The sequence below is a fragment of the Trachypithecus francoisi genome, unplaced genomic scaffold (assembly GCF_009764315.1).
Source record: "Trachypithecus francoisi isolate TF-2019V2 unplaced genomic scaffold, Tfra_2.0 Lachesis_group5, whole genome shotgun sequence".
Classification (NCBI taxonomy): Eukaryota; Metazoa; Chordata; class Mammalia; order Primates; family Cercopithecidae; genus Trachypithecus; species Trachypithecus francoisi.
This window is the reverse complement of record NW_022681470.1, coordinates 88,086,409-88,144,656: the sequence shown is the minus strand read 5'-3', so window position 1 is coordinate 88,144,656 and position 58,248 is coordinate 88,086,409. Positions and strand designations below refer to the sequence as shown.

General features: G+C 46.5%; 4 protein-coding genes across 15 annotated transcripts; 2 read left to right on the top strand and 2 right to left on the bottom strand.

Moving 5' to 3' along the window:
- Nucleotides 1-4,682: 4,682 nt before the first annotated feature.
- KLHDC9 (kelch domain containing 9) lies at nucleotides 4,683-6,982 on the top strand. 4 transcript variants are annotated; one of them, XR_004433690.1, is made up of 5 exons: nucleotides 4,699-5,025; nucleotides 5,287-5,683; nucleotides 5,962-6,121; nucleotides 6,214-6,412; nucleotides 6,694-6,982. XR_004433690.1 is itself a non-coding variant. In XM_033196547.1 (5 exons), exons 4-5 carry the CDS (start codon nucleotides 6,241-6,243, stop codon nucleotides 6,858-6,860), a joined length of 339 nt encoding a protein of 112 aa, XP_033052438.1. In that variant the 5' UTR covers nucleotides 5,030-5,102; nucleotides 5,287-5,683; nucleotides 5,962-6,121; nucleotides 6,214-6,240; the 3' UTR covers nucleotides 6,861-6,982. The 4 variants fall into 4 exon arrangements, 3 of the variants coding, with proteins under 3 accessions (XP_033052437.1, XP_033052439.1, XP_033052438.1); XM_033196547.1 differs by lacking the exon at nucleotides 4,699-5,025 and adding an exon at nucleotides 5,030-5,102; XM_033196546.1 differs by having other exon boundaries at nucleotides 4,683-5,683.
- Nucleotides 6,983-7,188: 206 nt separating this feature from the next.
- PFDN2 (prefoldin subunit 2) lies at nucleotides 7,189-25,682 on the bottom strand. Of its 2 annotated transcripts, XM_033196557.1 has the most exons (5): nucleotides 25,341-25,682; nucleotides 17,345-17,393; nucleotides 9,216-9,304; nucleotides 8,977-9,100; nucleotides 7,189-7,483 (listed from the first exon to the last, which is right to left on the bottom strand). In XM_033196557.1, exons 1-5 carry the CDS (start codon nucleotides 25,646-25,648, stop codon nucleotides 7,307-7,309), a joined length of 747 nt encoding a protein of 248 aa, XP_033052448.1. In that variant the 5' UTR covers nucleotides 25,649-25,682; the 3' UTR covers nucleotides 7,189-7,306. The 2 variants fall into 2 exon arrangements, with proteins under 2 accessions (XP_033052448.1, XP_033052449.1); XM_033196558.1 differs by lacking the exon at nucleotides 17,345-17,393 and having other exon boundaries at nucleotides 7,190-7,483; nucleotides 25,341-25,488.
- On the top strand, nucleotides 25,467-29,430 carry NIT1 (nitrilase 1). 2 transcript variants are annotated; one of them, XM_033196545.1, is made up of 7 exons: nucleotides 25,467-25,567; nucleotides 26,175-26,270; nucleotides 26,523-26,777; nucleotides 26,898-27,001; nucleotides 27,215-27,348; nucleotides 27,503-27,628; nucleotides 27,898-28,579. In XM_033196545.1, coding segments are annotated over exons 1-7 (984 nt in total). In that variant the 5' UTR covers nucleotides 25,467-25,565; the 3' UTR covers nucleotides 28,165-28,579. The 2 variants fall into 2 exon arrangements, with proteins under 2 accessions (XP_033052436.1, XP_033052435.1); XM_033196544.1 differs by lacking the exon at nucleotides 25,467-25,567 and adding an exon at nucleotides 25,682-25,932 and having other exon boundaries at nucleotides 27,898-29,430.
- On the bottom strand, nucleotides 28,363-41,174 carry DEDD (death effector domain containing). Of its 7 annotated transcripts, none has more exons than XM_033196549.1 (6): nucleotides 40,300-41,174; nucleotides 38,574-38,606; nucleotides 31,226-31,614; nucleotides 30,928-31,035; nucleotides 30,470-30,616; nucleotides 28,363-29,912 (listed from the first exon to the last, which is right to left on the bottom strand). In XM_033196549.1, the coding sequence occupies exons 3-6, from the start codon at nucleotides 31,548-31,550 to the stop codon at nucleotides 29,536-29,538; spliced, it is 957 nt and encodes a 318-aa protein (XP_033052440.1). In that variant the 5' UTR covers nucleotides 31,551-31,614; nucleotides 38,574-38,606; nucleotides 40,300-41,174; the 3' UTR covers nucleotides 28,363-29,535. The 7 variants fall into 7 exon arrangements, with proteins under 7 accessions (XP_033052440.1, XP_033052443.1, XP_033052441.1 ...); XM_033196552.1 differs by having other exon boundaries at nucleotides 31,226-31,609; XM_033196550.1 differs by lacking the exon at nucleotides 40,300-41,174 and adding an exon at nucleotides 40,140-40,239.
- Nucleotides 41,175-58,248: the final 17,074 nt, after the last annotated feature.

Below are 58,248 nucleotides of genomic sequence, written 5' to 3'. Positions count from 1 at the left end.
TAGGGAAATTCTACTCCCTGAAAAGGCCCTACATATTGAAGCTCACTCAGATCCTCATCAAAAATTGAGACCTTATGACTGTGCCTGAGGACCCCAAACTGGTGCTACAGTTCTAGAAAGCAGCCAAAGGGAAGAAGAATGGCCACTTCTGGAAGGTTCTAAAGCTTCTTGCAGGAAAATCAGATGGCTGGCTCTGTCCAGCAGGAAAAAAAGGGCAGTAACCCAGAGAGAGAAACACAAAAGTCGAAACAGTGATAGACAGATCTCAAGACACACTGAGAAAAATGGAAACTTAGAGACAGAAAAATACACAAATGCTCCTTGACTTTTATGATGGGGTTATGTCCTGATAAGCCCATTGCAAACTGAACATATAACTTGAAAATGCATTTAATATACCAGTCGCTAGCCCTAGAAAATATCAAAATTCAAAATTCAAGTATGGGTCCTACCGAACACATTATCATTTTTGCATCACTGTAGTTAAAAAATTGTAGGCCGGGCGCGGTGGCTCAAGCCTGTAATCCCAGCACTTTGGGAGGCCGAGACGGGCGGATCACGAGGTCAGGAGATCGAGACCATCCTGGCTAACACTGTGAAACCCCGTCTCTACTAAAAAATAGAAAAAAATAGCCGGGCGAGGTGGCGGGCGCCTGTAGTCCCAGCTACTCGGGAGGCTGAGGCAGGAGAATGGCGGTAAACCCGGGAGGCGGAGCTTGCAGTGAGCTGAGATCCGGCCACTGCACTCCAGGCCGGGCGACAGAGCGAGACTCCGTCTCAAAAAAAAAAAAAAAAAAAAAAAAAATTGTAAGTTGGGTTGGGCACGGTGGCTCACATCTGTAATCCCAGCACTTTGGGAGGCTGAGGCGGGCGGGATCATGAGGTCAAGAGATTGAGACCATCCTGGCCAACATGGTGAAACCTCATCTCTACTAAAAATACAAAAAATTAGCTGGGCTTGGTGGTGCGTGCCTGTAGTCCCAGCTACTCAGGAGGCTGAGGCAGGAGAATCACTTGAACCCAGGAGGCGGAGGTTGCAGTGAGCCGAGATTATGCCACTGCACTCCAGCCTGGTGACAGAGCAAGACTCCGTCTCAAAAAAAAAAAAAAAAAGAAAAAGAAAAATTGTAAGTTGAACCATCATAAGTCAGGGATTGTATTGGACACACACACACACACACACACGCACACACACACACACACGAGTTATTGAAGGGGGAGAATTCAAAGAGACAAAGTGGCTGAAGTGGCCAAGACAAAATCTGAAACAGAGACAGAAAGACCCGAAGAGAAGTTTCTGGTTGCCATGATTACTCAAGTCCTTCTCTCTTCCGCCATCAATTCCCACCACTCAGCAATGACCCAATGATACTTTCCCATTCAACACTGCCTACTCCCTCAACAACGTAAGCTCCTCCCCATCCTTATCCCACCTCTCCATCATTCTCTAACTCGGCTGATTACCACTCCCCTCCACCCTAAAGTCTGCTTACAATTTCACCTTTCTCTCAATCTCCTAGCTCACATCCAGTCAAAGGAGCTCTCAAGATCTGACCTCACGCAGTCTCTTTGCCTGATCATTGCTCTGTCCTTTTGTCTATGTCTTTATTCTGGCTGAGTTGAGAGCAAAGAGTCAGAATTGGGGCCAGGATGGTGTAGGGCCAGGAAATCAAGCTGTGTGAGAAATAGAGAAGGGTCAGGGGACAGCAGAAGAAGAGTCAAAGAAAGGGCCTGAAGGATGGGGACAGCCTGGGAGACAGGGGCAGAGGGAACTGTGTGAGTCTTGAGAGTGTGACTAAGACCCTTTGGTGCAATTGTTGGCTGGCTTTCTTTCTTTCTTTCTTTCTTTCTTTCTCTTTCCTTTCTTTCTCTTACTTTCTCTCTCTTTTCTTTCTCTCTCTCTGTCTCTCTTTCTCTCTTTCTCTCTCACTCAGTCACCCAGGTTAGATTGCAATGGCACAATCGTGGCTCGCTGCAACCTCGGCCTCCCAGGTTCAAGCGATTATCTTGCCTCAGCCTCCAGAGTAGCTCGGACTACAGGCATGCACCACCACGGCTAGCTAATATTTTTATTTTTATTTTTAGTAGAGATGGGGTTTCACCATGTTGGCCAGGCTGGTCTCGAACTCCTAGCCTCAAGTGATCCACCCACCTTGGCTTCCCAAAGTGTTGGGATTACAGGGGTGAGCCACCACACCCAGCCCAATTGTTGGTTTTCTGTATGTACTGAATAATGCTAAGAAGCAGAGATGGTTCCAGGGTCAGAAAATGGGGCTAAGGGAGGGAGAAGATAGAGTAAGAGCTTTGTGAAGGTTTGAGGCAAGGGGCCATAGATTTGGGGCTAGGACGGACATCTAAGGCTAGGTAGGAAGCTGGGTGCTTGCTTGCTAGAGATCACATAGACTCTTGGCCAACTGAGACAAAGCCAACATCAGAGGATCACATCAGGATTACAAGACTTTCAGGATATCCAGTCCCTGCTCTCATTTCTGGACAGAAGCTGTCCCTGGATATTATTAGCAGGTGAAAGCAGGTTCACAGCCCTGGCTGCCCTTTTCCCTGTCTCTCACACTTTTCTCTCAGTTCTCCCTTTCACTTATCTTAATGCCCTTTCAGTTTGTATCATTGACAAGGTCATTATAGACCACTGCAGATGCTGTCCTGCGGTGTGAAGCATGTGTCATGCAAGTCCAGGTTGGCTGGCTTGCTTTCTTCCTCTCTCTGTTTCTCTCTTTCTGGCTTCTCTTCTCTCTCCTTCAAAATATAGATTTGGTTCAAACTAACCTAAGAAAGTAGGAGTCCTAGGCAGTTCCTCTCCCAGGGTCTTGGGATGGCAAAGCAATGGACAGATGCTTCCAGCTATTAGGAGGAACTGGAAGCATCTAGGTACAGAATTGGAGAGGGTACAGCCAAGGAGTATGTGAGGTTCAAGCTCTATGTCTAACTAAGATGCCTGCTGCTAAGGACTCAGAGTCAGAGAGGAAGCTGGGAGAGAGGAGTTGGAAAGGCCCCTGGAGTGGGGAGTTCCCATTTCTATCCAGGAGAGGCAGAAAGTAAGTCTGACAGAACAGCCAAGACTTAGGCAAAAGCAAGAGACTAAAATGGACATATAGACCAATAAGGTTTAAGCAAAATTGCCCCACCCCTAAGGCAAGCCCCTGCCTAATCCTAGGAGTATGACAGATCTGAATCCAGCTGTTGGGAGGTTAGCCAGTGAGAAGCCTGAGGGAAAAGACAGACTTTTTTTTTTTTTTTGAGGCGGAGTCTCGCTCTGTCCCCCGGGCTGGAGTGCAGTGGCCGGATCTCAGCTCACTGCAAGCTCCGCCTCCCGGATTTAGGCCATTCTCCTGCCTCAGCCTCCCGAGTAACTGGGACTACAGGTGCCCGCCACGTCGCCCGGCTAGTTTTTGTATTTTTAGTAGAGACGGGGTTTCACCGTGTTAGCCAGATGGTCTCGATCTCCTGACCTCGTGATCCGCCCGTCTCGGCCTCCCAAAGTGCTGGGATTACAGGCTTGAGCCACCACGCCCGGCCTAAGACAGACTTTTAAATTTCAGCCAGGACAGTAAAAGTTAGTGATTTTTTAGAGATTCTTACCATGATTTTGGGAAAACTGAGAATACTGCCTGTCATACTCAGGAAAGCTATAGTTTGGAGGGCAGAGACTTTCAAAGCTATTGTTGAATCTTGGCTTTAAGGCACAGGTGGGGAACAGGTCCTGGTAATCTTCCAGTCTCTATAACTGTGCCTTTCCTGCCCATGCCATCCCCATGCTGTGTTCTCTGAGGACCAAGAGTTGGGAAGAGGAGGGGAAAGCCCTGCTGTGCTATCAGACCCTGCATTACATGCCCATCCTCACAGCAGCCCTGGTCACTCTCTCCTTTCTTCCTTTTTTCTTTTTCTTTCTTTCGACAGGGTATCGCTATGTTACCCAGGCTGGTCTTGAACTCCTGAACTCCCGGCCTCAAGTGATCCTCCTGCCTGGCCACTGTCTATGGTCTCAGTATCTCAGGGATGATGGGGAGCAAGGTGATGTGTAGAAACCAAAGGCCACAAGTAGCAGTCATCATTCCCACTTACAGCCCAGTCCCAGAGGACACAGATCCTGTTTTTGCCCCACCCCAGCTGTGTTGGGAGGAAAATTCTGTCTGTATTTTCTCCTTCAGCTGAAACCAGTAAGCTTGCATCTGGGCCTCTTCAGTTATCACTTGGTCCTTGGGGACAGAGTTAGTATCTGAACCTGGCTGAATAAAAGATATCAGGGAAGGAAGGGTAGGGGTCTGTTTTTCTCATTTTCTCACTTTTCCCCCACTTCACCCTTCTAAGGCTGCGTGGGTTCTCTCTCTCTCTCTCTCTCTCTCTCTCTCTCTCTCTCTCTCTCTCTCTGTGTGTGTGTGGTGTGTGTGTGTGTGTGTGTGTGTGTGTGTGTCCCCTGAGAGACTGGGTTCTGCTACCCTCTAGTGGCCAGAGCTGAAAGGACTCTCCCACCCAATCAATCGGGACCTTCTTTGGGAATAAACCAACAGCCTATTTGATGAATGACAAACTGAGAAGGCCTAGAGAGAAACAATGCCTTTGAGGGTCGAGGCATAGTCTGGACTAGAACCCAGGTCTCCTGTCTCTGTGGCCAGTGCTCAGTCCACTTTCACTTCCCCCACCCTCTGACTTTTGCTTCCCCTTCCTTGCCCATCCCTGGGGTGGTTAGCCGGAGTAAGAAATCCTGAAGCCAAATGATCCCTCCCGGCCCTAGTGGAGCAGCACCTGCACCTCAAATGTCATAATCGCAAATCAGTTCACAGCTGAGATCACAAGAGTTTATTCTGAGGAGCCGACTGTCCTCCGACTTTCTGAAGTTAACAATCTTGCAAGATTTTTATTGACCTGATACAGCTACGGTTCTCGATAGCAACCCAGGTGTCCTGTTTCCACGGTGACTGCTGCTTTGCGACCTTCAGTTTGCAGCGGTCGCGCTGCAGCCGCTGCAGTGGTTGCTGGGCGACGGCGGAGAGAAAGCCGGGGCTTGAGGTGGGAACCCCGGTTGGCATCTGGTAGAGGGAGGTTCCCGGGGAAGCCCGCGGAAGGCGAGGTGCCTAGCCTGCCATGTAGGGGCTCGTTCCAAGCCACAGACCCCACCGCTCTTCCTCTCCCCGGGGCCCATGGCGGTGGCCGTGCCCCCGGGTCGGGCCGCAGGCTCAGGCTGGGCCTGGAGGCCAGTGGCGCGGGACGCGCTTTTGGCTAGGGCCTTCCATTCATGCACCGAACTGCGGGGACGGTTCTATCTCGTAGGTGGTCTCCTAGCAGGAGGAACGAGAGAGCCCAGCAGCGATACGGTGGTCTTCGACCCGGCTAGGGGCCAGGCCGTACGATTGGGATCCCGGGGCAGCCCCCCGCGCAGTCACCACGACGCGGCACCCGTGGGCGGGCGTTGGCTCTGCGTGGTGGGCGGCTGGGACGGGTCTCGCCGCCTGGCCACAGTGACCGCGCTGGACACAGAGCGCGGTGTGTGGGAGGCGTGGACAGCGACCCCTGGTGACTGCCCCCCCGCCGGCCTCAGTAGTCACACCTGCACCCGCATCTCTGACCGAGAGCTGCAGGTGGCTGGCCGGGAGGGCGGTATCCACACTCAACGACGCTATGGAAGCATCTACACATTAAGGCTGGACCCCAGCGCCCGCACCTATTGGTATGGCACCCCCTGCCCAAAACCTTTCACTCTCCTTTCATCTACACTCCGGAAAAACAAAAGCCTAAACATTTCTCAGGCAATTTATCCACGTCCTCACCCTCGCACCCTCCGAACCTGCCATGTTTAAGCTAGCTGAGCTCTCTACAGTATTACCCTTCCTCTCATCCCACCTACCGCACTGCCCTATGCCTCTTCTCCATCTATCCTTGGCAAGGGCGGTGGCACTTACATTTTCCAGAAAACTCACTCAGGCCTGAATTTCTGCATGTCCACAGCTACAAGCAAGAAGGCTGCCACATAGCCTCACGCTCAGGTCACTGTGCGGCCCTGCTCCAAACTCCTGGACCCCATCCAGGTCATCAGCTATTGCTCGTTGGAGGTTGCAACTTAGCTGAACCAGAAGTAGCTGGGCATTGGAGTCATGGGAAAATAAAGGTATTAGCTCCCCACACATCTTGTTTAGGATGGGAAGAGGCTGAAATTGTGATGCCCAGGTCTCTTCAGACAGTGCTTTCTTTCTCCCCAAGGAGGAACCACCTGTTGCTCCTCATTTGATGGAACAGCTTGCAAGGCTTGTGAGCAGTGGGCAGGGGTCCCAGAAGGGGCCCCATGGACTGCGGCATCACTCATGTTCTGTGGTTGGGCCCTTTGCTGTGCTGTTTGGTGGAGAAACTCTGACCAGAGCTAGAGACACCATCTGCAATGATCTCTACATCTATGATACCCGTGAGAGCCAGACTAATGGCTGAAGGGGGGAAGGTGGATAGATGGAGGAAAGGTGGGAAGATGGGGGAACCTGAAGACTACAGAAAGAGGATGGAGTGATGGGGTAGGGAGGATGAAAAATTAGTTGACAGGAGTTAAAGGAGTACACAGAATATTAAGCATTGGAAGAGGCCTACAAATGAAGTGAGCAGAAAAACAGTGGGCAAGCCCTTGGTCGTGTTGTGTTCTGTGAAGGACAAAGTGCTACTGCCTCAATAACCACCCTCTGCCCCATCCAACAGGCACATCTCCTCCTCTGTGGTTCCACTTCCCCTGTGCAGATCGCGGGATGAAACGCGTGGGCCATCGCACCTGCCTTTGGAATGATCAGCTTTACCTGGTTGGGGGTTTTGGTGAGGATGGCAGAACAGCCAGCCCACAGGTTTGCATTCTGGACTTCCTTATCTAAATAGTGCCAAGACACACCACTAAGCTTCGTTTTGTTTTGCTTTGTTGCAAATCTATAAAGCATTATCACCAGAGCTATCTGCTTCACTTCAAATGCTTATTAAATTTCAATCTGAGACTCAAGATTTGTCTCTGAAATTTTTGGGGGGAGGGGGAAAGGCAGTAAATAAGTGGACATACCTTTATTTGCAAGGAAAGGATAAAATAAATATGGGTCCTATTCTCATATTATGAGTCATTAACCTGATGGAAACAAAAACCACAAATCATATGCTGTTCCAAAAACAATTTCCACCCCTAAGTGGGAGAAAACTTCAGGCTACAGCTAAGCATTGTGACCAAAACATTTAATTAACAAAAAATATTACAATAGCAGAGAAAATAATAACAATAAAGAGAAATCAGAAGTGGGAGTCAGGGTAGAAAAAAATGCAAAGGCCTTGGTCCCTAGGAGACCAACACTCCAGCTGAGCTGGCCTTAGCCCCAGCCCCTTCTGAGTTTTCCTTGGCTGCTGGCTTCTCATCTTCTCCCATGAGACGAATGTTGTGCTTTTCCCGGAATTCATTTAGTTCTTTTCCTTTTGCCTGAAGCTGCTGTGTCAATGTCTCAATGATCTTCTGTATCTAGAGGACAAGTGACAGGGATTATATAAGGAATTCAGGACTCCTTTCCCCACCTGGAATGGACTATGGCTGGAGGAAGTGTTAACACGTTAAACCTTACCTTTAACCAAGCAGAGGAGCCCAGACATTAAAATTATTCCTTTCTTGAAAGCAGTGGTTTATACACTTTAATGTACTTAGAATCACCTGGGCTGCTTATTTTTATTTTTTACAGAGACAAGTTCCCACTATGTTGCCCAGGCTGGTCTCAAACTCCTGCCTCAAGCAATCCTCCTGCCTCAGTCTCCCAAAGCACTGGAAATAACAGGCATGAGCTTATTTTTATTTTTCATTTTTTATTTTTATTTTTTTTTGAGATGCAATCTTGCTCTGTCGCCCAGGCTGGAGTGCAGTGGCGCAATCTCGGCTCACTGCAAGCTCCGCCTCCCAGGTTCACGCCATTCTCCTGCCTCAGCCTCCCAAGTAGCTGGGACCACAGGTGCCTACCACCATGCCCAATTTTTTTTTTTTTTTTTGTTGAGACGGAGTCTCGCTCTGTCGCCCAGGCTGGAGTACAGTGGCCGGATCTCAGCTCACTGCAAGCTCCGCCTCCCGGGTTCACGCCATTCTCTCGCCTCAGCCTCCCGAGTAGCTGGGACTACAGGCGCCCGCCATCTCGCCCGGCTAATTTTTTGTATTTTTTTTTTAGTAGAGACGGGGTTTCACGGTGTTAGCCAGGATGGTCTCGATCTCCTGACCTCGTGATCCGCCCGTCTCGGCCTCCCAAAGTGCTGGGATTACAGGCTTGAGCCACCGCGCCCGGCCCCAATTTTTTGTATTTAGTGGAGACGGGGTTTCACCATGCTAGCCAGGATGGTTTTGACCTCCTGACCTCGTGATCTGCCCGCCTCGGCCTCCCAAAGTGCTGGGATTACAGGTGTGAGCCACCGCGCCCAGCCTAGCTTATTTTTAAAATGTCACTTCATGGCACTCCCAAAGGTTCTGATCCAGTGGGTTCGGGAAGCGGCATTTATAAATTAGTCCTTCAGGTGATTTTGATTCACATACCCGTGAACCATACACTATGAGAAACACTAATCTAACCCCAATCCTCCCACCCCAATTCAGCCAGGTCACAGAGCCCACAGCAGTCAGCAATTCCTCTTGTCTAAGAGTTGGCCTTAGCATAGCATAATGAGCATAAGGCTATTTTATGCTGTTGTCTTTTTTTTTTTTTTGAGATACGGTCTTACTCTGTCACCCAGGCTGGAGTGCAGTGAGGTGATCACAGCTCACTAAAGCCTCGACATTTTAGGCTCAGGTGAGTAGCTGGGACTACAGGCACATGCCACCATACCCAGCTAATTTTTTGTATTTTTTGTAGTGATATAATTTCACCATGTTGCCCAGGCTGGTCTCGAACTCCTGGACTCAAGGAGTCCACCCACCTTAGCCTCCCAAAGTGCTGGATTTACAGTCACTGTACCCGATCCTATTCAATGATTCTTGCTTACCTGCTCCTTGTTGTTCTCCAAAGCAGGCAGCACCTCTTTGACAGTTCGCTCCACCAGCACTCCTCCAACCATGCGGTAGCACTTACGAGTCTCATCTACCTCCTTCAGTGTATCGATCACTAGGCTGGGATAGGAGAACAAGGCAGGACCTGAGGATTCAGCCCCACTCTACTACAAATCCTCCTCACGGAGTAGCCCACAGAACTGTCCTACTGTTTGCCGCTCCCTGACTTTCTCACCTGTGCTCATTCAACTCCATCTCCAACTCAGCTGCTTTGGATGCGAGGCCTCGCTGTTCCTGCCGAAGGCGGTTGAAGCCAGCAATTACCTAACAAGGTGAGAGAAGAGATGAAAGAGGGGATAGTGGAAATGGCAGAGGGTCCAGATAGCACATAGGGTGGCAGCCTTTACAAAGGTGTAGTGGGCGCCTACCTTGGAAAAGGAGTAGAACCACAAGTTTGCGATTTTGACCTAAAATTTTTCTGGAATTCCATTCACCAAACACGGAGGGCCTACCGAGGGATATCATAGAATAGATTTGGCCTCTGGCTTCTCGTAGATTGTAGTTTGTTGGGAAATAGGCATTTATTATAATGGGGGCCAGGTGCGGGGGCTCACGCCTGTAATCCCAGCACTTTGGGAGGCTGAGGCAGGTGGATCACGAGGTCAAGAGATCGAGACAATCCTGGCCAACATGGTGAAACCCCGTCTCTACTAAAAAGAGAAAAATTAGTTGGGTGTGGTGGTGTGCACCTGTAGCCCCAGTTATTTGGGAGGGTGAGGCAGGAAAATCGTTTGAACCCAGGAGGCAGAGGTTGCAGTGAGCCAAAAGAATGGGGGTGGAGAGCTACTGGAGTACCTACAGGGGAGCCTGGACTTGCAGTGAGGGCTGTCAGGAAGGGCTTTGTAATGAGAAACTCTTGTTTGGGTCTGCTCAGTATTCCATCCATTGGGGAACTGCCCCTCCTTAACTTGGTGTGGTTCTTTTGGGGCTATTAACCACACGACCCCTGACCCAGGGGCAGTGACCTACAGAGTCTCTCTACAGGAATTGGAATTTTGCAGACAAATGGGTACAGAAGACAGCTGGAGTTAAGATTCCTATTGGTTCTATAGAGATGACCTTCCATTCCTATTCCTAGATTCCCTAAAGCTGCCCCAGTTTTTGAACTTTGTTCAGTCTATTTAGCCTTTTTTTTTTCTGTTCAATTCTGTGAAATACCCACTATTATTCAAAAATAGCCCTTAAAAAAAAAAAAAAGACCCAGGCGTGGTGGCTCACACCTGTAATCCTAGCACTTTGGAAGGCCGAGGCAGGCGGATCACGAGGTCAGGAGATCAAGATCATCCTGGCCAACATGGTGAAACCCCATCTCTACTAAAATACAAAAAATTAGCCGGACATGGTGGTGTGTGCCTGTAGTCCCAGCTACTCAGGAGGCTGAGGCAGGGGAATTGCTTGAACCCAGGAGGCGGAGGTTGCAGTGACCCGAGATTGCGCTACCGCACTCCAGCCTGGCGACAGAGCAAGACTCCATCTCAAAGAAAAAACAAAAAAAAGAAAGAAAGTTGGTCAGAGTTGGTTTCTGTAGCCTATAAACCCTAACTGATACACGCTTCCTGAGACATAATGTAATGGTCTTAAATGAAACCTGAAAAATCAGAGTGTGGGGAAAACAAATGAAAAATATGAGGCTCAGAGACAAAAGACCAGGTTTCAGGTTCTGCCTCTGCTACTTTATTGGCTCTATGGCTGGGACAGACATTTAACCCTGTAGTTCTTAACCATGGCTATATGTTAGAATCACCTGAATCATTTTAAAAACATGAATAGTGGAGCCTCAGAACAACTACACAACTACTGGGGGTAAGGCCCAGGCCTCAGTATTTTTAAAAAGATCTCCCATGTAATTCTATTGTGTAGTGTGAACTGAGAACCACTGCATCAACCCCTTTTAGACTTAGTTTTCTTACCTGCAAAATGCAGATAATGATTCCTACTTCATAAGGTTGTTGTATCATGTGAGCCAATGAGTGTGAAACGTCTTTGTGAACAGTGAAGTATATTAATACTGTCATGGACTTCTCTCCAAGTCCAGAACTGCCCCTTTAGACTCTCCTGGCCATCTGACAACAGTGGACTCAATCCATTCCAACCATTACCCAGTCTCTCACTCCTATTTGTAAATATCATCTCCAGTCACACAGCCAGAAACTTTGCCCTAATAAAGATGATTAACCACTTCATCTTTACTAGGGTCCCATCTCTTTTTTTCTTTTTTCTTTTTTTTTAAGAAAGGTCGCACTGTGTCACCCAGGCTGGAGTGCAGTGGCGCAATCACAGCCCACTGCAGCCTCAATCTCCCTGGGCTCTGGTTATCTTTCTGCCTCAGCCTCCCAAGCAGCTGGGACTACAGGTGCACACCATCTAATATTTTTGTAGAGACAGGGTCTTCTTATGTTGCTTAGGCTGGTCTCAAACTCCTGGGTTCAAGCGCTCTTCCTGCCTCAGCCTCCCAAAGTGCTGGGATTACAGGCATGAGCCAACATGCCTGGCCTAGCCCCTTAGCTCTAGCTCACCCTCTGCAAGGATCATATACAGCAAATATTATCCAAATGGCTGACCTGCACCACCCTTATATCCCTTCTACTGCCAATAAACCAAGGAATCATACTTCACCAAACACTTGCCATTCCAGCAACTTCTTTCTCCCATCTATCACCCCTTCATCTCAATCTACTTTATCCATTCATTTCAACAAATGCCCTGGAAATCTAACTGAGCTACAGGCTGTTTTTCCTTAACCTTCACTGCTTATCTCAAAACCATCCCATTTATATTAGCTTTTTCTCTAGAAAAATTTTCTCGAGAAAAAGCTAATTCCAGATCAAAATAATTCCATCTAAAAAAAAAATTATGACTAAAGCAGGTTCTAGATGTTCCCTTAGCACCCATATGATCCACTTTTCTGGATGTATGTTGTTAAATACATCAAAGAAATCAGCTTAAGTGTCTAAAATTTCTGATGCCCCAACTTTTAACTCCTGGGCTCAAGTGATCCTTCTGCCTGAGCCTCCCAAGTAGCTGGGACTACAGACATGTGCCACCACAGCAGGTTTTTATTATTTATTTATTTTGTAGAGATGGTCTCGCCATGTTGCTCAGGCTGATCTTGAACTCCTGGCCTCAAGCAATCCTCCCACCTCAGCCTCCCAAAGAGCTGGGATTACAGGCAGCAGGCTGGTCTCAAACTCCTGACCTCAGGTGATTCACCCACCTCAGCCTCCCAAAGTGTTGGGATTACAGGCGTAAGCCACTGCACCCAGCTGAGATTTTTTTTTTTTTTTTTTTTTTTTTTTTGAGACGGAGTCTCGCTCTGTCGCCCGGGCTGGAGTGCAGTGGCCGGATCTCAGCTCACTGCAAGCTCCGCCTCCCGGGTTCCCGCCATTCTCCTGCCTCAGCCTCCGAGTAGCTGGGACTACAGGCGCCCGCCACCTCGCCCGGCTAGTTTTTTGTATTTTTTAGTAGAGACGGGGTTTCACCGTGTTAGCCAGGATGGTCTTGATCTCCTGACCTCGTGATCCGCCCGTCTCGGCCTCCCAAAGTGCTGGGATTACAGGCTTGAGCCACCGCGCCCGGCCCGAGATTTTTTTTTTAATTCCAACTTTTCTTCAACATTCTTGCTAATAACTAATTTCCTCTTGTTCCATTTTATGAACTTTTAATCAAATACCAAACTAAAATCTACTTAAACATGTGAGTTATCCACAGTTATTATGGAAAATTTCAGCCATAAGTGCATGTAAAGGAAATGAAATATCTTAGCAGCTGATATAGTTTATGTGTCTCCTCTAAGTTTCATATTGAAATATAATCCTCAATGTTGGAGGTGGGGCCTGGTGGGAGGTGTTTGGATCATGGGGGTAGATCTCTCATGAATGACTTGGTTGCCATCCCCTTGATGATAAGTCAGTTATTGATCTGAGTTCACATAAGATCTGGTTCTTTAAAAGTATGACACCTACCCCTCTTTATTCCTCCTGCTCCCACCATGCATGAGATACCTGTCCCCTCCCTTTGCTTTTCATTATGATTAGAAGCTTCCTGAGGCCACCCCAGAAGCAGATGCCACGTTTCCTATACAGCCTACAGAACCATGAGCCAATTAAACCACTTTTCTTATAAAGTACCCAGTCTCAGGTAATTATAGCAACACAAGAACAGCCTAATACAGCAGCTAACTGCAACTTAACTGTAGACTATATGCAAAATAAGCCAATATTAAGCCATTTCTGGGGTCTGCCAGGTAATGGAAACAGAGAAGTTATCCTCTATTCCCACATTTTTCCTTTTAAAACACAACTTTTCTAATGGTCTTTTCCCCTATGGATAGGACCTAATTATCCTTCCCTTTCCTCATTCCTTATTCTCTTTAAGTTGTCTGGTGTAAGCACAGATTGACACGTCAGTGTTGTGTCTCCCATCCCTATTAAATCATCATCTATGTACAAACAATTTTTTTGTTTTCTTTTTGAGACAGGGTCTTACTCTGTTGCCCAGATGGAGTGCAGTGGTGCAATCATGGCTCATTGCAGCCTTGAACTCCTGGTCTCAAGTGATCTTCCTGCCTCCACTTATACTAGTAGTTGGCATGACAGGCACCCATCACCACTCCTGGCTAGTTTTTTTAACTTTTTGTAGTGATGGGGTCTCACTCTGTTCCCTAGGCTGGAGTGCAGTGGCATAATCATGGCTCAATGCAGTCTTGTATTCTTGAGCTGAAGCAATCCTCCCACCTCAGCCTCTTGAATGATGGGACCATTGGCATGTGCCACTATGCCCAGCTAATTTTTGTATTTTTCTGTAGAGACAGAGTTTTGCCATATTGCCTAGGTTGGTCCTGAACTCCTGGGCTCAAGCGATCCTCCCATCCTAGCCTCCCAAAGTGCTGGGATCATAAGCATGAACCACCAAGCCCATACCCTATTGATTTGTTTTTAAAAACTGCTTAACTAAGGCCGGGCGTGATGGCTCATGCCTGTAATCCCAGCACTTTGGGAGGGTGAGGTAGGTGGATCATGAGGTCAGGAGATCCAGACCATCCTGGCTAACATGGTGAAACCCGGTCTTTACTACTAATACAAAAAACTAGCCGGGTGTAGTGGCATGTGCCTGTAGTCCCAGCTACTTGGGAGGCTGAGGCAGGAGAATTGCTTGAACCTGGGAGGCAGAGGTTGCAGTGAGCCGAGATCATGCTACTGCACTCCATCCTGGGTGACAGAGCGAGACTCTGTCCCAAAAAAAAAAAAAAAAAAAAAGGTTAATCCTCTGCTGTTAGAACATTTAGGTTGTTTCCAATTTTTTTGTAATAAACAGTACTAATGTAAAATCTCTTTGGACAGGCCTGGCACAGTGGCTCATGCCTGTAATCCCAGCAGTTTGGGAGGCCAAGGTGGGCAGATCATTTGAGGTCAGGAGTTCACGACCAGCCTGGCCAACATGGTGAAACCCCATCTCTACTAAAAATACAAAAATTAGCCAGGTGTGGTAGTGCACACCTGTAGTCCCAGCAACTCAGGAGGCTGAGGCAGGAGAATCGCTTGAACCCGGGAGGTGGCGGTAGCAGTGAGCCTAAGATTACACCACTGCACTCCAATCTGCGTTACAGACTGAGATTCTGTCTCCAAAAAAAAAAAAAAAAAAGGCCAGGCATGGTGGCTCATGCCTGTAATCCCCGCACTTTGGGAGGCCGAAGCAGGCAGATCACCTGAGGTCAAGAGTTCGAGACCAGCCTGGTCAGCATGGTGAAACCCCATCTCTACTAAAAATACAAAAAATTAGCTGGGCATGGTGGCGTGCACCTGTAGTCCCAGCTACTTGGGAGGCTGAGGTGGGAGAATCACTTGAATCCAGGAGGCAGAAGCTGCAGTGAGCTGACATCATACCATTGCACTCCAGCCTAGGCAACAGCCAGTCTGTCTCAAAAAATTAATTAATTAATTAATTAAAAATTAAAAAAAAAAAAAAAACAAGGCTGGGTGTAGTGGCTCACCCCTATAATCCCACCACTTTGGGAGGCCAAAGCCAGCGGATCATTTGAGGTCAGAAGTTCAAGACCAGCCTGGCCAACATGGTGAAACCCTGTCTCTATTAAAAATAATACCAAAAAAATTAGCTGGGTGTGGAGGCACATGCCTGTAATCCCAGCTACTCAGAAGGCTGAGGCAGGAAAATCACTTGAACCCGGGAGGCGGAGGTTGCAGTGAGCTGAGATCGTGCCATTGCACTCCAGTCTGGGCGCAAGACCAAAACTCCGTCTCAAAAAAAAAAAAAAGGAGAATCACTTGAACCCAACACATAGAGGTTGCAGTGAGCTGAGATCATGCCACTGCACTCCAGCCTGGGCAACAGAGCGAGACTCCATCTCAAAAAAAAAAAAAAAACCAAACAAAAAAAAACCACTTTGGACAAAGAGTGCACGATTTATAGCCACTTTTCTTGAATTTCTTGAATGGTATTCAAAAGTAAGGTCAGTGAGTAAAAGGGGCATTAGTATTATTATAGCTTCCATTGCATGTCGCTTGAAAGCTCTCCAAGATGACCAGATTAATTTACATTGCTACCAGCAATATCATGATTATATGTCTTTCCCCAGAGCCCTAATGGTAGCTTTTATTATTTTTGTTAATTTAATACTTTTTAGAGTTGGAATGTAACTCCAGAAACCTTGGAATCATCCTTGATTCACTATCCACATCAAATTAATTACATCTGTACTACTATACCCTCCTTATTTCTATACTGTCTCCTGATTTGCCCCCTTTAATCCACTCCCCACATTGCAGCATCAGTGACCAAAAATATAAATCTAATCAATTATTCCTATGCCTAAAACCTTCCCAATGCTCACAGGATAAAATCTAAACTCCTCAAAAAGTCCTATAAAGACCGGGTTCCAGCTTACCTCTCCCAATCAGTCGTTCCTTCCACATCTTAACTCAGCACTCAGTGTCCTAAGTCACTGGTAGTTTCCCTTAACAGCTGTCTTCAGGCATCTGCATAGAATCTTCACCGTACCTTTGGTGTACCTTCCCAAACCTCTCTCATTCAGTTTTTCTCTGCCTAAGTCTAATTCTTTCTTCAGGTTTCAACTTAGACTCTTCTGGGAAGCAGAAGAATCTGGCCATCTTCCACTCCCGTATGTTAACCCTTTCTATGTGCTCACATATAAATGCATATTAGTTACTTAAATAATTTGACAAAATATTTTCTATGTATATTGTGTTATTTTCCACCATGGAGACTGCCTTCTATTATCTTCTTTTAAAATTTTAAATATGCAAATGCAACCTATTTTAAAATATCTATTTCTTTCATAGTCCTACTATAATCTGCCTTCCATAGTCTCAACAGTAAAGGAACACCCATTATATGCCAGGCACTGTGCTAGACTATCTCACTTAATTCTAAAAAACAAAAAAGACTGTAAGACCTGTACCTTCAATTTGTAAATGAGGAGACCAAGGCTGGTGAAGTGTTGTGTGGTGGTCAAAATAACCTAGTGTGGGTCCAGGCACAGTGGCTCATGCCTGTAATCCCAGCACTTTGGGAGGCAGAGGTGGCCTGATCACTTCAGGCCAGGGGTTTGAGACCAGCCTGGCCAACATGGTGAAACCCTGTCCCTAATAAAAATACAAAAATTGGCTGAGCGTGGTGGGGGGTGCCTGTAATCCCAGTTACTAGGGAGGCTGAGGCAGGAGAATTGCTTGAACCTGGGAGGCGGAAGTTGTAGTGAACCCAAATTGTGCCATTACACTCCAGCCTGAGTGACAGAACAAGACTGTGTCTCACAAACACAAAACAAAGCAAAACAGTGTGGGACGGGCGCAGTAGCTCACACCTATAATCCCATCACCTTGGGAGGTTGAGGCAGGCAGATCACTTGAGCTCAGGAGTTCGAGACCAGCCTGGTCAACATGGTGAAACCCCATCTTTACTAAAAATACAAAAAATTAGGCAGGTGTGGTAGCTTATGCCTGTAGTCCCAGCTACTCGGGAGGCTGAGGCAAAATAACTGCTTGAACCTGGGAGGCGGGGGTTGCAGTGAGCCTACATCACACCACTGCACTCCAGCCTGGGTGAAAGAACAAGGTTCCGTCTCAAAAAATAATAAATAAAATAACCTAGTGAACTGCAGAAATCATACCTGTATCCAGGTTTGTCTAATTCTAAAAATCTATCTCTGTTAATATATTATTCCTGGCTTATCAAATATTAATTTCTTATAAAAGCAAATTTATATTCCTGTTTTCTTTTTTGTTTACCATATAGTTTTAATAATTTTAGGAAAAAATCTATAATCATTACCTTTCTCTCCAAAATGTCCTTGGGTCTTCTTACATGACATTTACTCTTACTGGTTTCAATGGAATAGAAGAGGTAGAGAATTATGATTGGATGAACCTGGAAAAGCATGATCTGGGATACTGCTCCACTAATTACCTTCTTTTCAGTTCAGTGCCCCCTTTTCTGGAGAACATACTCAACTCTCTGTCAAAGAAAACTTTTTGACCTTATTACTCCATCAAATAATAGTACTCATCCCTTCTCTTCATGAAATTTTTATTTATTAATTTTTGTAGAGATGTGTGTGTTTTTTTTGTTTGTTTGTTTTTTCCTGAGATGGAATCTCGCTCTGTCGCCCAAGCTGGAGTGCAGTGGCACGATATTGGCTCACTGCAACCTCCACCTCCCGGGTTCAAGCAATTCTCCTGCCTCAGCCTCCTGAGTAGCTGGGACTACAGGTGCTCGCCAACACGAACACACCCGGCTAATTTTTTTTTTTTTTCCCAGTAGAGACGGGGTTTCACCATGTTAGCCAGGATGGTCTCGATCTCCTGACCTCGTGATCCACCTGCCTCAGTCTCCCAAAGTGCTGGGATTACAGGTGTGAGCCACTGTGCCCAGTCCGAGATGGGGGTCTTACTATGTTGCCCAAGCTGGTTTCAAACTCATGGCTTCAAGAGATCCTCCTGCCTCAGCCTCCCCAAGTACTGGGATCCAAGGAGCAACAGAGTAAAGTGGAAAGAACCCAAACTTCCCATTCTGACCTGGGTTGAAATCCCAGTTTTGCCATTTACTTGCTATATGACTGAGTTACTTTCCTTGTTTCCGCGTTTATAAAATGGACCCAATATACCACAGGGCAGGATTTCTCAACATTGTCACTACTGACATGTTAGGCCAAATCATTCTTTGCTATAAGGGCTGTCTCAGGCACTATAGGATGTTTAATCCCTGGACTATACCCTCTAAAAGCCAGTAGCAACCCCTTTTACTTACGACAACCAAAAATGTCTCCAGACATTGCCAGATGTCTGGTAGGAAAAGATCATGCCAGTTGAGAACCACTGCTACAGGGTAACAATGAGAACTAACTGAGATAATAGGTCAAGTGCCCGATACAATGTAGATCTTCGACTCCCCTTTGGTTTCCAGGTCCCTTCAGTTCTCCTTCCTATCTCAAGCCTCCTTCTTTCTCCTTTCTGAAAGTTCTTCCTCTTTCACTCCTACAATGGCCACAGGATCTAAGATTCTATTCACAGCACTTCTTCATTACCTTATATTATTTTTGAAATTATTTTTATTCATACTCTCATATTTTCATGGTATATGTGATAATTTGATACATTCATATAATCAAATCAGGGTAATCTATACTATTTCAAGTGGCATTCTTAGCTACTTCTATAGTTCCAGCAATTGCCTTTATTCTAATTGCCTGCAAAACCAGGCCTTTTCAGAAATTCTAGTCCCACATTTACAAGTTAGAGGAAGGAGCTTTATTGTGCCTGACAGAAATGGCTTAACATCAGACCATGACAAGTTCCTTCTTTTCTGAATGTTTCTTCACCAATAAAATACAGATTAATACCTGCCTCACAGAATGCATAAGGATTAATTACTTCTTTTCTGATGTTTCTTCACCAATAAAAAACAGATAATACCTGCCTCACAGAACGTCGTAAGGATTAAGTAATTACATCAAGAACTTAGGACAATATCTATCATATAACAAGTTTTCAATAAATAGTAGCTGCTATTATTATAGATCATCTCCACCTAAATGTCCCATGGATATCTTAAACTCATGTTGTTCAAAGCTGAAGTGATCTTATCTCTTCTATTTCTGCTACTGACATCACTCTAGCCCACCTGGTAGGAAACCCTAGTTTCATCTTTTGTTTTGTTTTTAAAGATGGGGTCTCCCTATGCTGCTCAGACTGGTGAAAAGTGGTTATTCACAGGCATGATTATAGCACACTATAGCTTCAAACTCCTAGACTCAAATGATCCTCCTGTCTCAGCTTCCTGATTAGCTGGGACTACAGGCACTTGCCACCATACCCAGGTTCATTTTTGAACATACCATAATCCCATCAACTGCCAAATGTATTGCACTTACTTCAGCAATTTATCTTAGGCTCACTGACATCACCTTAGTTCAGATGTTCATTACTTTCTTGTCTGAACACTGCAATAGTCTTCTAAATGATCCTATTTTTAGACTCCCCAAATCTACTGTACACACTGCTAATTTAATCTTCCTAACACTTAGATGACATAGAAAAATGTTCAACATATACTATTAGGCTTAAAAAACAGATTACAATCCAGTACATATTGTAGTATAATCCTAATTTTATAAAATATGTTAAAAAACAAAACAAAACGCCCCCCTTCCATCCACACATATATACATAAAAAGATAAAGGAGGGGGGAAAATCTCTCAAAGGATATACTCCAAAATGGCAAGAAAAGTTATCTCTGGATAGTTGGATTACGGGCAATTTATTTCCTGGTTTGAACTTTTTCCTGTATTTTCTACAGTTCCAACAATAAATGTATTATTTTACGTAAGAGTTAAACAATTAATAATATAACATATATCCTTCTGCGACTTCCTCACTGCTTATGTTAAAAGGTCACAAATTCTTTGCCCTGTACTCAAAGACCTCTATGGCCTTACTCAACTACTCTCCTCTTATATTCCCTACTTTCTATTCCCACTGCTACCTGTTCAAATCCATCCACTCCTTCAGGGTTCTGCTTAAATATCTCTAATACAATCATGGCATAAGTGGAAAACATAGGTCTACCTGATTCTTAAGTCCCTCATTTAAAAATCCTGCTCTTCCAGTTACTGACCTTGGGCAAGTTAACTAAAACCTCTGAAATTAAAATGTCCTCACCTATAAATGGAGGACAATACAACCTACCTCAAATGGCAGCAATTAAATAACAGAAGGTAAGCCTGAGCAGTGGCTCAGCTCATGCCTATAGTCCTAGCACTTTGGGAGGCCAAGGCAGGTGGACTGCTTGAGCCCAGGAGTTCAAGACCAACCTGGGCAACATGGCAAAACTCCATCTCTACAAGAAATACAAAAATAAGCTGGGCAGGGTAGCACATGCCTGTAGTCCCAGTAACTTGGGAGGCTGGTTGAGGCTGCAGTGAGCTGTGATCACACCACTGCACTCCAGCCTGGGCAACAGAATGAGACTCTGTCTCAATTAGCAACAGAAGGTAAAACAAGTTAAGTGTCTAACACAATGTGTTATTTTCTTCCATCTTGTTTGTAAGGGACATACGTGGCTCAAATTTGCAGCAGTGATAAATCTTGCAATGTTTTACTCAGTGTTCTCTCCAGAATAAACAAAGGCAAGAGAATGTTAATCAAGGAACAGCCTCAAAACTCAATTATCACACTTCCTCAGTTTCCTGAGGGAAGTCTAAGAGCTTCTCTTTAGCTCCCCTAAAACAGTGGTTCTACTCTTGTTCTACTTATTTTTTCACTTTCTGTACAAACTATGGAAAGTGATCATTTTCATACATAACCATGGCTTTATCATCCATAAACTCAATTCTCAAATCTGTATCTCCAACTCAGATTTCTTTCTGTATCTCAAGATTTAAAAATCAAAGTGTCTACTGAATGTTTAACCTGGTTGTCCCACAAGAAAACTAAACTCAAAAATCCTAAAATAAACTTTTATTTCCCTCCAAATTGTCTGTCTTCCTACATTCCCTATGGCACCATTATCCACCAAAGACAGAAACCTGAGAGACATCTTATATTCCTCTTTTATGCCCTTTTCTCCATATTCAAGTTCTGTAATCCATCTCAAACATTAAGTCCCACCTGCATCCCAAACATGCCAGGCAGTTTCAGGCCTTAGTGTTTTGGAACACATTATTCCCTCTACCTAGAAAATCTTCCACTTCCTTCTTTGCTTGACTAACTTCTCTCATCCTTCAGAATTGAGCTGAAGGATTCTCTCCTCTAAAACACAAAAGCCAACTAGCATTTACTAAACACACACTATATTCTAATCACTGTGCAAAATACTTTGCATGCATTGTCTTGCCCAATACTCTAAATTCAGTGATAAGGTAGGTACTGTTATGTTTCTACAGATGGGGGAGGCCAAGATGTAACTCATGGGAGGTCATATATAAATAGTAAATAGTAGAAATGAAATTCAAACTTAGGTCTGACCCTAGTGCATAAGAATGCTCTTAGCCACCCTACTATACCACAGCTTCCCTTTTCCAGCCCCTACCGCCATAATCCTACAACCTCGTGATTAGTTAGGGGTCTCTCCTCTAGCTGCCATAATGAAGGGATTGTGCAGCACACTATAAATCTTTAATGTCTGGTTTGTCTTTTCTCAAATGAGTCTGTGAGTAAAGCAATTTGAAGACAAAGTCTATTTCATTTACAATAGTCTCTCATTATCCAGAGTTATCCTATGTCTGAAAATAAATGGAAAATTCCAGAAATAAACAATTCATACTTTTAGTTTGTTTGTTTTTTGAGACAGAGTCTCACTCTATTGCCCAGGCTGGAATGCAAGGGCGCAATCTTCGCTCACTGTAACCTCCGCCTCCCGGATTCAAGCGATTCTCCCTGCCTCAGCCTCTTGGGTAGCTAGGATTACAGGTGCCCGCCACCACACCTAGCTAATTTTTGTATTTTTAGTAGCGATGGGGTTTCGCCATGTTGGCCAAGCTGGTCTTGAACTCCTGACCTCAGATGATCCACCCACCTCAGTATCCCAAAGTGCTGGGATTACAGGCCTGAGCCACAGCACCTGGCCAACAATTCATAAGTTTTAAGCTGCACACTGTTGTGAATAGCGTGATGAAATCTCGAGCCATCCTGCTCAGGATGTGAATCATCCTTTTGCCCAGCCTATCCATGCTGTATATGCTACCTGTCCTTTAGTCATCAACATCTCCTGCTCAACATTGTCATGGCTCAATGATCCAAGATCATCTACAGCAGATGATTCTCCTTCTGACTTACCAATAGTGGCCTAAGGCTATATCACAATGCTGTCATTCACCTTACCTCATCAGGAAGGCAGTTTATCATCTCACATCATCACAAGAAGGGTGACTACAGTACAATAAAATATTTTGAAAAAGAGAGACCACATTCATGTAACCTTTATTGTATTGTAATAACTTCTATTTTATTAATTACTATACCTATTATATAAATTAGACTTTATCATAGGTATGAGAAAAAACAGAGTTCAATACTATTCCAGGTATCAGGCATCTACTGGGGTCTTGGAATATGTTCCCCTCAAATAATGGGGAACTACTATATCTGTATCGCTGTACCCAGCAGACTGCTTGGCCCATGGTAGCCTTATAAAGTATTAGGGGGAGCCACACAAGGTGGCTCATACCTGCAATCCCAACACTTTGGGAGACCAAGGTAGGTGGATCACCTGAGGCCAGGAGTTCGAGACCAGCCCGACCAACAAAGTGAGACCCCCCCCCATCGCTATCAAAAATTTTTTTTTTTAATTAGCCATTCAAAATGGCTTCTTCCTATAGTCCCAGTTACTCAGAAGGCTGAGTCAGGAGGATGGCTTGATCACTCAGGGATTTTGAGGCTGCAGCAGGCTATCATCACACCACTGCACTTAGCCTGAGCAACGAAGTGAAACTCTTGTCTCAAAAAAAAAAAAGTATTGTGGCTCATGCCTGTAATTCCACCACTCTGGGAGGCCAAGGCAGGCGGATCACTTGAGGTCAGGAGTTCGAGATAAGCCTGTCCAACATGGTGAAACCCCGTCTCTACTAAAAATACAACGATTAGCCAGGTGTGGTGGTGCACCTGTAATCCCAGCTACTCCAGAGGCTGAGGCACGAGAATCGCTTGAACCTGGGAGGCAGAGGCTGCAGTGAGCCGACATCAGGCCACTGCACTCCAGCCTGGGCAACAGAGACTCCGTCTCAACAACAAAAAAGTATTAAAGGCCGGGCGCGGTGGCTCAAGCCTGTAATCCCAGCACTTTGGGAGGCCGAGACGGGCGGATCACGAGGTCAGGAGATCGAGACCATCCTGGCTAACACGGTGAAACCCCGTCTCTACTAAAAAATACAAAAAACTAGGCTGGCGAGGTGGCGGGCGCCTGTAGTCCCAGCTACTCTGGAGGCTGAGGCAGGAGAATGGCGTAAACCCGGGAGGCGGAGCTTGCAGTGAGCTGAGATCCGGCCACTGCACTCCAGCCCGGGCGACAGAGTGAGACTCCATCTCAAAAAAAAAAAAAAAAAAAAAGTATTAAAAAATATTAGGTTCCTTTTCCCTTCCCCCACCCCAAGTCAGAAACTATATTCCATAGCACTTTATACTTCTCTTAGGACACTTATCTTCCGCCTCATATGAGCATTTTGCTTCCTTATTTATCCCACCAGACTATGCTCTTGGAGACTAGCATGGGCAACATGGTGATATCCTGCCTCTACAGAAATTAACTGGGCCTGGTGGTGCAGGCCTGTAATCCCAGATACTCGGGAGGCTAAGGCAGAATTGCTTGAACCCGGGAGGTGGAGGCTGTGGTGAGCCGACATTCCGCAACTGTACTCCAGTCTGGATGACAGAGCGAGACTCTGTCTCAAAAAACAAAAACAAAAAATAAAAATCTTTATGCTGATACATCTGCCTGTATTCATTGTTCAACAAAAACTTAACCTATAATCAAGACAGCTGTAGGCCGGGAGCGAGTGGCTCACCTCTGTAATCCCAGTATTTTGGGAGGCCGAGGTGGGCGGATCACTAAGTCAGGAGTTTGAGACCAGCCTGGCCAATATGGTAAAACCCCGTCTCTACTAAAAATACAAAAATTCGCCGGGTGTGGTGGCGCGCGCCTGTAGTCCCAGCTACTCCGGAGGCTGAGGCATAAGAATAGCTTGAACTGGGAGGCGTAGTTTGCAGTGAGGCGAGATTGCGCCACTGCATGCACTCCAGCCCTCTCGAAAAATAATAATAATAAAAAAACAGCTGTTACCTGTTTTCATTTCTATTGTGTAGATTTCCTCCCACTCCTATTTTTCCACTTACCAAAACACGGCTCCCAAGGAACAAAGGGTTTTCTGATTAAGTTATCAAACGCTTCTCGATGCTAGCCACTGGGGAAAATGCAAATTCCGATTAGAAAGGGATTTCTGGTCTCTAAAGAAATTCGATAAGCCGGGCGCGGTGGCTCAAGCCTGTAATCCCAGCACTTTGGGAGGCCGAGACGGGTGGATCACGAGGCCAGGAGATCGAGACCATCATGGCTAACACAGTGAAACCCCGTCTCTACTAAAAAATACAAAAAACTAGCCGGGCGAGGTGGCGGGCGCCTGTAGTCCCAGCTACTCGGGAGGCTGAGGCACGAGAACGGCCGGAACCCGGGAGGCGGAGCTTGCAGTGAGCTGAGATTGCGCCACTACACTCCAGCCTGGGCGACAGAGAGAGACTCCGTATCAGAAAAAAAAAAAAAAAAAAAAAAAATTCGATCTAGTAATGAACTCTCGAATCAAAATAGTATATAGAACACTAGGCTGTTCGAGTATGAGAGTCACGTGGCTCTGCAGCGTGACGGCGATTGTCAACGTTGGTTCAGGATCACGTAACAGACTACACAGCCAGCCTGTTAACTAATCCTCTGGGGTTGGTTTCGAGCTGTCTTGCCCAGCCATAACCTGTCTGGAGGGGCTGAGGAGAGATAGAGAAAGCAGCAAACCATCTTCCCTCAGACCTGTGCATCTTCTCAGACCCTGAATGTCAGGGCTTTCCCCTTCCTGAGGCTCACCCAACACCCCAGGGAGGCGTGGCTCTCACCCACCCACCCGTCTACCTCTCCCAAGGGGTTCGGCTAGCTTTTCCGGGGACCCTTCCCTCTCTAGGTGCCACGCACATGTGCTACTGGAGTAAAGGCCTGCACAAGCCACAGGCGCCCCCTTCTCGCCAGTATTCCAGACGCAGGTGGGCACCCTCCTTCGCGTTAGCCACTCCTCACCTGCTCTGCGGACACCGCCCCCTTCCCCGCGCCGCTCCCGCTGCTCTTGCCGGCGCGACCGCTGTTCTCCGCCATCTTCGCCGCCTGCTGGGTTTCCGGCCGGCGCAGCTCAGCCCCCGCCTTGCGTCACGTCCGGCTTGCGAGTTACCGCCCACTCGCCGCGGCGCTTCTGGCTGCAGGCCGTCCTCCGGATCCGATCCTGCGAATGGTTTTGGCCATATCTTCATGTAGGACCTACTCTCTCTCCCGTCGACCGCAGTGAATCCCACCTGCGGTGCTTTAACTTGTGCAACAGAGATGCTGCCCATGGCGGGGAGGGACGGGCAAACTGGAGCGGGCGGCGGGAGGGTGGAGGGCGGGGCGCGGCTTGGGGCTTGGGTTCCTTTGCGCCTTGCCCACCATGGAGGGGTTGGACACGAGGGAGGGCGAACTTTCCCCTGAGAGATTCTGGGGAAAGGGGAAATAAGCTTCGAGTCAGTAAAACTGCACAAATGCACAGTCAAGAAGAGTCTTGGGAAAACCAAGGATGGTTCCCGGAGATGACTTTTGGACTGCGGAAACGTTTGTCAAAGGAAAGGGGCTTCAGTTTAATGTGAGGTCATTGGAAGTTGAACTATTCAGGCGGCGAGCAGAGCCCCTTCCTCCATCTTCCCACTGTATGATCTTGTCCCTTAGCACATAATTTCTTATACAGTAAAGAGCGTTTTGAAGATTAGAAGGGTTTTACTGGCAGGGCCCTGATTCAGGCTTACAGTATAAAGAGAGAAGTCAGAGAATCCTAGAAATTTATTGCTTGAGGCAGGGGTTGGTATTCTCATTTCTCACTTTCTTCAGGCTGGGCTTCATCACCAGGCCTCTTCACAGATTCCTGTCCCTTCTGTGTCCCGGACTCCGGATACCTCGACTTTCAGTACCTTGTGCTCAGCCCAGGTAACACGTTTTGTTGTGTCCTCAGTGCCTGGCACTTAGATGCTCAGTTTGTTAAATGGATAGTGGGAGACACAGGAGTGTCAACTATCCACACATTTGATTGGTGAGCCCTACTAGCCCTGGGTCAACGTGCCCTGTAAGAGCATAATCAAAAGGAAGTCCAGCTTTCCTGCCTCTGCACTTGAACCCCTTAGCATTAAATTTGTTTCCCCGTGTTATGAAATCTGAGAATCCTGTCTATGCTATTTACAGGCCCAGAGCCATGGCTGTCTCCTCTTCCTCCTGCGAACTGCCCTTGGTGGCTGTGTGCCAGGTAACATCGACGCCAGACAAGCAACAGAACTTTAAAACATGTGCTGAGCTGGTTCGAGAGGCTGCCAGACTGGGTGCCTGCCTGGCTTTCCTGCCTGAGGCATTTGACTTCATTGCACGGGACCCTGCAGAGACGCTACGCCTGTCTGAACCACTGGGTGGGAGACTTTTGGAAGAATACACCCGGCTTGCCAGGTATCAGGGAAAGAGCGAGGGAGAGGTAGAATCTTAGTTGGACAGTGTCCCTGGATTGCCAGATATAAGGGTAGAGCCTTGAGAAGTCAGTAAAGAGTTGTCAGTGTCCCTTCCCCCCAGGGAATGTGGACTCTGGCTGTCCTTGGGTGGTTTCCATGAGCGTGGCCAAGACTGGGAGCAGACTCAGAAAATCTACAATTGTCACGTGCTGCTGAACAGCAAAGGTGAGACTTAATAACCCTTTAGCCTGCCTCTTCCCATGCTCTTCTACCTAAACTTAGATTCTCCAGAATTGTTTCTCAACTCTTATTTCCTTGACCCAAGGATTTAGGGGTCTTCCTACTTCAGTTCCTAGCCTATAAACTATCTCCTCCTTGGGAGGAGTAAGCAAGGTTTCTAGAACACCAGCACTGAATATTCCTTCTTTCTTACTGTAGGGGCAGTAGTGGCCACTTACAGGAAGACACATCTGTGTGACGTAGAGATTCCAGGGCAGGGGCCTATGTGTGAAAGCAATTCTACCATGCCTGGGCCCAATCTTGAGTCACCTGTCAGCACACCAGCAGGCAAGGTGGGAGTTGTGAAAGAATGAGGGAGGGGAACAGGAATACTCTGAACTAGCAGTAGAGGATAGAAAGCCCTAAGAAAGGGGGTAATGGAAGTATGACTAGCTGCTGTGACAAACAGAGCAGGAAGACTACTAAGTAGGCTGTTTTTCATTCCAGGTTGGTCTAGCTGTCTGCTATGACATGCGGTTCCCTGAACTCTCTCTGGCATTGGCTCAAGCTGGAGCAGAGATACTTACCTATCCTTCAGCTTTTGGATCGGTTACAGGCCCAGCCCACTGGGAGGTATGACGACACCTTTTTAAAACATAAGGGCCTTATTTAACCTCATCCTCCCTCCTTGGCCCTACCAGTTAAATTCCTTCCCCTTTCCACCTAGTGGGAAAACTCATTCCCCAGATAATTCTCATGTTACAGAATAGTTAAAATAGTAAATCATTCCCAGGCAATTATCAGAATAGTCACAATGGGTAGATTGGTCTGTAATGTCCCTCAACTGTCACTTCCTCACTATTTGCTACCTGTACTTATGTGAACACACATCTCATCCCCAGGTGTTGCTGCGGGCCCGTGCTATTGAAACCCAGTGCTATGTCGTGGCAGCGGCACAGTGTGGACGCCACCACGAGAAGAGAGCAAGTTATGGCCACAGCATGGTGGTAGACCCCTGGGGAACAGTGGTGGCCCGCTGCTCTGAGGGGCCAGGCCTCTGCCTTGCCCGAATAGACCTCAGCTATCTGCGACAGTTGCGTCAACACCTGCCTGTGTTCCAGCACCGCAGGCCTGACCTCTATGGCAATCTGGGTCACCCACTGTCTTAAGACAACTTCTGTGAGTTCAGACCCACCCCCACCAGCCCCCACCCCGCCACTGTGAGCTGGTGCTCATGTGACTTGGAGGCAGGACCCAGGCACAGCTCCCCTCACTTGGAGAACCTTGACTTTCTTGATGGAACACAAGCTTGGCTTCTTAGGAAAGAAACTTTCACCTGAGGTCAGATTGCAGTTTCAGAAAGGTGGCATTTTATACAGTCATTGTTTATTTCATGAAAACTGAAGTTCTGCTGAGGGCTGAGCAGCACTGGCATTGAAAAATATAATAATCATAAAGTCTGTGTCTGGACATCGCCTTTGGGAACTAGAAGGGGAGTTGGTGTTGTACCAGCTGGACTAAGCTCCAGTTCTAGACCTGGCTCATTCAACATGCGTCCCTACATAAATAAAAGTGCAACACTCAGTGCATGTCCCAGCCCCATTCTCCCAAGCATGGGAGTGGGCGTAGGAGTGGAGGAGGGGGAAGGAAAAAGGAATTACTTCACTTTCACCTATGATGCCCTTTGCCCAAGCCAGAAGAAAGCAAAGGGGAAAAGGGCTGCAGGGTACATTATTTATTTTCACTTGAACATGGAAAGAAAGTGTCACACTCCCCCTTCCCCTTTATAGGGGGAGTGTATTTTAATCAGCAACCTCTTCTCCATCCACCCTGTCTATGTGTGTACACATATACCACCACAATTGGGAGGCGTGACTCAGCTGACCCAGTCTTCTTCTCTGTTCCTCCGTTGAAGAGGGTTTGACAAATGGGTAAAAGGAAGGAGCCACATCAGGCAGAGGTTTCAAGCCACGGAATGGAGGAAAGGCGGCAGAGAGGAGCAGCACCAGAGGCCAGGAGAGAGTGGAAAGGGTCACAGCTTCTTTGTTTTTAAAAAATTCTGTAATTTGGAAGAGGGTGGTGATTAATTTTCAAAATACACTTCAGAGTCCCACCTTCCACACAGCTCCCTTACTCACAGCCCTTTGGTTTTTTAGACATTTAAGAGCTCTCATAAAGCCAGAAGTATTGATAACTCCTTAGTGCACCCAAAACAGTGTTCACATCAATCCCTTACAAAGACTATGTGCTGTAGACTTCGCTTCTCCCTATACATTTGTCTTACGGCTCAGTGGTAAGGTAGCTGTAGAGACACACATTAGGGGGTAAATGGAAAAGGGAAACAAAGGGGAAGCCCAGGCACATGGGTGCAGGGAGGGGTGGGGAACACCACTTCCACTTTCGTCTTTTTCTTTTAAAAAAAAAAAAAAAAAAAAGGCAGGGGTGTGATTGGTTGGAAGGGTAGAGAACAAACCCCAGAACAGTGTAAGCTCCAGAGGTGGGTGATGGGAACAGTCCCCAAAGTGAGAACAGGGAAAAGGTCAGGGCAATGCTTGCAGCATCAAGTTCCTCAGGAGTTTCTGTCGGCCCAGCTCATAGTCCTCCTCGTCTACATTTACCAGCAGCTTGATGGCTTCATGGCCCACAGCTTGCTTGAGGGAGTCTGTGATGAAGACACCTTTAAGTGCCTCTAATAAAGAGCCATTGATGTAGTCGCGCCAAAATGCGTCGAGGTAGGTGAGCTCAGAGAACTTGATGTCACAGATGATGGAGCCCAGGTCCCGGGACTTGAGGATGGTGTTAGCCTGGTTAAAGCGCTCAAACTGGCGCTCAAGTGGGTCCTGCTTGTTAGAGAAGACGTTGCCCTGCAGAGCAGTCTCATGCTGGCAGTACTCAGCCCGAACCCGCAGTCTGATGTCTGTTGGAAACAGAAGATACAGAGCAGAAGAGGTTACAGTGAGGGATGAGTTTACAACCCAAGCTTGAAAACTGAAAAGCACAGCAGAATAAAAAAGTAGGGAATATCACCTGACAGCTTCTCTACCTCTTCCCCAGGACTATTTCTATGTATCTCTGAAACCCTTGCCTGAATGCAGGAGGTTCCCTTAAACTGGACATGCCCAGGTCAGCACTGTTCCCATTACCCACAGGTAGCAACTTGCTTATAGGAGATAGTTTCCTAATTACCAGGCACAGAAGCTCATTTTAATACTCTATCTTGACTTGGTTCATCCTACAATAAGGATGTCATAACAATATCCCTGTGATGTAGTATTAACTAAGAAGAGTTGAAATGTACCCTGCCATAGTCACAAAGAGCAGTTCTTCCACCAGACACCAAACCATTCAGCCTCGCTTTGCAATGGCAATCAAAGTGAATCTCACACTGAATAGCATAAACTGCCTAGTGTCCCAGCAGTTCTTTATATTCTGCTTCAAGTCTGCTCCACCTCTGGAACCCTTGAACTTCCTCACCACAAGTCTGCTTTTCCTTGGGATCTGGTGTCACTGACTTCCGGCGTTTTCGCTGGCTCCCAAGTGTGGCTCTCCCTCGGGCTGGCCGCTTGCTACACATCTGAGGACCCGAAGTGGGGCAGCACACCACAGGATAGTGGGGAGGCACTGACCAGAAAGTAAAAGGGAAGAAAACACAGTAGGGTAAAGGCAGAAATTCAAACACTTCTCTTGGAATGAGGAAGGAATCATTCAGACTTAGCACTAAAAGCAGTGGAAATAATGTGACTTGAAAAGACATAATGTGAGAGCAAATACAGGGCCTAGGAGAAACGTCAACACCTCACCTGATTTTTTTTTTATGGGGCAAGATGTGGGGCACAGCATCCTTTCATTTAAGCTGGCAAAGCCCAGAATGTGATGAGATCAGTGTCCTTTTACTTGATGATGGAAAGTAGGGGGAGTTAATGTCTTCTCACCTGTTTTAGGGGGCTGGGGAGGCCTTGGTTCTGGATCACTGAGGGCTCTGGGGGTCACATAGCGAATTGATGTCTCCTCCAGATATTTGTCTACAAGATCAGGGCACACTGTAGGAGGAGAAGTAATCATTCAGGAAAATATATACCCTTCCCTTCTGTCAGTCCAAACCCCCAATGGGCCTCACAACTTACTCTAAGTACTCCCCAGGGTCAGTGTGTCCTCCCCTTTGGATGCCTATGCTGCTCCTTCCTGGCCTCCCACAACTCTTCCCTGATTCCAGCCCCAATACATCCTCACCAGCCCGTCTTCTCTTGAGGGTGACATAGGGCAGCAGGTCGTGGCGAGTGATGATGCGCAGCAGCTGCAGCACCTGGCGAAAGTTACTTTCATCACAGCGGCCCTGGCGCTCCAGTGCCAGTAAGAAGTCACGTCCATTTCGGATGAGTCCACGCTCGTGGTCATCAATGACATCAACAAAGAGGAAAGAAAGCACGCGCACATCTCTGTGTGTCAGATGAGTGCCCACGATGTCAAACATGCGGTGCAGGCTGTACAGCCCATGTTCCTGCTCACCATGCTCTTCTGGCCACACCTGGCTTGCCTGCCGCTTTAGGCCCGCCATGCTGGGGGCTCAGGTACGCAATGCTTTCCAGAATCCCTGCTCAGCAGCTGCAATCCACACTGTACTGAAAGGGCAGTGAAAGAACCGATGAGACACTCAAGGGCAGGAACTAGTCTTAGGCATTCCCATATTCCCAGTCGCTAATAATGCCTGGCACAGTATAGTGCTTTATACATGTTTATTACATTTTTTAAAGTGTTTGTTTATAAACAAACACTGGCCGGGCACAGGGGCTCACACCTGTAATCCCAGCATTTTGGGAGGCCAAGGCAGGAGGATCACTTGAGCCCAAGCATTCAAGACCAGCCTGGGCAACATATGGAGACCCGTTTCTACAAAAAAGAAAAAATTAGCTGGGCTTGGTGGTACACGCTTGTAGTCCCAGCTGCACAGGAGGCTGAAGTGGGAGGAAGGCTTGAGGCCAGGAGTTCAAGATCAGCCTGGGCAACATATGGAGACCCCTGTTTCTACAAAAAAGAAAAAATTAGCTGGGCTTGGTGGTACACGCCTGTAGTCCCAGCTACTCAGGAGGCTGAGGCAGGAGGATCATTAGAGGCCAGGAGTTCAAGGCTGCAGTGAGCTATAATCCTGCACTGTAGCCTGGGTGACAGAGTGAGACCCCCATCTCGAAAAAGAAGAAAAGAACTAGTTTAAATTCTGACTGTTGTCACTGAAAAGCTGTGTAGCTGTGTGACCGTAAGCAACTCACTCCAAATGCTCAGTGCTGTCATCTGTAAACAGGGATGAATGAATCTATACCTCAGAGTTGTTAAGAATCCAATGAGAAAATACATGCAGAATCACTTGGTAACCCTTACATAAGTGGTTGTGAAACAGATTTCAAAGATACAAGCATCCTTGGCCTTTGCAGCCCAGAATCATCCCTCCACATTTTTCCTACAATCCAACCACATCCAGAAACGATAACTGCTCAGAAAGTTGATCAATATTTACCAAAACTCATGGATTTAAAATAACATTTATTACGTTTCTACAATAAGCATTCTTGTAATTCTGTGCCATTTGTACTCCCTTGATCTTCACACTATTTGGCAATACCAACTTTTTTTTTTTTTTGAGATGGAATCTCACTGTGTCACCCAGGCTGGTGTGCAGTGGCGCAATCTCGGCTCACTGCAACCTCTGCCTCCCGGGTTCAAGCAATTCTTGTGCCTCAGCCTCCCAAATAGCTGGGATTACAGGCAAGCGCCACCATGTCGTGCTAATTTTTGTATTTTCAGTAGACACGGGGTTTTACCATGATGGCCAGGCTTGTCTTGAACTCCTGACCTCAGGTCATCCGCCCGCCTTGGCCTCCCAAAGTGCTGGGATTACAGGCGTGAACCACTGTACCTGGCCTTGGCAATACCAACTTCTTTTTTTTTTTTTTTTTTTTTGAGACGGAGTCTCGCTCTGTCACCCAGGCTGGAGTGCTGTGGTCGGATCCCAGCTCACTGCAAGCTCCGCCTCCTGGGTTCCCGCCATTCTCCTGCCTCAGCCTCCCGAGTAGCTGGGACTACAGGCGCCGCCACGTCGCCCGGCTAGTTTTTGTAGTTTTTAGTAGAGACGGGGTTTCACGGTGTTAGCCAGGATGGTCTCAATCTCCTGACCTCGTGATCCGCCCGTCTCGGCCTCCCAAAGTGCTGGGATTACAGGCTTGAGCCACCGCGCCCGGCCCGGCAATACCAACTTACTAAGCTTTCCTCATGGATGTCATTTACCAATCCCCTATCAATGACCAATCACAGCCCCACATTCATTATATAGTTTGGCACTTGATTCACAAAGTTCCTCCATCATTATGGGCTATGGTTAATAACAATGACACAGTCATTAATCATTTCTCAAATTCAACAACTTTCACTCCACTCAAGTCACTCATACTTACTGCTCCACCAGACAGTACCATCCAATACTGTCCATTCTCTGGTCACAATCTCCAATCACACAATCAATCCTAAATTCCTGTTAATGCTACTTCTAGATATTTCTTAAATCTGTCCTACCTTTCCATCTCCACTGCCATGGTTCAGATTACAATAATCTTTCACCTGGACTACTGTTACTTTAAAAGTTCTCTGCAACACCAATTTTAACCTACCTAAATCCATCCACTGCCACATGTAGTTCAGTAAGCTGTCTAAAGTCCACAACTGACCAAGTCACTTTCCTGCTTCAGACCCATTGATAGCCCCTTCCTTATCTATAAGAATACTCCAAACTCTCTTTTTTTTGAGACAGAGTCGCTCTGCTGCCCAGGCTGGAGTGCTGTGGCACAATCTTGGCTCACTGCAACCTCCGCCTCCCGGGTTCAAGCGATTCTCCTGCTTCAGCCTCCCAAGTAGCTGGGACTACAGGCGCCCGCCACCATGCCCAGCTAATTTTTATATTTTTAGTAGAGACGGGGTTTCACCGTATTGGCCAGGCTGGTCTCGAACTCCTGACCTTGTGATCTGCCTGCCTCGGCCTCCCAAAGTGCTGGGATTATAGGCATGAGCCACCACACCTGGCCGAACACTCCAAATTCTTTACACACACATCAAGCCTTCTAAGATCAGGCCTACCTTACCAACCTCATCTCCCACCACATCCACTTTTTATTCTCTAACATTGTAATTTGTTTATAGCTCACATACATCATGCAATTTGTTTCTCTATACCTTCTTCTCTTTGCTTGAATGCCCCTCTCCCTTCTCCCTTCCACACCCCCATCACTCTTTTTCAGATGGCTAACTCCTACTCATTCTTTAAGAGTCAGCTCAGATGCCATCTTCAAAATGCATTCTCTACACCCCCATGCTGAGGTAAGTAGTCCTCTTCCGTGCTCTTATTGAACACTATGCATATCTCTTTTACACCATTTAACACCATGTACTAAAATTATTTGTGTATTTATTATCCCATTAGATCCTACTCAACTCCTAGAGGGACTATGTCATATTCATCTTTATATCCCTAGTGACTAGTAATGGACACAGCCTCAAATATAGTAGGAGCAACCCACTGTTGAACTGAACTTAATCTCCAAGAGATCACCTCCAGCAATTCCAATTCAGAAACAAACTCACAAAATTCCAAGAGAGGACCCCATTAAAAACAGAGATACAGGTAACTCAGTTACCATGCATATATTCTTTTTTTTTTTTTTTGAGACGGAGTCTCGCTCTGCCGCCCAGGCTGGAGTGCTGTGGCCGGATCTCAGCTCACTGCAAGCTCCGCCTCCCGGGTTTACGCCATTCTCCTGTCTCAGCCTCCCGAGCAGCTGGGACTACAGGCGCCCGCCACCTCGCCCGGCTAATTTTTTTGTATTTTTTTAGTAGAGACGGGGTTTCACCGTGTTAGCCAGGATGGTCTCGATCTCCTGACCTCGTGATCCGCCCGTCTCGGCCTCCCAAAGTGCTGGGATTACAGGCTTGAGCCACCGCGCCCGGCCACCATGCATATATTCTAACTAGCCATAGCCTCCTCTGCAATGTCCAGAACTACCCACACCATACCACACCACACCACACCACCCTACTCGACAATAAGACAGGTTGCTCTGTCCATTTATACAAAAAGGAACTGAGGCTAGACTAAGAAACAATAAAATAATAAGCTTCTTTGGAAAAACAAAGCTGATAGAGACTTGGAAAGCTGAAGAGTAAGTAGGAACTAGTCCTCTCTTCCTCAGATGAGAAACTAAAATGAAAGCACAGAGAAACTCATTCCCTTAAGAAAAGGGGAGGTACACTCTGGGATCACTTAACCCTATACCATGGGTTGTGATATGTAGAAAGGAAATGTAATCCATATATAATTTTGAGAGCCCAGATGCCCCACCCAAAGCATGGAAAATAGCTATTCAACTATAGACTGGTATTCCTTGTCTCTTCCTCTCGATTCACCTGTTGCTGTCACTGGGTACAAATGAAGATGCTAAAGGAAAATAAGTTCTTGCTCGTAGCAGGCAACATGAGAAAACTGAGCCTCCTCAGAGCCCCTGTAACTTCTCCTTGTTCCCTATCCCACCTGTTCCCTTGGGCCAGCTGTTGATTATGAGGATCTCAGATAAAGCAGATGGGTAGGTTTCACATTAAACCAACCAGAAGAGCCAGTTGCTCCACAGTTCCCAAATTTAAAGTGTGCTTAAACCCGAGGAAATGAAGAAACACTGTCCCCACATACTCTCACAATGGAAAATGAGGCAAAATACAGGAAAGCACTGTGGTCCTAATTACGCATCAATGGATGCAATTCTATAAGCTTCAATCCCTTGAAGTTAACTCCCTACATTTGAGAGGAAACAAACACACTAGCCACCTTTAAGTCCCAGATCCCAGGCTAGATCATCAATGTACTAGGAATTATAAGAGCTTTTAGGTCAGTGGTTCTCAACCAGGGGCAAATTTGACCCCTGGGGAATATGTCGCAATGTCTGGAGACATTTCTGATTATCCTGCCTGGTGGGGAAGGGGACTGCAATCAGCACATAATGAGTAGAAGCCAGGATATTTAGAACCATCCTATAGGACAGGTGCAGTGGCTCACGTCTGTAATCCCTGCACTTTAAGAGGCCAAGCGGGGAGGAACACTTGAGCCCAGGAGTTTGAGATCAGCTTGGACAACATGGTGAAACCCCATCTCTACAAAAAATAAAAAATTAGCCAGGCGTGGTGGCATGCACCTGTGATCCCAGCTACTTGGGAGGCTAAGGTAGGAGAATCGCTTGAGCCTGGGAGGTCAAAGCTGCAGTGGGATGTGATAGCACCACTACACTCCATCCCAGGTGACAGAGACAGATCCTGTCTCAAAAGAAAAAATAAACATCCTATAATGCACAGAACAGTCTGCCACAACAAAGAATCATCCAGCACAAAATGTCAATAATGCCGAGGATGAGAAACCCTATTTTAGGTGGAGCATGATGAAGGGTCAAAAGAATGCATGTCACTTTTCACACTAGATCTAGAAAAAGCCATTTGGTCCCTCCAATCCAAACCCATCAAACAACATTCCGGAAGAAAATAAAAGCCTATCGGACATACACATTCATTTAACTCCCAAGTCCAACTGCACTAAGGTGTTTCATGCCATTCCAACCTTGGGTCCTCTGTCAACCTCCTGCTGTTGCCATTCAGCTGAAGAACAGGTGGTAGTTCTACACCCACTTCTGCCCCATCCCAGGAGGTCTGCTTTGACCTAGTTCAATCTGGAGTTTTGTGGGGATATTAGAAATGTAATCCTCTGCAAACAGACACAAAGGATCCTGCTCGTAAGCCTCAGGGCCATCTTTAAAGTCTTGAAACTGGATGAGTAGCAGACTCTCCTTGTTAGGTCACTAATCAGACTTATATTGCTTATTCAATGAAGCAAAACATAGAAATATGTAAGTTCCTCAAGGCCATGTCCTTGGGAGAAATATGAGGATACTGTCATGCAGGTTAAGAGGCAGCCCTCTTCACTTAATGCAACCCAGATAAGGGTTCCAAGAATCTATCTAACTTTAACATTAAAAGAATGTGATGAGGCCTGGCACGGTGGCTCACACTTGTAATCCCAACACTTTGGGAGACCAAGGCAGGACTGCTTGAGCCCAGGAGTTCGAGACCAGCGTGAGCAACATGGCACAACCCCATCTCTACAAACAATAAACAAAAATTTGCTGGGCATGGTGGGACATACCTGTGGTCCCAGCTACTCTAATCGCACCACTGCACTCCAGCCTGGGGTACACAGTGAGACCTTGCCTCAAAAAAAAAAGAAAAAAAATGTGATGAAAGTTCAGCTGATTAGTAAAATTAGAAAAGAAAACATGACCAATTTCTTCTAAAACCAAAATATACTCAGATTTCTGTGGCAGTGAAGCAAGGGAGCTCAACTTAAAACATACAGAGATCCTAGATGACAGGTATCAGAATGGTGAGGAGAATGTAGCCCTCTGAACAGAAGATGAGAACTCAAGTCTTGGTATCTGAAACAGTGCCAAATACCAAGAGACAAAACTCCAGCACACAAAAAGTCCTGATCCCACTGACTGGTCTGGCTCTATGTGAGACAGTAACACATGAATTCTCCCCTACAGTTTCCAAGAATAATTGATTCTGAGGAATTGCTGTATTTCCTGGAGTTTTACTTTTTTCTTTAGAGAAGTCCAAGTCAGCCAAGGGCCAACAGACAGTCTATAGGTATCTTCAGGATTTTCTCCTGATTGGTCCTTCTCTACTATGTTTCCACTTCCAAGCAAAGTCTGGTCTCATCCCAACCAGGAATAGCTGTAGTTTTTGAGGTACTTGGCTCTCTCAGAAGCCCTTAGGGGAAAGCCACGTGAAAGAAATAAAAAAGAGTGCTGTCTTGAAATGAAAACGACAGTCATCTTTTCTGAACAGGGATGATATTTGTAATTTCATAGGAGAATTAGAGATATCTGACTTTCTCAGAAGTCCTCAGAAGAAAAGTCATGCAGAAGAACTACAAAAAAAGTGGTGTCTTGAAACTTGAAATGAAAACTACATAGAAAATCTTAAAGATGGTTAAGAGTACATTCTTGTTCGTGGGACTAGGAAATGTAATCAAATACCTGTAAGTCAAATGTAAGTCAAAATTACATAGTATGTTTTCAAAATAAAGATGCCAGGAACCCCCCCAACAGCTAGAAGAGAAAGTGAGAGGAAAAGTTTCCCATGGAAGGAAGGTGTCCCAGCAACCCTCCAAGGGCAACATTTAGTAGACAATGTACTAGAATACAGCCTTCCATATGTAATAAAAAAAAAAAAGTTTCAGAGCTGACCAAGAAGACTAGACAATAACAAACCAAAGCTGGGGGATTGTCCCAAGACATCTAAATCTCCTTCTCTTTTCCCTCCTATCTCCAATTAACTAAAGACAGTGATTACAACAGATCTCATGCACTCAGATGGGTGAATGAAAACTCTTTTTCCCTGGCATTCTCCTCCTCATTAAGGGACCCAACCTCAAAATAACTCTCATGAGATTTCCATTCCCTTCCATTGTTTGAAAACAATAAAAAAGTTCCAGACTTACCTCCGCAAGAAACTTAATTTCCCAGGTCTCTTCCTAGCACAAGTTTCACAGCCAGCAGCAAAACAAAAACAAATAAGAAGGGGAAAATAATTAATTTTCAAGTTTTACTTTGAAACCTCAAAGGCTCATAGAATTAGACAATCTCGCTGCAAAAGTACACAGACAAGCCTAAAGACATTTAGAGAACTCACCCCCAACAAGTCTCCAGGCTTCCCTAACTCTCTGTCAATTTACAAAAACAATACCAACTCCAAGAATTTCCACTCTCAATGGCTTGCGGTAAGAAAGCTCCCAAATTTAAGAACTTCTGGGAAAACCAATTACCCTCTGGCACCTTCTCATCTTCCTCCACAATTCCTTATTCCTATTTTGTTACAATATTAATGTTAACTTTCATCTTCAGAAAAAACTGGGAGGCAAGTGGTTACAACAGACCAGCACTATCCTCAAAATTCTACCTTTGGCCCTTTCCCTTAACTAGCACACAATGAGAACAAAATATCTAATGGCACAGCATCCACTCATACATCTGTTTCACCAGGGAAAGTTTTTCTACATACAGTATCCATGTTACCCCCTCCCTTCTAGACTTAAACAGCAAAAGGGTCTGGAAACTACAGCACTCATTTAATTAGCCTATCTAGATGCCACTCTATCTTTTGTCTTTCCCTCCTCAGACTTCCAGAGCCTCCACCTTAGCATATAGGGTTCCAATATAGCCATGTCTGCTCCCCCACTCTTGTATTGCTAATGCTAAAAACTAGAAAAGTCCTTTGCTTCTCCACACTTGGACGACACCGGCTTCCCCATTTTCCCAAGCAGGAAAAACAAGGGAACAGTAAGCTAGGGAGTCTTTTGGAAAATAAACCCAGTTGAATTTTCATCCAACCCCAATTCTGCAAACCCACATGACCATTCCCTTCTGCCCTTCCCACCCTCTTAAAAGCTAAGGACCTGGCAATTAGAATTGGCTGCAACTGATGCTGCTTAACTCTGTTCTCTCCTCCTTTCCACCGGGGAAAGGGAAACCCCCGAACCTCTATCACCCGTGCAGCTCCACTGTCCTATCTCCCATTCCACTCCTTCTTCCCAAACTTTCTTCCTCCCAGTCTCTCACTTTCTCCATTACCTCCTCCCACCGACACTCTCTCCATTCCCCAAACCTCCGTTCTCTCCTTTTCCACCCAAATTCTCCCCTAGGCCCTTCCCCCTCCCACATCCAATTTAACACTTTAGAAGCCCCCCAGAATCGTCTAAACTCCAATTCTGAGCTTTCCCCACCTCCTCGCAACACCCCTCATCAGAGTCCAGTCCTCCCTCCAACCACATGCCACAGGCCCCTTCCCCTTCACACTCTCAGCCTCTCCCTCCCGCTCCCACCCCCTTCAATACGAGCGGATCGCAGCCCCACTCCCCACCTCGGCCTCTCTAATACCCCTGGCTGGGCCCAGTCTCAGCCCTTGTTTACGCCCCTCCCCATGCCCTCACTCCTCCGTCTCGACCCCTGCCCTCTCCCGCAGTTGCCATCTCCCCTGCACGCCCCCCTCGGCAGCTCCCCTCCCCCACCTCTCAGCGTCCCGTCACCTCCCTCTCTTGAGGTTCTCAGGCTGGACGTCGCCACCGCCTCCCCCTCCACTTTCCTTCCCCAAGCCCTTTGCGGCCCCGCCCGGCCCCGCCCCGTCCCGCTCGACTCCCTCTCCCCACTCCGGCCGCCCCGCCGCCTCACTCTCGACTCAGGCTCGGCGCCGCCATATTGGATCCATCCGCGCCGCTCTCCCGGGCCTGCCTCACGGCGCCGCATCCGGGCTCCAGCCGCCGCCGCCGCCGCCGCCGCCGCCGCCGCGGGCGTGGGGGAGGGGAGAGGCGGGCGGGGGTGGCTGCATCCTGAACGGCGCCTCCCGGAACCCGGCCGGTTAGTGGCGGCTTCGAGGCCATAGTGAGACATGAGCCGCAGTAGCCATAGTAAGTGAGGGCAGCCTGGCAACGGCATTAAGCGGGGAGTGGATAGCTTCACTTCGGGAGGAGAGATAGGGATTGGCAGCCATCTTGCTTTGGGGCAAGCTGGCAACGCCGGTATTTCTTGACGGCTGCTTAGGGCGGTAATAAGGAATGGGAAAGGATAGCATTATTGAATGTGGAAACATTGGTGGCGCCACAGCTGGCTGGTGGCCACTTCAAGACCCACTGAAAGGCTGGGATTGGCAGCCATGACTCATAAGGGCGGAATAGCACGGGGATCGGTTTGTCTGGCGAACTTGAGTGAAGGGTCAAGATCTGGATTTCACCTTTCCTCTGAGCTTCCTGATAACCCGGACGTTCCGTAAACCCGGATCCGGAGCCGAGAGCGCTGCCCAGATCCCGTCTCGGAATTCATTCGTTCAGCATTTACCTTTTGAACGCCGGTTTCCTGTAGCAAGTGTCGCCTAGCTGATCCGTGTAGGGCTGTTGGGAATTGGGGGTGGGGAGGATGGTGCGGGTACATTCTGGAGCTGCCAACAGCCTGGTGTGGCTTAAGAAAGAGGTAATAGATAGGGGAAGACCAGATTATGCGAAGCCTTGTAAATTAATTGATTTTTATTCTTAAGGCTTTTCATTGTCTTTGAAGAATCTCAACAGAGGTGTGAACAATTTTATGGCATTTTAGATCGCTGCGTGCAGTGTGAAGGATGAATTGAGGGGACAAAGTGAGAATCAAGGAGAGCAGTTGTGAGGCTCTTTTCCAGGCGTCTGCCTGTAGAAGGAAGAGTGCGGATGGGGAGATACAGATTGGATTAAGAGGTACCAATGTTGTGACTTGGACAACTGGGGAATAATGATACCATTTTCTTTTTTTTTTTTTTTTTGAGACGGAGTCTCGCTCTGTCACCCAGGCTGGAGTGCAATGGCCGGATCTCAGCTCACGGCAAGCTCCGCCTACCGTGTTTACACCATTCTCCTGCCTCAGCCTCCCGAGTAGCTGGGACTACAGGCGCCCGCCACCTCACCCGTCTAGTTTTTTTGTATTTTTTTAGTAGAGACGGGGTTTCGCCGGGTTGGCCAGGATGATCTGGATCTCCTGACTTCGTGATCCGCCCGTCTCGGCCTCCCAAAGTGCTGGGATTACAGGCTTGAGCCACCGCGCCTGGCCAGTGATACCATTTTCTTTCTCGTTTAGGGGGAGATAATGAGTTTTAGGTGCCCCTGGGATATTAGCTAATGTGGGTTGGGAACCCAAAAGAAAGGTTTGAGGTGTGTGTGCATGTGCATATGGATGGCTGTTGAAGCCATGAAGTGGGCTGGAGAGAAAGATACCTGCATTTGCAGAATAGGTTGAGGGAAGCCGAAAACAGAACACTGAGAAGGGGCAAACCGAAAGGAAAGAAGAAAACCATAGAGAACTATCAAGGAAACTGGTTAAAGCGTTTAGTGTAACAGAGATAAAGTAAAATGTGAACTAAAATATATCCATCAGGGCCGGGCGTGGTGGCTCACACCTGTAATCCCAGCACTTGGAGAGGCTGAGGCGGGTGGATCACTTGAGGCCAGGAGTTCGAGACCAGCCTGACCAACATGGTGAAACCCTGTCTCTACTAAAAATACAAAAATTAGATCGGTGTGGTTGCACATGCCTGTAATGCCAGCTACTTGCGAGGCTGAAGCATGAGAATTGCTTGAACCTAGGAGGCAGAGGTTGCAGTGAGCTGAGCACACCACTGCACTCCAGCCTGGGCACTAGAGCAAGACCCTGTCTCAAAAAAAATAAAATAGGCCCAGCACTTTGGGAGGCCATGGTGGGCAGATCACTTGAGGTTAGGAGCTGGAGACCAGCCTGGCCAACACGTTGAAACCCCGTCTCTACTAAAAATACAAAAATCAGCCAGGTATGGCAGTGCATGCATGTAGTCCCAGCTACTGGGGAGGCTGAGGCACAAGAATCGCTTGAACCTAGGAGGAGAATGTTGCAGTGAGCTGAGATCGGGCCACTGCATTCCAGTCTGGGTGACAGATGACAGAGTGAGACTCTGTGTGGGGAAAAGAAAGAGAGATCAGCCTGTTACTGTGTCTATATAGAAGGAAGTAGACATAAGAGACTCCATTTGGTTCTGTATTTGAAATGCTGTTAATCTGTGACCCTACCCCCAACCTTGTCCTTGCAAGAAATATGCGCTGTGGTGACTCAAGGTTTAATGGATATTGGGCTGTGCAGGATGTGTCTTTGTTAAACAAGTACCTGAAGGCAGCTTGCTGGTTAAAAATCCTGCCCGTCCCTGGGCAATGGAACATCTCAGGGTAAAACCCATTGTGTGCTTTGTTTACTGAGCAAGGAGAAAACCGCCTTTAGGGATAAGGTGGGGCTTGCTGGAGCAATACTGCTAAAAGGCTTATGGAGATGTTCGCATATGCATCTCAAGGCACAGCATTTTCCTTTAAACTTATTCATGTTACAAGGATTTTTGTTCATATGTCTTACTGCTGATTGCCTCCCTACAATGATCCTATTGTCCAGCCACTCCCTTATCTTTTTGATGGTAAAGATAATTATCAATAAATACTAAGGGAACTCAGAGGCCAGTGCCGATGTGTGTCCTCTGTAAGCACAGCACCGGTCCCCTGGGCCCCGCTTTTCCTTCTCTGTACTTTGTGTCTGTGTCTTATTTCTTTTCTCAAGTCTCTCGTTCCACCTAACGAGAAACACCCACAAGTGTGGAGGGGCAGGCCACCCCTTCACTCTGTCTCCAAAAAAATAAAATAAATAAAATGTATCTATCAGATATTGCAACAAGGGCCAGGCACAGTGGCTCACACCTGTAATCCCAGCACTTTGGGAGGCCTAGGCGGGTGAATCACTTGAGACCAGGAGTTGGAGACCAGTTTGGCCAATGTGGCAAGACCCCATCTTTACAAAAAATACAAAAATTAGCTGGGTATGGTGGTACGCACCTGTGATCCCAGGTACTCTGGAGGCTGAAACACAAGAATCATTTCAACCCAGGAGGCGGAGGTTGCAGTGAGCGGAGATTGCACCACTGCACTCCTGGCAACAGAACAAGACTTTGGTTTTCTTGTAAATAAATAGGCCGGGTGTGGTAGCTCACACCTGTAATTCCAGCACTTTGGGGGCCGAGGTGGGCCAATCACCTGAGGTCAGGAGTTCGCGACCAGCCTGGACAACATGGTGGAACTCCCATCTCTACTAAAAATACACAAATTAGCCAGACATGGTGTCGGGCACTTGTAATCCCAGCTACTTGGGAGGCTGAGGTGGGAGAATCACTTGAACCCAGGAGGCAGAGATACAGTGAGCTGAAATTGCACCATTGCAATGCAGCGAGACTCTGTCCCCCCAAAAAAGATATTGCAACAAGGAGGTCATTTAGGAAATTTGGAGAAAGCTATTTTGTAGTTATGGTGGATAGAAACCAGATTGAATTGAGAAGGCACAACATATAAAGACAGTTCTTTCATGGTGTTGATGTAAAAAGGAGACTAGTGGTAGGGTGTTGCAGGAGGGAGAATTCCAAAGAAAGGGAAGAAGTTTTAGGTACCTGTGAGATAGCTAGATAGATATGTCTTAGTGGCATGTTTAATATACAGATCTAAAACTTAAGAAAAAATATAAGTGGAGGAAAAAAGCAAGCACAGAATAAATATGACACATTTACACATGCATTAAAAAATTATGAAGAGTGGGCCTAGGTGGGATGAGACATACTTTTCATTGTACATCTATCTTTATTGCTTGAAATTATTTTTCTTTTTTTTTTTTTTTTTTTGAGACGGAGTCTCGCTCTGTCTCCCGGGCTGGAGTGCAGTGGCCGGATCTCAGCTCACTGCAAGCTCCGCCTCCCAGGTTTACGCCATTCTCCTGCCTCAGCCTCCCGAGTAGCTGGGACTACAGGCACCCGCCACCTCGCCCGGCTAGTTTTTTGTATTTTTTAGTAGAGATGGGGTTTCACGGTGTTAGCCAGGATGGTCTCGATCTCCTGACCTCGTGATCCACCCGTCTCGGCCTCCCAAAGTGCTGGGATTACAGGCTTGAGCCACCGCGCCCGGCCTGAAATTATTTTTCTATGCACATCTTATTTTATAGAAAGCTACTTTTTTTTTTTTTTTTTTGAGACAGAGTCTCACTCTGTCACCCAGAGTGACAGTGGCACGATCTTGGCTCACTGCAACTTCTGACTCCCAGGTTCAAGCAATTCTGCTGCCTCAGCCTAAGTAGCTGAGACTACAGGCGCATGCCACCATGCCTGGCTAATTTTTTGTATTTTTAGTAGAGACGGGGTTTCATTATGTTGACCAGGCTGGTCTCAAACTCCTGACCTCATGATCCACTTGCCTCGGCCTCCTCAAGTGCTGGGATTACAGGCGTGAGCCATGGTGCCTGGCCAGAAGGCTACTTTTTAGAAAGTCCTATGATCTATAGGCCAGAAGTTCTGAAACATCAACCTTTCTGTGATAGTTGAAGCCATAGATTTGGATAAGCGCCCCAGAAAAGAGCAGAAGGCTAAGAAGAGTGCTCTGGGAAATTCCAACATTTAAGGCACAAGTGGAAAAAGAGCTCTTGGAGAATCTTTGAAAAGGAACAGCTAGTGAAGAAGAAGAAAACCTGGGAGATAATTATCACAGAATCAAAGGGGGGTGGATGTTGAAAGTGTCATATGTCCCCAGAGAGGCAGCTAATAGGAAAGGTGCTTTTACCTCTGAACCTAGGTTTCTTGGAAGCTTAGCACAAGAGTCAAATCCAGATCTTGAACCTTTCCCCAAGTATCACTGGGCAGTACAACCCCCAGGCTATTCTGCCCTTATGCATCATGGCTGCCAGTCCCAGTCTTTCAGTGAGTCTTCAAGTCAACATCAGCCAGTGCTGGCACCATCAATCTTACTACACTCAAGAATGCTACCCTGGCTGGGTGTGGTGGCTTACACCTGTAATCCAAATACTTTGGCCAGGAGTTCAAGATCAGCCTGGGCAACATAGTAAGAGATCCCATCTCTACAAATTTTTTTTTTTTAATTAGCTGGGTGTGCACTTGCCTATAGTCCCAGCTATTTGGAGGCTGAGGTGGGAGGATCACCTGAGACTGAGGAGTTTGAGGTTGCAGTGAGCCCTGATGGCACCATTGCACTCCAACCTAAGTGACATAGCGAGACTCTGTTTCTAAAAAAAAAAAAAAAGAAGAATGCTACCTTCTTCCAGTCCTCACTATGGCCCTGAAGCTGCCATCAACAAAAACCTGTTTTTCTAGAAAAGGTGAAATTAAGGAATTGAAAGTAGGAGTATTAGTTTGAGTTGGAGGTCAGGAACTAACTGTAGTTTTCATGGGTTTTTCTAAAACCTCCCAGGGTGATAGTAAGAGTTGGCACAAAGAGAGGTTATTTAATAGGTGCTGAAGGCTGGGTTTGGAGGATCACTTGAGCCCAGGAGTCTGAGTCTGCAGTGAGCTGTGATTATGCCACTGCACTCCAAAAAGAAAAAGAAAAAAAAAAGGTGCTAAAGGGCAGTAAAGCCAGATGGCATAAGCTTCAAAGGGAGAATAATTTTTGCAAGAGGATGGAAGCACAGTGGTCTGAAAGTAGCAGTGGGTAGCAAAGAGAAAGCTGATACCTTGCCACCCCTTCCCACAGGAGCAAGAATAAACAGCCTCTAGAACATTGAAGGGAAAAGGTGTTCATTCATTGGGAAAAGTCAAAAATTTCTACCTCACCTCTGACCATTTTTTCCTCTATACCCACTGGAACGCTTTTCTTTTGTAAACAGCCTCCCTTATATATTCATTGTCTTCACAGATTGCTCCTTAGCTTTTCCTAAACTTTTTCTCGAGGAATCGCCATCAGGACAGAGGTAGCTCTGATGTGTGGAGTGCAGATGTCATTCATACAAACCCACAAAAAAGGCAGACACAGGCACTACTTCTTAAAGTAGAATAATATTCTCTCTCCATATCCATATTCTCTAGTGGTTTGACACCTAGTAGTCTTGGCATCATGATGGTAATTCTTTTCCATGAACCCACCTTTCCTCTCCAAACCTAACCCAGTTCCATTCCATTAGAGAAAGCTGAGGATTGCCTTTTCTAGTCATAGTATGATGTCCAGTCTGCTTATTGCAGCCCATGGGGAAAAGAACAGATTGCTTTCTTCATTGAGAATGAAAAGCCTAGCCGGGCACAGTGGCTCACACCTATAATTCCAGCACTTTGGGAGGCTGAGGCAGGAGGATCACTTGAGGTCAGGAGTTCAAGACTGGCCTGGCCAACATGGTGAAACCCCGTCTCTACTAAAAAAATACAAAAATTAGCTGGGTGTGGTGGCATGTGCTTGTAATCCCAGCTACTCGGGAGGCTGAAGCAGGAGAATTGCTTGAACCTGAGAGGTGGAGGTTGCAGTAAGCCGAGATCATGTCACTGTACTCCAGCCTGGGCAACAGAATTGAGCTCTGTCTCAAAAAAAAAAAAAAAAAATGAAAGCTGAAGGAAGGGCTGAGATTTGCCTTCATTAGGCCTTCCAAAGTAATCTCTCTTCCCCTACAGGACTTACAGAACACAGTTCTTTTCCCCTGGGGCCAGACTTCAATGACCAAATTTTCCAAATTCCAAACATTGGGACAGTTGCCTGGCCAGCTGTTCCTAAACTAGTCAGTTTATTTGGAGGGATGTTTTCTGCTTGGGGAGGCCTGGAATTTCACTCTTTCAACATGAAGTCTTAAGATCATAATGCCAACAAAGAGAGCTGTGCAGATTCCCTGAGCTAAGCCAAACGGACCTCCTGTGTAGAGATGGGCACCCTCATGTCCATCACTGAGAAAAAAATATTTCAAACAGTTTAGGGTTTTTTGTTAGCTACAGCTAGATTGCTGTTCCTCCTTAGCTTAAACTATACATCATCTGTACAGTTAAAACAAAAACTTCATCTCTTGCCTTATGAACCACCCTCTCCTTGATTCAACTAAAAACTTGGGAGAACTTCCTCTGAGAAGATTGAGAACGCTGTGTAGAATTATCTTGTGGAAGTCCTCTGCTTGTTATGTTTCTTCCTTTACATTAGTTCCTATCTCTTCCTCAGCTGAGAAAACATCCCTCCAGCTTTCAAAGACTGGCCCCTTCAGTTCTACCCTGCTGCCCATCCTTTTCTACTTATCAAAACACTACTCCCACAGTTACCTCTTCCTTCACTGGAATCTGTAACCTGGAACCCTTAAGCTGTCTCTTCACAAGCTCATATTTCCACTGTGTCCTTAACTGTAGTTTTCAACTCCCTGTAGTTCTCAGTAATTAGAAAGGCCTTTTTACTATCCTTAGGTAAATCTGTTTGTAACTTCCACTTATTGGTTCTGTTTTTTCTCTCTGAGTCAACACATCAGAGCCACATGTCCCTACTAAATATTTTTTTACAAGTCAGTGGTAGTACCAGTTTAAAGTAAAGCAGATCTGTTCTCTTTCTTGATCTGAATACTCTATTAAGGCTGCTTGTCCTAGTCCATGTTCCTTCCCAGCTCTGCGAGATTAATCTTTTCAAACCAGATATTCCCTTAAGGAAGTCTATATTACTAGCACTAGCCCCTTGTCACAAGTATCCTCTTGACTCTTCCAGGGCCACTCAGATCCCTGTGTCCCTACCAGAGCTTTACTCTTCTGCTTTACCCTGCAGGGACTTGCTGTCCTGATGATCTGATCTACTTCTTGGTTTCCTATTAACTCTAAGCTGCGGCAGTTACTCATTTTCATCCAGGCATTATACTACTGGCTCCTCCTAATTTCAGTTCAGGTTCGAACCTAGCTGTAAGTCCTTAGCTAGAATTCTGGCTTCTATGACTCCTGAATGAAAGAGTAGGGACCTCAGCCATGCACGGTGGCTCATGCCTGCAATCCCAGCACTTTGAGAGGCTGAAGCCGGTGGATTGCTTGAGCCCAGGAGTTCAAGAGCAGCCTGGGTAACATGGCCAAACCCTGTCTCTACAGAAAAAAATACAAAAATTAGTCAGTCATGGTGGCATGTGCTTGTAGTTCCAGCTATTCAGGAGGCTGAGGTGGAAGGATCACTTGAGCCTGGAAAGCCGAGGTTGCAGTGAGCCGAGATCACACCACTGCACTCCAGCCTGGGTGACAGAGCCAGACCCTGCTGCCTCAAAAAAAAAAGAAAAAGAGTAGGGACCACAGTCAGTTGCTGAATCCTAATGATCTGCTGTTAAGTCTCCTCAACCTGTTCCCTTTTCTTCATTCCCCAGCTCTGACCCTCACTAATATGACAGGCAAGTTCCTTACTCTAACTTGCTTGACGGAGTCTCGCTCTGTTGCCCACTGGAGTGCAGTGGCCGGATCTCAGCTCACTGCAAGCTTCCCGGGTTTACATTCTCCAGCCTCAGCTCCGAGTAGCTGGGACTAGGCGCCTGCCATCTCGCTAGTTTTTGTATTTTTTAGTAAGACTTTCATGTTAGCCAGGATGGCTCGATCTCTGACCTCGCGATTCAAGTGCTATTACAGCTTGAGCACCGTCCTAAACTTGTTTTCTTATCTGTGAAAGAAATATAACATCCACCTCACAGATCATTGTTGTAATGATTATATTAATGATGTATAGAAAGTGTTGCACAGGTCCTAGTGCTCGATAAATGTTACCTAATATTTATTATTGTATTATATATAACAAACTTCACCAGGTTTCAGAAATTCAGCAGACTCTTTATCAGTGACTCTCTGCTGCCCCCATGGGGATGACTTTTTCCAAGTCATTGGTTATTCCAAAAACGGTAACATAAAACAACCCTGTCTCACCAATCCCACCAGTTAATTAGAGAATGAACCAATTTTTCTTTGGGTGGTTGTTCAATTAAATAAAAATGCTCTTATATTCTAGACCATTCTCTTTTTATTTTTTATTTATTTATTTTTTTTGAGATGGAGTCTCGCTCTGTCGCCCAGGCTGGAGTGCAGTGGCGCAATCTCGGCTCACTGCAAGCTCCACCTCCTGAGTTCATGCCATTCTCCTGCCTCAGCCTCCCGAGTAGCTGGGACTACAGGCGCCCGCCACAACGCTCAGCTAATTTTTTGTATTTTTAGTAGAGATGGGGTTTCACCGTGTTAGCCAGGATGGTCTCAATCTCCTGACTTCGTGATCCGCCCGCCTCCGCCTCCCAAAGTGCTGGGATTACAGGCATGATCCACTGTGCCCAGCCTAACTTTTTCAAATAACGTAACAGGCCGGGTGTGGTGGTTCATGCCTATAATCCCAGCACTTTGGGAGGCCAAGGCAAGTGGATCTCTTGAGGTCAGCAGTTTGAGACCAGCCTGGCCAACATGGTGAAACCACGTCTCTACTAAAAACACAAAAATTAGCTGGGCATGGTGGCAGGCGCCTGTAATCCCAGCCACTCCAGAGGCTGAAGTGGGAGAATCACTTGAACCCTGGAGGCAGAGGTTGCAGTGAGCTGAGATCATGCCATTGCACTCCAGCCTGAGCAAGAGTAAGACATCTCAGAAAAAAAAAAAAAGATACACTGCATCTATGATGTTCTCCTAATCTGTTAATGTAGTAACACTGACAAGAAAGGAAACTCATTGAGTGATTTATTTTTAGTTTAGTTTAGTTTAGTTTAGTTTGAGACGGAGTCTCAACTCCGTGGAGTGCAGCGGCACAATCTCAGCTCACTGCAACCTCTGCCTCCCAGATTCAAACAATTCTCCTGCCTCAGCCTCCTGAGTAGCTGGGACTACTGGCGCCTGCCACCACACCCGGCTAATTTTTGTATTTTCAGTAGAGATGGGGTTTTACCATGTTGGCCAGGCTGGTCTTGAACTCCAGACCTCAATTGATCTGTCTGCCTTGGCCTCCCTATATGCTGGGATTACAGACATGAGCCACCGCGCCAGGCCTGAGGAAAATTTTTTAAAAATAATTGAGACTGTTATGGTGACACCACCACCAGAAGCTACAAGCAAAATACTGATAAACTCAACCTCATATGTGAAAATTTTTCACATTGTTTAAAATACTATGAACAAAAGCAAAGACAAATAACAAACTGGGAAAAATATTTACTGCTCATCACAAATGGCTAATCTCTTTAATATTAATATTTTTTTAAAAACACAAATCAGATCAGGCACAGTGGCTCATTCCTGTAATCCCAGTACTTTGGGAGGCCGAGGCGAGAGGATCTCCTGAAGTCAGGAGTTCAAAACCAGCCTGGCCAACATGGAGAAACCTGTCTCCATTAAAAATACAAAAAGTAGCCGGATGTGGTGCGGGCACCTGTAATCCCAGCTACTTGGGAGGCTGAGGCAGGAGAATCGCTTGAACCTGGGAGGTAGAGGTTGCAGTGAGCCGAGATCACACCACTGCACTCCAGCCTGGGTGACAGAGCAAGAATCTGTCTCTTTTTTTTTTTTTTTTTTCTTTTTTTTTTTGAGGCGGAGTCTTGCTCTGTCGCCCGGGCTGCAGTGCAGTGGCCGGATCTCAGCTCACTGCAAGCTCCGCCTCCCGGGTTTACGCCATTCTCCTGCCTCAGCCTCCCGAGTAGCTGGGACTACAGGCGCCCGCCACCTCGCCCGGCTAGTTTTTTGTATTTTTTAGTAGAGACGGGGTTTCACCGTGTTAGCCAGGATGGTCTCGATCTCCTGACCTTGTGATCCGCCCGTCTCGGCCTCCCAAAGTGCTGGGATTACAGGCTCGAGCCACCGCGCCCGGCAAGAATCTGTCTCAAAAAAAAAAAAAAGCTGGGTGTGGTGCCTCACACCTGTAATCCCAGCACTTTAGGAGGCTGAGGTAGGTGGATCATGAGGTCAGGAGATGGAGACCATCCTGGCCAACATAGTGAAACCCTGTCTCTACTGAAAACACAAAAATTAGCCGGGCATGGTAGCGGGCAGCTGTAGTCCCAGCTACTCAGGAGGCTGAGGCAGGAGAATCACTTGAACCCGGGAGCCGAGATTGTGCCACTGCACTCCAGCCTGGGCAACAGAGCAAGACTCCATCTCAAAAAAAGAAAAACGAAAAAAACATTGGGCATGTCGGCTCACACCTGTAACACGCCCAAATCCCAGGACTTTGGAGGCCAAGGCGGGTGGATCACCTGAGGTCGGGAGTTCGAGACCAGTCTGACCAACATGGAGAAACCCTGTCACTGCTAAAAACACAAAATTAACTGGGCATGGTGGTGCATGCCTGTAATCCCAGCTACTCAGGAGGCTGAGGCAAGAGAATCGCTTGAACCCCGGAGGCAGAGGTTGTGGTGAGCTGAGATCGCGCCATTGTACTCCAGCCTGGGCAACAAGAGCGAAACTCCATCTCAAAAAAAAAAAGCAAATCAGTAAGAAAAATAAATGATAATTTAAAAGGGGGAAAGGAGGTAAGACTTTACAGAAAAGAGCTGGGTGTAGCATGCACCTATATGTAGCTGCTTGAGAGGCTGGGTCCCTTTGAGCCAAGGAGTTCGAGACCAGCTTGGGCAACATAAGGAGATTCCATCTCTAAAATAAATGAATTATAATGAAAGAATGTACAAAACAGGAAATACAAATGGATACTGCAGTGGCTCATGCCTATAATCTCAGCACTTTGGGAGGCTGAGGTGGGCAGATTGCTTGAGCTCAGGAGTTCAAGACCAGCCTGGGCAACACGGCGTGAAACTCCATCTCTACAAAAATATACAAAAATTAGCTGAGCATGGTGGCATGTGCCTGCTGTAGTACCAGCTACTCGGGAGGCCGAGGTGAAAGGATCACTTGAGCCCAGGAGGCAGAGGTTTCAGTGAGCTGAGATTGCACCACTGCAGTCCATCCTGGGTGACAAGAGCAAAACTCTGAAACATAGGTTTCACTGTATATTCTTTTGTCCTTTTTAAATTTGGGGCAGGTGCATGTATTACCTATTCAGAAGTAAATATTTTAAAACCAAATGTATGTAAAAGTTTGTTCTATGTTATCACATTTGTGCTTTCCCTGCTCTCTCTTTGCCTGTGTGTTTAATGTATTCATCCTAAGAGTTCCAGTTCAAAGGCCATCAGCCATATCTGATTCTCTCAGGCATAGTTACTCAGATAGTCCTTTGTATATCTCCAGAATAGGGATTTCTTATTTTATGGTAATTGTGACCATATTAGTTTCTCCTACCCAAAGAGGAGGTAGAGATGAAGTCCCATTAATGGTTAAACGCAAAGTCTGTAGTTCCAAAATCCCTAAGGGTGATACCAATACCACAGAAGGTACTGTGCATACCTCAGCCCATTCAAGGGAGGGGGTTAGAGTCCCTGCAACTCTACTGTGCTTAATGCAGAACCACCAGGCTCTCCTTGTGTTTTCAGAAACAGGTTCAGTATTGATCACTGTCTGCCATTTAGGGCCTGCCACTGCTTCCAATCCCTCAGATCCCTGCTGCTAATTTTATATTGGTCTAGCGATGGTAGAAAAGTATATCAATTAGTTAAGTGTGTGACTTCTAGAGCCAGGCTGTGCTCTGGATTGAATTTCAGGTCTACCATTTAATTGCTGTGTGATAGGGCTTTTTTTCATTCAACTTGTGCTTCAATTTCTTCACATGTAAATGAGGATAATGAGAGTACCCACCCCAGGATTATTGCCAGAAGTAAAGGAGCTGATGTTTGTAAAATGTTTAGGACAGTACCAAACACATAATAAGCACCATATAAATGTTAGCTTAATATTATAATTATTTTTACCAAGTGATTCTAAGTGTGAGCCCAGTTTCTCATAGCATAAGAGACCAAGCTATAATTTACAATAATTCTTTGTTGAAGTCTCCAGGATAATTAAAGGTAATAACAAAAGAGAATAACTTCCAAAACTGGCTATCCATCTACACTAATCTTCTATAACATGGCTTCCTCCCTATAGCAGAGCCATCATTTCTTTCACCATTCTGAGTTATTTTCCAGCATATTAGAGTCCAGACCAATGACTTAAAGAACAGAGGAGCCGGGTGCAGTGGCTCATGCCTGTAACGTCGGCACTTTAGGAGGCCGAAGAGGGCGGATCACGAGGTCAGGAGATCGAGATCATCCTGGCTAACACGGTGAAACCCCGTCTCTACTAAAAATACAAAAAATTAGCCAGGCGTGGTGGCGGGCACCTGTAGTCACAGCTACTCGGGAGGCTGAGGCAGGAGAATGGCATGAACCCAGGAGGCAGAGCTTGCAGTGAGCCGAGATCATGCCACTGCACTCCAGCCTGGGCGACAGAGCAAGACTCCATCTCACAAAAAAAAAAAAAAAGAACAGAGGAAAAGCTTCTCCTTTTTTCCCTAATCCAAGGTTTATTTTTCTAACCCAATATTCACTTCTCTTTCTGTCCCAGGAGCTGCCTTTTCCCATGATGACAGACAGTGGGGCTTTCAGCTACCTTCAGGGGCTCTCCAATGCACCCAACTGTCCTATTGCATTGCCTACATTTCTTAGAATTTAGCTATTCAATCAATCCTTTTCGATTCCTTTTTTTTTTTTTTTTTTTTTGAGATAAAGTATTGCTCTGTTGCTGAGGCTGGAGTTCTGTGGTGCGATCTCATCTCACTGCAACGTCTGCCTCCTGGGTTCAAGCAATTCACCTGCCTCAGCCTCCGGAGTAGCTGGGACTACAGGCACACACCACCATGCCCCACTAATTTTTTGTATTTTAGTAGAGACGGGGTTTCACTATGTTGCTCAGGCTGATCTCAAACTCCTGAGCTCAGGCAATCCACCCGCCTTGGCCTCCCAAAGTGCTTAGGATCACAAGTGTGAGCCACCACGCCTGGCTGAATTCCTTTTTATAACTATTTAAGGATAATTTCCATGCAGATGGGGAGTCCACCTGCCTATGCACTACTGTATTTCCAATGCCTGGAAAATATTAGGAACTCCATAAACATCTGCTCATGAATGAGTTCTTCCTCTGAAAAACATGAGGCTCAGGCCTACATACTCTTCCTTCAGTCTTCTCAATTTTAGTTTCTTGTCTCATGTGAGCATTACTTAATAGTAAGCTAAATCCATAGTTTAAAACTAAACATTTCTCTAAAGGAGGCATATCCTATAGAGATGCAACTATGCCTATAATAGAGGCAGGCCTATGTTTATAACAGAGACAGCGCTTTGTATTATCATACATATTATGTGCTATGCTTTACTAAATGGTTTAATAAGGTTTAATAATGGGTTAATGGTTTAATAATACACCGGGTGTGGTGGCTTATGCCTGTAATCCCAGCACTTTGGGAGGCTGAGGCGGGTGGATCACCTGAGGTCAGGGGTTTAAGACCAGCCTGGCCAATATGGTAAAACCCTGTCTCTACTAAAAATACAAAAAATTAGCCGAGTGTGGTGGCGGACGCCTGTAATCCCACCTACTCGGGAGGCTGAGGCAGGAGAATTGCTTGAACCCAGGAGGCAGAAGTTGCAGTGAGCTGAGATTGCACCACTGCACTCCAGGCTGGGCAACAAGAGTGAAACTGTGTCTCAAGAAAAAAAATAAAAATAAAAAATAAAGTGGTTTTCCAAAACTATGAAACAAAACAACATGCAGCTTTATAAAGACAGCTTTTCTGGTGCTTACTTTATGCATCGAGATACTAATTGATGTTACAAATATTGATTGAGGCCGGGCGCGGTGGCTCAAGCCTGTAATCCCAGCACTTTGGGAGGCCGAGACGGGCGGATCACAAGGTCAGGAGATGGAGACCATCCTGGCTAATACGGTGAAACCCTGTCTCTACTTAAAAATACAAAAAACTAGCCGGGCGACGAGGCGGGCACCTGTAGTCCCAGCTACTCGGGAGGCTGAGGCAGGAGAATGGCGTAAACCCGGGAGGCGGAGCTTGCAGTGAGCTGAGATCCGGCCACTGCACTCCAGCCTGGGTGGCAGAGCAAGACTCCGTCTCAAAAAAAAAAAAAAATATTGATTGAACATTTAATCTGTGGCAGACGCTATAGTAGGTTTTAGAAGCACAGCATTGAACAAGATAGATACACAATCTCTACCCTGATTGAGCTTCTAGGCTATCAAGACAATTATACAATTAATAAAGTGTGATAAGGATGAGTAGTTACCATAGAAGTATTCTCAGGGATAGAGTTCTTCTGCCTGCACTTGAACAAGAGCAGCACTATATTGATTGTTTTTATAGTTTGGGACTCCAGGTAAGATTTTGTTTGTAAATCTGGCTTTACTACCATATAAAAGTTTGAACACTGCCATTTATTTATCTGAAGTTTATCCTGACAGCCTATTATGTAAATGAATGGCTACTCCGTATATAGTTATAACTATATAAGCTTTTTTTTTTTTTTTTAAATTGAGACAGTTTCACTCTGTCTCCCAGGCTGGAATGCAGTGGTTCAATCACCGCTCATTGCAGCCTTGACCTCCCAGGCTCAAGTCATCCTCCCATCTCAACTCCCCAAGTAGATGGGGACACAGGTGCACGCCACCACATCCAGCTAATTTTTAAACTTTTTGTGAAGACAGGGTCTCTCTATTTTGCCCAGGCTGGTCTCGAACTTCTGTGCTCAAGCAATCCTCCTCCCTTAGTCTCCCAAAGTGCTGGGATTATAGGTGTGAGCCACCATGCCCAGCCTGATAAGCCTTATTATCCTCATTTTGTAGTTGAGAAAATACAGTTAACAGAGTTAAAGAACAGAGTTAAAGTAACTCTTTTTATTTATTTATTTATTTAGAAACAGAGTCTCCCTATCTATCGCGGCTCACTGCAAGCTCCGCCTCCCAGGTTCACGCCATTCTCCTGGCTCAGCCTCCCGAGTAGCTGGGACTACAGGCGCCTGCCACCACGCCCAATTTTTTTGGTATTTTTAGTAGAGACAGGGTTTCACCATGTTAGCCAGGATGGTCTGGATCTCCTGACCTTGTGATCCGCCCTCCTCGGCCTCCCAAAGTACTGGGATTACAGGCATGAGCCACTGCGCCCCGCCAACACTCTTACTCAATATTGTACTGGGGCTGAGCACGGTGACTCACGCCTGTAATCTTAGCACTTTGGGAGGCCAAGCTAAGATCACCTGAGGTCAGGAGTTCAAAGCCAGCCTGGCCAACATGGTGAAACTCCACCTCTGCTAAAAATACAAAATTAGCCCGGTGTGGTGCTGCGCACCTGTAATCCCAGCTACCTGGATGAGTGAGGTAGGAGAATCGCTTGAACCCAGGAGGTGGAGGTTGCAGTGAGCCGAAATCATGCCACTGCATTCTAGCCTGGGTGACAAGAGTGAGACTGTCTCAAAACGAAACAAAATAACAACAACAAAAAACAACACTGCCACAGGCTGGAATGATTCACTGAATAAACTGAAATAAACATAAATAAAATAAATATATTTTTAAAAATTTGTCTTACTTTGACCCCCAGGCTGGAGTGAAGTGGTATAATCTTGGCTCATTTGCAATCTCGACCTCCGGGGTTCAAGCGATCCTCCTGCCTCAGCCCCCAAAATAGTTGGGACTACAGGTGCACGCCACCACTCCAGGCTAATTTTTGTATTTTTTGTACAGATGGGTTTTACCACGTTGCCTAGCCTATTTCCGAACTCCTGGGCTCAAGCCATCTGCCCACCCCGGCCTCCAAAAGTGCTGGGATTACCTGCGTGAGTTACTGCACCTGGCCAAACAGGATATTTAAATCCACAATTAATGTGTTTAGGGTTGAAGCCATTCTCCTGCCCCAGCCTCCCAAGTAGCCGGGATTACAAGCGTGCGCCGCCATGCCTGGTTAATTTTGTATTGATAGTAGAGACAGGTTTCACCAGTCAGACTAGTCTGGAGCTCCTGACCTCAAGTGATCCACCTGCCTTGGTCTTCCAAGGTGCTGGGATTACAGCCTTGAGCCACACCAGCCAAAAAGAATTTTAAATTAAAGCCAAAATTGCCAGCGCGGTGGCTCATGCCTGTAATCCCAGCACCTTGGGAGGTCGAGGCAGGGGGATCACCTGAGATCAGGAGTTGAAGAACAACCTGGCTAACATGGCGAAACCCGGTCTCTACTAAAAATACAAAATCAGCTGGGCGTGGTAGCACATGCCTGTAATACCAGCTACTCGGGATGCTGAGGCAGAAGAATCACTTGAACCCGGGAGGCGGAGGTTGCAGTGAGCCGAGATTATGCCATTGCAACTCCAGTCTGGGCAACAAGAGTGAAACTCCGTCTCAAAAAAAAAAAAAAAAGCAAAAATTAATGTGTTTAGGTTTTAAGACCAACTGGAATTTATTTATTTATTTATTTATTTTTGAGACAGAGTCTCACTCTGTTGCCCAGGCTGGAGTGCAATGGCCAGTCTTGGCTCACTGCAACCTCCCAGGTTCAAGCAATTCTCCTGCCTCAGCCTCCCGAGTAGCTGGGATTACCGGTGCGTGCCACCACACCCGGCTAATTTTTGTATTTTTAGTAGAGATGGGGTTTCACCATGTTGGCCAGGCTGTTCTTGAACTCCTGACTTCGTGATCTACCCGCCTCGGCTTCCCAAAGTGCTGGGATTAGAGGTGTGAGCCACTACGCCTGGCCTTGGAATGTAACATTTTGTAAAAGGATTACTGAGTACTGTGTGCCATCCACTGGGGTTAGAGAGACAGGATTTCTTCCTAGATTAGTTAATTCCAGATCAAAACATGTCTGGGGGACTGGGCCAGGTGGCGCACACCAGTAATCCCAACACTTTGGGAGGCTGGGGCAGGAGGATCGTTTGAGCCCGGGAGATGGAGGA

What these genes read in the sequence shown, in the direction of transcription:
- KLHDC9 (XM_033196546.1), top strand. Translation starts at nt 5,157, where the DNA reads ATGGCGGTGGCCGTGCCCCCGGGTCGGGCCGCAGGCTCAGGCTGGGCC. An exon ending in CCCAGCGCCCGCACCTATTG is followed by an intron (nt 5,684 to 5,961) that starts GTATGGCACCCC and finishes GCATGTCCACAG; the next exon opens with CTACAAGCAAGAAGGCTGCC. An exon ending in GGAGTCATGGGAAAATAAAG is followed by an intron (nt 6,122 to 6,213) that starts GTATTAGCTCCC and finishes TTTCTCCCCAAG; the next exon opens with GAGGAACCACCTGTTGCTCC.
- PFDN2 (XM_033196557.1), bottom strand. Translation starts at nt 25,648, where the DNA reads ATGGGCAGCATCTCTGTTGCACAAGTTAAAGCACCGCAGGTGGGATTC. An exon ending in ATGGAGTTGAATGAGCACAG is followed by an intron (nt 9,101 to 9,215) that starts GTGAGAAAGTCA and finishes CTCCTATCCCAG; the next exon opens with CCTAGTGATCGATACACTGA. An exon ending in TGGAGAACAACAAGGAGCAG is followed by an intron (nt 7,484 to 8,976) that starts GTAAGCAAGAAT and finishes CTTGTCCTCTAG; the next exon opens with ATACAGAAGATCATTGAGAC.
- NIT1 (XM_033196544.1), top strand. Translation starts at nt 25,832, where the DNA reads ATGCACAGTCAAGAAGAGTCTTGGGAAAACCAAGGATGGTTCCCGGAG. An exon ending in GAATACACCCGGCTTGCCAG is followed by an intron (nt 26,778 to 26,897) that starts GTATCAGGGAAA and finishes CCTTCCCCCCAG; the next exon opens with GGAATGTGGACTCTGGCTGT. An exon ending in CAGGCCCAGCCCACTGGGAG is followed by an intron (nt 27,629 to 27,897) that starts GTATGACGACAC and finishes TCTCATCCCCAG; the next exon opens with GTGTTGCTGCGGGCCCGTGC.
- DEDD (XM_033196549.1), bottom strand. Translation starts at nt 31,550, where the DNA reads ATGGCGGGCCTAAAGCGGCAGGCAAGCCAGGTGTGGCCAGAAGAGCAT. An exon ending in CCTCAAGAGAAGACGGGCTG is followed by an intron (nt 31,036 to 31,225) that starts GTGAGGATGTAT and finishes CTCCTCCTACAG; the next exon opens with TGTGCCCTGATCTTGTAGAC. An exon ending in CAAGGAAAAGCAGACTTGTG is followed by an intron (nt 29,913 to 30,469) that starts GTGAGGAAGTTC and finishes TGTTTCCAACAG; the next exon opens with ACATCAGACTGCGGGTTCGG.